We start from the raw sequence: 71,232 nt of genomic DNA, 5'->3' as shown, positions 1-71,232 counted from the left end.
GATCCGACGGCGTCGCAGTGAGGAGTCTGAAGCTCACACCTACAAGGTGAGGTCTGGTTACTCTGACTCCAGCTCTGAACCTCATCATCCATTCGAGCAAAAGCATGCTCCATCGTCGATTTCCACTCCAAATTCTCACGCGCCACGTGAATCTCTTCCTTCACAATCTCGTGTAGCCTCTCCTTACACATAGTCGCAACCTGTTTCAAACAAATTAAAAAAAAAGTCTCAGAATCACTACCAAAAACAGAAACCCAAAATTCAAATAAACAAAAAACAAAAGAAGCACGTGCGAGAAAACGGACATGTGAGCAACCGTGACCGTCGAAAACACCGAAGTAGTTAAACTTTTCTTGAGAAAACGAAGGGTGAACAGAAACCGAATCTTCCATATCCCTTCTTCTACCACAAACCGAAGTAACACCAAACTTGGGACACTCTTCAACTTCCAAATCCCCCACCGTTGAGGAGGAAGAAGAAGAAACCTTCGAACGTTTCGGATCCTCCTCGTCTACCTTCACCTTCTTCTTCCCGTATCCGCCGACGCCACCGCCGCCGCCGGCGGCGGCGGCACTGGATTCTTCACAATCCTTAGGACAGAGATCCAGTCTGTGGCGTTTCCGGGAAGTGTCCGACGATGGCACTGCCATGTCGGCCATATATTTCAACGGAAGAAGGTCCAAACTCCGGCGCCGGGAAGGCCGTGAACTTGGCTCAATTGGAGCCGGAGTTTCACCTTCTCCAACAACACCACAGCAAATCCCAGCCATTAAGTCTCACCGAAGCTGCAAAATTTTTCTATTAACTAAGAGTTTTATTATTATGAGAACAGAACGAAGAGCAAAAGAGAGAAAAAAGGGTGAAGCGTTTGTGTGAGAAGACCCATTGAAATGGGTTTGGGGAGAAGCTTTTCTAGGCCTCTGAGGAATTCACCTGGGGGCCACACTTCCAATCACGGGCAGCCTGCCCGTCACCGTCACGGGCACCCATCCCACACTTACAATTTGGTATGATGCAATCTCCACCGTCCATCGTTTCACCATCCGCTTTCCCTATGGGACACGTGTTCTCTTTTCTTTTTCTAAAGTACTACGTGGCACCAATCATTTCTTTCCACGATATGTCGAAACGTTCTTGCTTTACAGACACGCATGTGGTCCTCTCCTCTCCTCTCTCTCTCTCTCTCTCATCTAATTCCAAACTATGTTTCTATTTCGTTTTTGTTTTCTAAAGTCTGAGGTATTTATTTAATTATGATTTTTTACTATGTTTAGTATTTTATTAGCTTAAGTGCATTAATTTTTATTCAAATATTTTTCTCTTTTTTAAAAAAAAAAAAAATATCTTTTTGTATTCCACTTTTAGGTCTCCTACGACACTCGGCCGGAAGATGTTACCACGTGGCTCCATCGTAGAATACGAGATTCCTGTTTGATTCTGCAATTCACGGCCGCTCCCCTCCGTGTACACTACACGCGCCTTTAGGGTCTGCTTTTTGTTTGTCAGTTTGTCTTTTCTGCACTCATTATTTTATTTTTATTCTTAACCATGTTCACCTTTATTTCATCGGAAGGTTTTTTTATACATGACGAATATTTGTAAAATTAAAATAAAATTACAATTCATTGATTTATTTCTCATCCTAATGACACATTCTTAATTTTTTTTAAGATCAAATACTCTTATGTTGTATACATTTCTTAAATTTAAGCTAGAGAGTATAAAAAGTATATAAGCAATTGTACGATGAAAGGAAAAAGGCTTTGTGTGACTGAACTAGAAGTCATGGAGGGAGAAAACGACATAACACAATCACAAATGTTACTCTTTACTCTTTATGCATACATGTATCCGTTCACAAAAAAAAATAAAAAAATTCATATCATTTAGTTCTTTTTTTATAAAAAAATGTAATAAATTGAAAGAATTTAATTTTTTTTTTTTAAATGTCAATGACAATATGTATTATTCTTTAAAAAATAAAAAAAATTGAATTAGTTTAAAAAATAATATCTACGAATGAAAATCTTCATGATATCAATCAACACTAATAGTAAAGGAACACGTGTTCAAAAAAACTAAAAGTATTTAAAACTAATAATAAGATACAAATATTAAAGTAAGTGAAAAAAAAGAAAAGAGGAGCGTGGAGTGACGGTGGTGGTTGTGGGAGAGTGTGGAGTTGAGTGGGGAGAAGGTTCGCTTTATTTGTGGCGATTCCAGTTGTCCAATGAAAGCGATATACGTAACAAGGGATATTTGGACACGTGTGGGACCGCATGTCAAAGGCGATTGACGCTTGCAGAATATCATAGGTTCTCATAATTGAATATGGGACGCGTGGCATTACCTTACGTGGATCCGAAACTGCAAACAAACCCGAAACATAAAACCAGAATTGAATCAAGTTTCCAATTTTCAATTCAAAAAACGCAGCTGCACCGAGACACCCCAAAACCACCAACCCTTCCCACCTCATTGCCTTTCAAACATGACACTTGTCACCTCTTCAAATTATGCTGACCCTTCTTCCATCTCATTGTTAGATCCATTCAATCACACACATTTAACTTTATATGTATGCATACTTTTGCTCATTTAATTATAATATTGATCTTTTCTTTTCCACGTTTATACTCATATTAGGTCACTTACCTAAAGTCTTAGAACTATGTGTACTGTACAAACATAACGTAGAAAAAGTGTTATCCAATTTATATAATTTCGCTTCACCTCTCTCTTTTGACGGACCACTCTCTTTGATTAGCGGCAATAATCAAATCTCGAATTATATATACGGGTGTTAGAAACTATTAAAGAATAATATAAAAAAAATCATTTAAACTTTTAAGTTGAATTGATTCTTTATTAATATTAGAGATTCAGTAATCACAAGTTCAATCTTCACCGTCTCCATTTTTTAGTGGAATTAAATAAGTACAAGATAAAAAAAAAAATCAGATCTGTGTAATATCTATACTTCAAATTCAAATGGTTCTTGTAAGCAATATTGTCAAACTCGAATTTCTACGTAGAAACGGAAAGGGGTGGTAGAAACGTAAAATGTAGAAACAACACGAAACGTAAAGTTTCTACTTTCTACTACTTAAGGTCCAGATACAAAATTATATATACGCATGTAAAAAAAAATTACATAATGAACATGTGTGTTGAGCCACTTATCTATCTAAAAAGAAAAATTAGTTTTGATAACCAAATATCAAAATTATAAACAGTGATAACTAACAAATAATGGATAACCAATATGCTCTAACTGTTTCATACACTCTGCAGATTTTGGATCATCGCTCATTGGGATATAACTCCACTTCTTTCAATGCACACAATGATCCAAAAACACAAAACGATTCTCGTAGCATAACTTATAATAGAATTACAGCTTTATAAGACATAATTATAAAAGACATATATTCAAACAAAAAGATATCAAGATACTATGCATATGATTTGGGAAAAATGAAAAATTGTGTTTTTTTAATTTCTTTTTAGTAAATCTTTATTTTAATTTTTTTTTTTTCATTTTAAGTAAAAACGTCAAAACGGTAAAAACATAAGTTTTTACCAGTTTTTACCAAAAATCATTTTTACTTGCATTTTAACACACATCACTCTAGCAAAAACGTAAAAACATAAATTTTTATGTTTTTACACTAGTTTTTGACAACAATGCTTGTAAAAGGTGGTGTGTTAGAGAATAATATAAAATATTAAAAATGTCATCATTCAACAACTTAAGCTTTTGAGTTGATTTGACTATTTACATAACCATATAATATAAAAATTATTCATATTTGATAGGTCTTCACTTAAAGCGTAAGCTTTTGAGTTGAAATGGTCTTGATATACTATGAGAGCTAAGATGATCACAGAATCATGAATTCGATCCTTGTTGTCCCATTTTTCAGTGGAATTAAGTTAATATAAGGTAGATTGGTAAAACAAAAAATGAAAATGTGCAATATTCGAGGTTTGAGCCCACAGACTATTACATGAAGGGATGAGAGAGATATAATATAAAAATTATTGATCTGTGTGTTAAGGAGATATAATATAAAAGCTATTGATATGCCTTCACTTAATAACTTCAGATTTTAGATAAAATGTTTGCTTAACAAGTGGCGTTTTATTTTTAAGAAGTCTTACATTTTTTGGTCATTTATTCATTTGTATTTAATAGTGTAAAAAAAATTTGGCTTGCTCTAACCTGTTAGCCTGTGTAAGCCCAAATTATAAGTCTGACCTGATTTATATTTAAAAAAATAAAAGTCTTGACCTAGGCCTTTTAGCCTATTAAACATTCAATAATTAAAAAAATAACTAAAATAATATCATTTTATTATTCAAAATTATTAAAAAAATATATGATACAGACCCGCCTATAGGCTTATAGGCCCGACATATACAAAAAGTCTATGACATATTTTCTAAATAGATTTTTTTAAAAGCATGGACTGTTCTATTTGACTTCTTATAATATGTCAAGTTTGACTTAATATAAGTTAGGCCGTAGGCTCCTGTAGGCCAGCCAAACTCATTTACACCCCTAGTTAATGATTAGGTTGGTTGGGGTATAAGTAGTTTACATGAAGTCATATGTTCAAATCCCAATATTACCATTGCATAGAAAAAAAGGATTAGGTTGGGGGCGATCTATAACCCTCCCAAAAATTCTTAGAGAAATCAAGAGGTCTGCCCCGGCCATAATAAAATATTAATGTTTAACTCCATCTAAACTTTTAGTTACTGAAAAAAAAAATAGAGTCAATCATCTCCTATATTTATTTCTTGGGTTTTACTAATCTCATGTTAAAGGAGTAAATCATGTCATAGAGACAAATTTGTGGACTCTACTACCTGAAAAAATAAAAAGAAAAAAAATGAAACAGTTATTGAAAGGTGTGTAGGAAAAAAAACGCATCTCATGTAGTATGAGAATAGTTTTTTTCATAATTCTTTCAATTTGTTTAATAATTACCATTTAAAATTTTGCCATAATAATAAAATAATACTCTTTGACTTTTAAAAATGTTTTCTCAATTGATGTTTTATTATTTTTTAATTTAATAATAAATTTCAAATAAAAAGTAGTTTAAAACAAAAAAGAATATTATTATTAGCCTTCTTTTACTTGTATATTATTTTCTAGTTGCTTCGCTGATCGGGAATCACATAGCTTATCACGTAACGAGTCATTTGAGTAGTAAACAGGGACACGCGTGAGGATCTCACAAATATATCATTAACAACGTGACGAAAAAAATTATATGGAAGATGCAATGTAATTCGGTCACGGATCCTCGAAAAGTTGTGTACTTGCGTGCAAGCGTCGTAGGGGAATTATCGCAATTAATAATGGGGTAGGACTCAAAACACATGAATAAGCAGAATAATAGACAGTAAAGATAGATGGATATCACTGGCGTAAAAGAGTTGAACTGTAACACTGAAATAAATTAAAGTATTAGTTACACAACAACTTATTATGACAATGAAGCTTCCAATCTTGAAATCACTCATAATACTCGATTTAATCAATTGACAAGACTTCCAAGTTTTTACCAACCCACACTTAAAAAAAAAGTTTCAAATCTTCCATCTTCTTGTCATTAATCTTTTCCCTTATTAATAACATTCATTTTTATGGGTTAGAAATTTAGAACCCAAACTTATTAACCCGATAAATTATTATGGTCATGACTCAGCTGGTTAGTTCTAATAAATCACATCAAATCAACACTCAACAAGCCATAAAGGAGGCTGAAAGTACTCAAATCTAAGAAAGCATATGGAATATGTTCATGCTGTCACAACATCTCAAATATAAGGTGATATATTTAACGTACTAGGTATTGAAACAAATCTTATCTTTTCTCCATACTTTAAATACTAACGCGAGCGTTCTAGCTTACCCATTTTATAGACCCAGCAAATTGGGTTCAATCTTAATGATTCATATTTAAATTTTTTTAATGAGTATTTCATAATGAGTTATAGAATCTTATTATAGGAGATTCCCCTTATTTTTAAAGTCATTATAGTTATTTACACACTTCACATTTCAGTCATAATATCTGAGAAACTCTACGAGAGTCTTGGTCAATATCATTATTATTAAAAGTATTTTCTAGATTGATATTCTTCACCGAATACATCTTCGACTCTACAAACAACAAACGTTTCAGAATGTCGTGTGACTCGTATCCGTAGCATAAATTTTCAAAATATCACAAAATCATTGAGACAGAGAGATCACATAAGCCAACTCAGATCTTGGACAGATGATCAATACATATTATCAAATAAGTACACACACATTTCACCAAAAATAAAATAAAAAAAATAAGAAACATGGAAAATTCAATTGAATAGACGAGATTAATGGAAAAAAAATTCCATAGATATAAACATGAAACAGGGAAAATGAAACAAATAGTGTTAGTGACTAATAAGTTGAATTTCTAAAATAACAAATAAAGAATAAGTATGTCAATAATGATCCAAGTCCACTTAGCTTGCGGATAGTTAAGGAGCAATAAAATTTTAATGGTGATAAACATAATTTAAATTTTATCCTATTTATATTTCAAGAGCAAAAATATATAAAAATAAAATTTTATAATTTAAAAGAATAACAGAAAAGTTAATTTGTACTGTATGATCCTTATGATTTTGCCACGAGAAAGGGAGAAGTTACACGCGTATAAGAGATGATGAAGATAAGCAGAAGCTTAATAAATTAGAGTGCAGCTGTGACTGAGTGTGTGCAGTGAAAGCATCAAAGCACTTACTTCTCAAACTCTGCAACACACTGCCACAACATGACCACAAGCTTGCCACGTGATTAACAAACACCACAGGTTCAGTCAACGTCTGCGTCTGCGACTCAGAACCTGACCTTTTCAGTGTTTCACCAAAATGCCACACTGTTTCCTTATGTACCAAATTCAGTGAAGTTATCTTTCTTATAATGAATAATCAATTTATGATTACGTTTACTAGTTAAGTTTAAGGAAAAATTGTCTGAAGGATGTAAAATTATGTTATTTTAAAAGAAAAAAAGAGATAGATAAAGAAGGAGAGAGTTGACAAAAAAAATAAAGATGTGAGTTCCATCTCTTTGTAAGAGTAAAAGGATATAAGTTGTATAATTTAAAAGAATAAATATTTTTCCCTAAGTTTAAATATTTATATAATGTGGTTGTTTAGCTTATAATAATTTAAAAAGTGCATGTAAATCCCAAAAAATATGATATATTTGTAAATGGTCATTAAATTATAAGATTTTATTTAATTATTAAATTGTTATTATCATCATAATTGATTATTTTCAATTTCCTTTAAGTTATTAATAGTTTGTGTGAGCCATGTAATTTGTACAAAGTTATTTGTTGATGTTGCAAAATACATACAGTGTCATATATTCAAATTTTAATCATTTGTTATATTATATTTCATAAATAGATAATATATATATATATATATATATATATATATATATTTATAATAAAGAACTGTATTTTTTCTTTTTGTTTCATTTGTTAAATAATCTACCCCAACAATTTTAAAACAGTAAAATATTTTATTTTTTTCTTATTTTACTTTTTGAAAATGGGTTTTTGACCCTTTTGCCCCTAATTAAATAATTAATAATCAATTTGTCCTTCCCCCAGAACTATCCACCATCCTGCCCCCATTTAGTCGATTATGTTGCACTTTTAATCGACTAAATGGGCTAAACTCAGAAATTATGAAACGCGAATTTTAGTCGACTAAAAACTCATCTTAATCGACTAAATTGTTTGCACTTTTAGTCGACTAAGCACATTATTTAGTCGACTAAATGTCGCAGATCAGGTTTTTTAAAAAAAACCCCATTTCGCAAAGGGGGTTATTTTCAAACCCTAATCGACTAAAAGGCTGCATTCTGTCCCCTCTCTCCAACCAAGTCCGAATCTCAACCCTTGAAGGTGCGATTGAAGCTTCCTTGGTTCACACTTGCGAAATCGACATTTAGGTAACGTATTCTGACTTGCATTTGGTTTTAAGTTTAGTTTTTATTTTGGTTTTCTTCATGCATTTGATTTATGTTTGCGGTTTTGTGGATTTAGGTTAGGGGTAGGGTGCTAAGTGTGTTGTGAGGGTGAGGGTTAGGGTTGATGTGGTGCCTTAGGCGTAGGGTTAAGGTTATGTTAGGGTTAGGGTTTACGTTGCTGTTTTGGTTGGGTTGTAGTGTTTAGGGTTAGGAATGGGTTTGTGTTTTGTTTTAGGGTTAGGGTTAGGGTTAGGGTTAGGGTTAGGGTTTCTGTTTTAGGGTTAGGGATTGAGTTTCTGATTTCTGTTTTATTTTAGGATTAGGTTTTGTTTTTTATATTGAATTTTAAATTTTTTGATATTGTTATTGTTCATTGATTTTTGTTTCCACTTGCATTGTAGGTACAGTTGTTCCCATGGCTGGCCGTAGAAGATCGTCTAGCACTGGAAATGAGAGACGACAAAAGCTACGACAAGACCATCCGTCTTCGTCAAGGCCACAAGAGGAAGACCCCGCTGCTGTGGACCTCCCATTCGGATACTTGTTCGAGAATGACCCGGTGGTTCATGAATCTTTTGTCCGTGACTTTGTTAACCGACCGATTTGTGGGGCCAAATCACTTGATACAGCCTTTTTTGAACAAGAAGGTTTTAACATTGTGAGGTGGTTGGAGGAATCACATCTTAGGACCTTGGCTGAACTGTCGTGTTCATATTCTGAGCTGCATGTACGGGCCTTCTACCATAATCTCAGCTACCATCACGGTGAGCTGAGGTCTAGGGTTTGCGGGGTGGACACGGAGCGGTGGCATAACCTGGGAACTCAAGTTTCCTGAACTAGTATCAGCGTCAAAATTCCCCTCTACGTCCGTATCTGAGGTGTCACCCAGCGGAATAACACTCTCGGGTTCACCATCGTCTTCACTGTCCATATCCTCGTCATGCCCATCCTCATCCTCGTCTATTTCCCTCAGTGGTATCTGACTTAAGACAGGTGCAGGTGCAGATAAACCGACCACTCTGTCTTCTTGACTCTGACTTCTTCCATGCACAGGTGCAGATGAAGATTGACCACAGTCTATTTCAACATATATCTCAATAAAGTTTTGAAATTTTCGGTCCACAATTGCATCTATGACACAATCCACATCTTCATCGTCACATATATCATTACCAATGTAGAATATAGCATCCTTACCAACTGTAGACTCTACCCTGGCGATCATTCGTTGAACGCCATGGCTCCCGTGTAGCCCCAATTTTTGGTTAATCCTCCCCTTCAACTCATTGTACGTAGTGCCCCGTTTGATTTTCAACATTTTCGTTTTTCCTTCAAATTGAACACCGTTGGGGCCTTCATAATGCTTTCCGTCATAGTAAATCATGGTAACATACATGTTTGGACTTGAGCTCATCTTTCACACGAATTTTGGGGGTAGGAATCGGATTTTAGGGTTTTGGGTTCGGATTTGGGGGAAAAAATTGAGAAATAAAGGAAAATGACAATGATTTCACAATTACTATGCCTTAGAGGTGGTGTGATGAAATGGAAGGGTGATTGGAAGGTTCACAGCTGACAAACAAGAGAAAGAGACCAAGGGAGGAGTTTTACATTCGAATATAATGAAAATGAGACCAAGAGAGGTCTGGATATAGGGTTTTTCGCGATCTTTAGTCGACTAAATAATGTGCTTAGTCGACTAAAAGTGCAAACAATTTAGTCGATTAAGATGAGTTTTTAGTCGACTAAAATTCGCGTTTCATAATTTCTGAGTTTAGCCCATTTAGTCGATTAAAAGTGCAACATAATCGACTAAATGGGGGCAGGATGGTGGATAGTTCTGGGGGAGGGGCAAATTGGTTATTAATTATTTAATTAGGGGCAAAAGGGTCAAAAACCCTTTTGAAAATACATATTGATTTTTAATTTATATCTTGTTTAAAAACATAAGAATTTGAAAATGATATTAATTTTTTTTGGTAAACAAGATTTATCACTTTTTAAAAAATTTAAAAATTCCTACTTTATGCTAAGTAATTTATCTATAAATAAGGGGTTAAGTCAATAAGATACACAAATTCTAGATTCCCTCTCTCTTAGATGTTACTGTGCACATCCCCCACCATTTGGCTATGCCGTTTATTATAGTGTACAGTAATCCACTGATCTTTAGGGTATTTCTCCTATAAATACCTTAAAGAGAGCATATAGATCCACCAAAAAATACCAACCATTAGGTTGGACATTTTGATTTATCATATCGGAACAATATTAATTTTAAAATAATAAGTATATTTCAAGAACTAAAATATTCATTACATGAGTGAGACTATTAAGTTTTTATTTGTTTATTTATATTATTTCTTAATGGTTTTTCTCTTTAATTAGTCAACAAAATTATTACTTACACTTATCTATTTATACATTTAAATTTTAAATATTTATTTTACTTTAAAAAATACATACTAACTAAAATAGTATCAGTAACCAAATAAAAATTTAATTATCTTCTCATTTTCTCTTACTTTACTTTTTGTCCATTACTTTTCATTTTTTATTTATTAAAAAGTCTTATAACTTTAGCAAAAGTCCCAACAACACTATAAAATGCAAACTTGGAACTTATTATAATAGTACTTTCATAATTAATCATCAATAAAAAAACAGTTAGTAAAATTCAAATTCAAAAACTTTACTTGAGTACTCTAAAATAAACATTCTTGACAGGTGAGATTTTTTTTTTGATAACATGACAGGTGAGATTTAATTAAAATATACAATATATTTTAAGCTTAATTTGATGACATGCATATTATCAATATGGTAAAAGTACTAAAATAATAGTGTCAAAATGCATTAAAATTTCTCATCTGTTCATTCCTACATATATACTACAACCAACCCTCATTTACTCATCCTATGAGAATATGACAGAAACAAAATCAAGATATAATATAATATATGCATAAGAACTTTAATCTTAATTTGAATTTGGTTCTGGATAGCAAACTTGGCTCTCGAGACAATGGAATCAAACGTCAGCTATATAGATGTTGCAACTCGTGACACAAGTGTTTCAAAAAAAATTCAAACGGTTAAAGACATAAAATATAAGACAGAGACAAAATATCTTGTATGTCTCTAACGTTATAACCTGGTTTCAATTTATTGAAGTATCATGGTTGTGTGATCATAGCCAGCTATTGCACTGACAGAGGTACGTGGCAAGGTTAGCTATGGAAATGCACATGACACGCGCAAGACATGCCTGAGGTTGTTTTTGGTGCATGTTTAGCTATAGAGAATCATATGACACGCGCAAGACATGCCTGAGATGGTTTTTGTTGCATCACACACCCTGTGATTTAGTAGCCGCAATATGAATCAACTACACCTTCAGCAAATGGCACCTCTTCTTCCTGAAATTAATACTTGGAAAGACGCGTGCATGATGCTGAATAAAGTTGCATTTGCACTTGCATCGCAATCAGCATACTCGTATATACTGTTGGCGCTCACCCAAAACTGCTCATAATATAAAAGAACAACAAAAACCAGGTCTCTACTTTATGCTTTGCCAAGAATTGTATACATGAAGACAACGTTTCTTGTTTCTTAACATCCATGATGTCGTGTCATACAATGAAGAAACTAGTGCTTAATTTTTGGTCACTGATATTATTATTATGAAATTTTTCACTTATTAGCTATTGTTTTTAAAAATTTATGATAATAATTTTTCTTACGATAGAATATGCTTACACCACCTAAATCTGATATGAAAATGAAAACATAGATTTGCACACAGATGCACAACTAAAATTAAAAAGAAAATTGTGGGAAACAGAAACTTGAGCACTATGCACTCAAATGCTATGTAGCATTACCTATTTGTTTATCGAATTTAGAAGAAATAATTTTTAATAGTATATAATTGATAAATAATTATTTCACCCAAAAGATTAAGCGAGAATGCACGTTAATAATTTTTATACTATATTTCTTTAATATTCTTCTTCACGCAAGAGTCATTTGTGCTAAAAGCATAATTAAAGATAAAATTGAAATACCTCTCATATTGTCCCTGTGCAATTGTGTGTGCGTGCATGTGCGCATGCACGTTCACTTGATTGATGTAAGCATATTCTGTCATTAAAAAAAATAAACTTAGTATGATCAATTTTCAAGTATAATAATCAAAAAATGAAAATTTATTAGATTTGGTTGGTTTAATCTTTGTCTATTAGTATGAAAGTCATGGAACGAAGGATAAAAGGTATAATAAATAACAAATAAAAGACAAAATGAATAGTTTATATAATTTTTTAATGGCATTTAGGTAAATCTTAATGAAATAATAAAAATAAGAATAACTGTGAAGGAAACCTTATGAGAGGCATTTGAATTTAAAAAAAATTATTCTAACCTGTTCCCGTGGTAAATATTCTACAGCTATTAGTCCATCAAAATGATTTATCCAGGTCTGCTTTGACTAATTCCCAACTTGAAAACTATTGCTACTCTATCTAGCTGAACTATCTGAACTTAAAATGTTAAAAGTAAGGTTTGAATGCAATTTCCAATAGAAAAACTTGACATACGCAGCATTAAGGCGTATGTGAAATTAAGATTTTGTTATTGTAACTGAAAAGTGGTGTGAAAATACCATATCTCAATTACAAAGGCAACCCAACACACTGTTTCTTGATAAAAAAAATTCCAATAACCAAGAGTCCAATCACTAGTCCAGTCCCATTCATACTCATTTAAACAATTTTTGTTGCTTGGTGCACATGATGATCGTTATAACCAAGAGTCCAATCCCGAATCCGATACCTCAGGCACATGGTGGTCCTTTTACCAAAGAGTCTAATCACTAGTCCAATCCCACAGACACACAGCAGAAGAAAATGCATATAAATTATGCCCATAACTTATTAGAAGATAAAAATGAGAAAATGCATATCAATTATTCGCATAACTTCTTAGAAAATAAAATAAAATAAAAATTATTTGAAAGAATGAGATCCTTTATTCAAAGATGTTCAACAAATAATCTTCTTAGAAGAACTTGAATGTTATGTTATTCTTAAGTTGGCTTGAAATACATCAACTGTTTGTTCTCCATCAACAGAAATAACCTGTTCCATGATGGTCTGTGCAAAGCAAAACCACAAGGAATGAAATGAAATAATGAAAATTCTTTATTCCAAAGATGATTGACAATAAATTGAGAAGTACATGAATGTCATGTTATTCTGATGCTAGGTTGAAATCCATTGACTGTTAATCCGCCATCAACAGATATAACTTGTCCTGTGATATAAGAGGCAGCAGGCAGACAAAGGAAAGCCACCAAGGATGAAATTTCTTGAGCTTCTGCGATTCGTCGAAGAGGAGTTCGAGACAACATTTCATCTACATACTTCCTGTTGCGAAGCAGCTATCACAGTAGAAAACAATGAACAAGAATCGTTGTCCCCCAGCCAAAAAAGCAGTATTTATTTCAAAGTTTATTAAAAATGTTGCATCAGTCTAAAAACAAAATTTCAACAAATGTGAACAGACATCATGACAAAGCTCCTCAGTTGTGATAAATCGAGTTCAGGCATAGCTTCTACCCCCAAGTCTGGACTCTCAAGATCCATGCATTCCTATCTTTAAGGCACTCTGAAATCTTGTCTTGAAGCTTAACTAGACAATGTAACAACTATACAGCTACAAATTCTAGATGAATAAAGATAAGTGAGATCTTTAAGCCAACAATGAATTTTAAGACCATTCCTTTCACCATGTTTCAGAATGTATTATTCCTATTACACAGATCATTAGTTTTGTAATTAGGTAATTTATTTAACAGAAAGTGTGGTAGCCCTCAAACGGAAGTCTTGATGGTATATCAAGTCAATCACATTTGTAGAAGTTGCCAAATTCAGATGCCATTGTAATTTTAAATCAAGTTGTACATCACAGATAAAACTGGAATAAAAGGATATGGAATTCTTCTTGTATTATTTACTATTGATGAGTCTCTAATTTACTATGTATTAAGGGTCAATATGAGAATGAATTTGAATTAAAAGTAATTAAAAGTTATGAGAATTATAATTAAATTGTTATTTTATTTTCAATAATATTCTCATAAGATTTCTTATATTTTGGTGTAAATTTCAGCTCAATAAAGAGATAAATTGGAGAGATCAAGTAGATTGCTTTGAATTTCTGAATCATTCAAGATCTTATCAAATCTTCATTTGAATATTTTAAGGAAAGTTTTCCATTAAATAAAAAGGGGAAGATTTAAAGGATTGGATCAAAGATATGATTAGAGATTATATAGTAAGATTCCATTGAAGATAGTATGGAAAATTAAAAGACATGGTTTCATCCCTATAAAAAGGCATCTCTTGGAAACTCAAAAACACAATTCGACAGAGGCAACAATATTCAGAGGAGGAGACTCACGCTGGAGACCAGAGACCAGGATTCCGGAGAACTTGAAGATTGAAGACCATTGATTTTTCTTCTTCATCTTTTTCTTTTCTATCTAAAAACGAAAAGGAAACACTGATAGCCCAGGAAATAATAGAGGCTTGGTGTCTCCCACCGTCCCACCATTTCCCCACTCACTTCTTTCTTATACCTTTTTGTTTTCCCTCCCTCCTTCTCTCTTATATCTTAATCCCTCCCTTGCTTTCAATGCCCCCTACTGCCACATGTGCAGTGGGTAGTAACAGGAGGTTACACCTTTCACACTACCTCCATGGGAATCAATCAAATCCATAGCTACCCTTCCAACTCTTTCTATGATACAACTTAAACTTAGGGAGCCTAACGTAGTGCTAGTATTTTACAGTTTTAGTACAAGAATACAGCTATGTACAATAAACACTATTAACTAAGAAGATACTGTTTTAAGTTTTCAACAAATATGAGCATGCCTGTGTGTTATTTAAAACAAGCAGAAATACATACCAAGAAGTCAAATGTATTAGAGACTTCACAAAATATACCGGAAGAAACATGAGAGGAGGGTCAGTAGCTCTTAGTACATTTGTGTGAGATTTTTCTCTCAAAATGTTGAGCAAAATCTTGATGATCATAACATGCTGTTGAATAATCATACTAATATTGGATAGGTTAGTAGTATTTTCAAATTCCAATGGACTACAATTTACAATATTCCAGAAGAGATCTGACAATGAGTTAATTTTCATGTACCGAGATTGGAGGATGAACTGAATTTGTGACCACACCAATAGTATTAATATCCCATTTAAAATTTCAGATTTCAACAGAAAATAACTAGAGGGTTGAGCATCACAAGAGTCTATGAGATATTTATGAAACAGAGGCCTAATATAGTCAGCATTGAAGAAATGAACTTTGTTGGAGTGTAGTATTGTAGTGAAAATGTGTAATACTGCAGCAGATTAATATAACATGTTCAGATTCAATTCAATCTTAAGTAACAAGTGTGCCAGCTATTATCTTTGTCTTTTTTTTCCCTCTAGCGTAAGTTTATAACCGAAAACCTTGGCGGGGATGGTAGGTCACTAGAGATGTTTTCCAAGTCCTATTGAGTGAACAGGATAGTCAATGTCTCAATCTAGTAATCCTATTTTTGAATCCTTCAGCCTAAAGGTAGCAATTAACTCCAATAAAAATAGGAAGCAAGAACATTACCTGTTCCACAAGTGGAGTATTGGTAGTCGCAGGAACAACACAATTGCTCCTTATGCTGTCTTTTGCCCATTCACATGCCAGATTTTTTGTAAGCTGATTTATTGCAGCTGAAAATAGCATTGTACAGTAAACATTAAGTTTACTTGATCACTCTACATTTTGTTATAAGCTAGTTAAACAAGTAATTAGTAATGAATAAGATATGATAGATAGCTCACCTTTACTTGCTGCATAGACAGATCCAGTACCTAAGCTCACCACGCCAGCAATAGAAGAAATGAATACAATGCTTCCCATTCCAGATGCTTTTAGAAGAGGGTGTGATAGTTGGCACAGATGGTATGCAGAGTCTAAATTGATTGCCATAATTTCTGAGTAGTCTTCAGCAGTGTACTCAATAGTTGGTTTCCTAAAGTTTGCTCCAACATTGTTCACCTATGTAAGGAGGTGGAAGCATTATGATCAATGACAAGTTTAAAGATATAAAATCTCTCTAAATTGTGATTCTTAGTGATGTTTCTTTTTTCAGTATTGGGAATAGGGACTTAAACTTACATATATGTTAAGCTTGCCATTGAAGATGGAGGTCACTTCTTGAATGAGTTTCTCTCTGTGGACTTGAGATGACACATCACACACTGACCCAGAAACCAAAAAGCCCTTTTTCCGCCATTCATCTAAGCACTTATTTACCTCTGCTTGGTTTCTGGAACAAGTGTGGACAGTGGCACCAAACCCACATAACTCCTCCACTATGGCATGCCTGAAAAGTGAACACAGTTTCAGACCAAAAAATATCAAATTTTTATAGCCAAAGGTAGAAACTTTATAGCCACAGTTCAAATGGGGATGAATCAAAATACTATCTTTCCAAACAAGGAAAAAGAAAAGAGAGAAACTGACCCAATCCCACGAGTTCCACCGGTGACGAGTGCAGTCATTCCGTTAAGGGACCATCTCGAAGCTCTGTTGGGAATGCTCTCTGCAGCTGCCATTTCATTTGTTTGCAATTTGTTCAACACAATTCCTCTTTTTCAAAAGTCATTACACATTACACAACATGTCTATAATACTCACGAAAAAGTAAACAAAAATGGGAGAAGTTATACTTGTTAATTTTTGTTTTGTCAGTACTTAGTAAAATTTTAATCGTTAATTTCTCTCGATCCAACAATTATAACTTATTAAAAATTAATAATTAATTAATAAGTATGATCTAATAAATTACAACCATTAAATTAACAAAAATCAACAGTTAAAATTTAGTAACAAGAAGTAATAAAAAAAAAGAAATAATAAGTATAATCTCCTCCAACAAAAATTGAGTAAATTTAATATTACTATCACTATATTTTTTCAGAGTAAATATCCTTTTCGATCCTCAACAAATTTTATGATGCCTGTTTTAGTTTCTAGCAAATAGAAAGGCTATTCGTGGTCTCTAATAAATTCAAAGTGGACCCATTTTAATCATTTCGAGAGACTAATGTGAATTTTTTTAAATTTGTGAGGATCATGATTTCAACTAAATTGGTCCATTTTGAATTTCTTAGGACTACGAATAACCTTTTTATTTGCTAGCGACTAAAGCAGACATCGTTAAATTTGTCCGAAGACTAAAAAATGTATTTACTCATTTTTTTAAGAACTATATTTAAGGATTTATTAGAAAAAATAATAATAATAACAACAACTAACGAAAAGTGAAAATTTGACGAGAGGAGATGTAGTTAAGTGAGCAAGAAATGATTGATTTGAAGAAGAGAATGAATGTTCTTTAAAAAAAATAAAAAAAATAAAAAATGATTGATATTAAGATATGCTATTATTCTTTGCTGGAAATATTGCGTTTCATTTTATCATTGCAAGTATAGAAGAATTCACATCAGCCCAGAGCTTATAACAAATACGTTTGTGATGAACCTTTGTATTTTATTATCTATGTCATGATTAGAAATTTGAGGGGGGGAAAGTATGAGAATAGAAGGAATGAGGAGAGGAAAAGAATAAAACAAAAATACAATTCTTTTAGTACTATTTTTCTAATAAAAATATCATATTTTTATTATTTTTGAACTGTCTGTCTTCTTTTTTAAAATTTTCATAATTACAGTGTAAAAAATAACATACAAATAAAATAACAAGGTATTAGCCACATATGGTAGCAGCTCAAGACCCTCGTAACCGTAAGGTTGAGAATGCAAAGTTTGAAATTTGATAAACGCATTTGTTGGGAGGGAGAATGCTTAATTGCTCTCTTCCCCCAATATTGGATTAATTCACTCTAAAAGTCGAACATGTGGGATCATCGATGGGTACTTGTACTAAAAAATAAATAAATGACACACAAACGAGTACATTATAATAAGAAACTTTATTTAAAGTTTGTCTTAAAAAGGGTAGAAGGAAACTTTTAAGTAAGAAAATGAGAAATGTTCTCCTTATTTCAGAGATAGAGTTAAAATATGTGGAATCAAAGTTGTTTTTCCATTATTTTAATTTAAAAAAACCTGTCCTTAACTGGAAAAAAAACATTCTCCCTTTAAAAACATTTAAAAAAAACATTTTCTACTCCTTTTACCTTAACTGGAAAAAACCTTAAAATTTCAAACAAAGACAAGTCTTATACTTCAATCCTGTCCTTACATTACATTCAAACAAATCATACAAAGCATAACGGTTGAGAAATCAGAGTGTTAGTATCATAATGGTTGAAAATTTAAAGTCCCGGAAAAGAATGAGCTAAACAAAGAGCTTATAACCGAAAGCACTAATAAACTTGATGCCTTGGGTTGAAACTTGGTGTCAGCTAGAATCATGTCCGAATTCAAAATCTCACTTTCAAGCATCATGAAGTTTAGAATGCTTCATATTTTTTTAGTCACAAAAAGTATCATCATAATTGTGCTTCAGAAAATTCAGTTCGTGTGATAGAACATCTACAAATTCGAGTGTCATTTTAGTTACAAACAAAATTTATAGAGTAACCAAAATGTAAATTGAATCCCCTAATCCATATTTGTAGATGCTTTTCTGACTGGATGCTGGGATCAGATCTTATCTTGTTAATAACAGGAGAGGGGCATATATTATGAAAGAGAAAGCCATAAAAGTAATTAAATAGTACCCTCCATTTATGATATAAGCAGTTCCTGAGTTACATAGGACCAGCCATTCTCATTTGAAACTAAAAGAGAGAAATGACTTGTACCAAAAAAAAAAGAGATGAAATTACAGATCAAGGTTGTCCCTTGTCACATACATAGCTAACTACTAGGGAGTAGAAATAAAATGAGAATAATTTATTCCATAGATGAGCAGTTAAAGAATTTTAGGTAATTCTCATGCTGGGTTGAAATCCATTCACAGTGTATCCTCCATCAACAGAAATAACCTGTCCAGTGATGTAAGAGGCAGCAGGCAAACAAAGGAAAGTCACCAACGACGACACTTCTTCTGGTTCTGCAATGCGCTTAAGAGGAGTTCGAGACGTAATACCATCCATAAACTCTTGGTTACCTAGCAGCTACAAAAAAAAAAAAAGTTGAATCGAACACAAGATTTTCCATAATTCTAATAAATATTGAATTATTGTGAGAACATTGAATGAAAAGACTTGGTTGATAATGCACAAGTCCATCATCTCATATAATAAACATAATTTCCAATCACAAAAGCTACAAAATTCTGCTACGTTGGCTCTGTAATATTGACTTCAGAAACTACCGTGTGGCATTTCAATGAAAGAACAAAATTTAACACAATCAAATACATAAACACTAACTTTATGTTAATCTACCAATAGCACAGCGATCCATAAAAGAGGCACTGGGATATAAAATTTTTAAGTAGCAAAATTTTATAACTGCTGAATTCAAAACCTCGGTGGACATGACAGGAAACACTTGATAGCCAAAATAATTCAATTATCCATCAATGGACAAGCAGCCCTTAAAGATTCTAAACTCTTCAGCATGTTGGGTTAGCTAGTGGTTTAGTATTATTAGACATGTAAATTGTTTCTAATTTTAGGAGTTCATTGTATATGTCATGTGCGGGTTCGATCCTTATCGCCCCCCACTTTCTTTCTAGTGGAATTTCTTTTTTCGCACAGGTAGGTGGGCCTATGCATTGTCCACCCTTCAAGCCCAGTGAACTCTCGTGTGAGGGGGCGTGTTGAGATATATAAAATCATTAATGTAGCCTCACCCCAAAGGATAAGCTTTTGGGTTGAATTAGTTCTTTACATCATGCAATTATTTTGGTGGAGTTTATGATGTGTAAAGAACCTTGAGATACACCACCCCAAAAGCTAGCTCAAAGAGTGGGAGTTCCCAAGGTCTTATAAACTCCACATTAGTTGCTCTTCAACCAATGTGAGACTATATATGGTGAGGATCGAACCTCAAGCTCTGATACCATGTAAAGAACCTTGGGATACACCACCCCAAAAGCTAGCTCAAAAGGTGGGAGTGCCCAAGGCCTTATAAACTCCACATTAGTTGCTCTTCAACCAATGTGGGACTATATCTTAACACGCTCCCTCACGCAAGAGCCCTCTTGGCTTGAAGCGTGGATTATGCAACAGGCCCAATCTTTAGTTTACCTTTCTTTGTGCTTCCACTTTAAAGTGGGGGGCGGTGAGGATCGAACCCGGGACACGAGGCTCACGAGGCTCTGATACCGTGTAAAGAACTAATTCAACCCAAAAGCTTAAGCTGTTGGGTGAGGGCCTCTTTAATGGTTTATATTATACTCTAGCACGCCCCCTCACACGAGAGTTCACTGGACTTGAAGGGTGGATAATGCACATGCCTACTCCTGTGCTAAGAAAATTCCACAAGAGAAAGTGGGGAAAGGTATCAGAGCTAGCTTTTGTATCCCAAGGTTCTTTACATGGTATCAGAGCTAGCTTTTGGGGTGGTGTATCCCAAGGTTCTTTAACATGGTATCAGAGCTTGAGGTTAGATCCTCACCGCCCCCCACTTTAAAGTGGAAGCACAAAAAAGGTAAACCAAAGATTGGGCTTGTTGCATAATCCACGCTTCAAGCCAAGAGGGCTCTTGCGTGAGGGGGCGTGTTGAGATATATAGTCCCACATTGGTTGAAGAGCAACTAATGTGGAGTTTATAAGGCCTTGGGCACTCCCACCCTTTGAGCTAGCTTTTGGAGTGGTGTATCCCAAAGTTCTTTACATGGTATTAGAGCTAGCTTTTGGGATGGTGTATCCCAAGGTTCTTTAACATGATGAATGTCAATTGAAAATCTCTTCTTTGTATAGTTATGAAAGTAGTATAATTAATTCTGTGCTTCTTACAAACATTTCCCCAATGCTGCAGGATATGGATGATTAGGTAATGCCTTGTCTACAAAGTAAAGGCTTTTGTAGAAAGGAAAACAGCCAGAAGAAATAAAGATAGGGAACAAGAAAATTACATGTTCTACAAGTGAGGTTCTGGTTGCCCATGGTACAACACTGTTGCTCCTTATGTTGTCTTTCGCCCATTCACAAGCCAGATCTTTTGTGAGCTGATTAATTGCAGCTGAAAATTCAGTGGACAAATTAAAATTGTCTCTCTTTGTTTGTACTAGCATTTTATTAATCACATCTACATGAAAGAAAAGACCTATGAGTATAGTACTCACCTTTACTTGCTGCATAGACAGATCCAGTACCACAGCTCACCACACCTGCAACAGACGAAATGAACACAATGCTTCCCATTGCAGATGCTTTTAGAAGAGGATAAGAAAGTTGGCACAGATGGAATGCAGAGTCTAAATTAACTGTCATCAGCTCGGAATATTCTTCAGCAGTGTACTCAATGGATGGCTTTCGAAAGTTTGTTCCAACGTTGTTTACCTAAAGCACAAAGTCATGCATATGTATGATTCACAACAGGTAAATTAGATGGAAGGAGACTACTTTCAAAGCGAGTCATTAATTTGTGATGGATGCTTAAAATCTCACATAAGGAGCATTTGCACACACTGTTCAAGTCTACTAAATGAAACAAATGTGGCTATAAACAATGTATTTATTAAAAGGGTTCGTTTTTTCTGCAGTGAATGCAGAAAAATTATCTGCATTGAACTCAAAACGACGTTATTTTAAGGCAGAAATCAAGGTATTTTTGTAATTATAATTTATTCCAAGATTATAACAATATTTATAATTATAATTTTTTAATCTTTCAACCCAAAACGACGTCATTTTAGAAATGAATGTAGATAACTTATCTGCATTCACTGTAGAAACATTAAAGCCTTAATAAAAATATCATCAATGATATTGGAGAATGATTAACTAGCTCCAATGAATGAATTCAATAAGCTATGAAAATCAAGCGAGAAACAGTTTGTTGTTAACCGCAACTCTAAACACTGATCAACTAGAACATTTCTAATCAAGTCCTTCAGAATAGGTACACAAAATGTATAAATTGTAAGAAAATAGATGTGGTGACGGGGCAACACTTTAGTTGTTATGGGAAAACAAGTCGTGCATGTTGCTGTATAGACAGATCCACTTTTATAAATAAAAGCAATCCTAGTCCTATGTTAGCACTGTTTGAAATATTCAAGTGAGTTATAAATAAAGAAGTGTCACATCGGCTAAATTTGAACCAAGTGAACACCGTATAAATACAAAAGACCCATAAATTTATCACTTTAAGATTTTGGATTGAGATGTGGTGTTGGCCCATTTATTATGGTTTATTGCTTGATCAATTGATGGAAAAATCTTTGTAAAGGGTTTTAGGCTCCACGTACCATTCCCAACGAGCACTACAAATAATTTTTAAGTTCAATGGATCAAGTTGAAAGGAAATTAAATGGTAACTTTTGCGGGAACTGGAGTGAATTTCCCTTTTAGTAATATTATAGTTCTTCTAAATACCCGTATTTCTTTTAGCTCTCCACAGTCAAAATCAAACTTCAGTGTGTTTTGCTGCTCATCATCCACACCACAGCCCAACCTCTTTACTATCTTCCAATCATATGTTAATTCTAAGTTTTTCTAATAATGATGTGATACTACATGATTATATGATAATGTACAAAAGATTTAAACATAAAAGTGAAATAAAAATTAAACTCTAGATGTAATGATCTTCTACATAGGTCCATACTTTTAATCTATTGGCTTTCTATAACTCATTTATATGCATAGCACTACGAGTACTTACATAGATGTTAAGTTTGCCATTGAAGGTGGAGGCCACTTCCTGAATGAGTTTCTCTCTGTTGGGTCGAGAGGACACATCACAAACCGACCCAGTAACCAGAAAGCCTTGACTTTTCCATTCTTGTAAGCACTTATTAAGCTCTTCTTCGGTCCTAGAACAAGTGTGTACAGCAGCACCAAATCCAGCTAAATCACTCACTATGGCATGCCTGAACACACAGTTTCAAATGAATCAATCAGAATAAACCAATATGAATGATCGAGAAAGATAATAATAATAATAATAAAATGGGGAAATGTATTGAGAAGAAGAAAAAGAAAACCCAATCCCACGGGTGCCACCAGTGACAAGAGCTGTCAATCCATTGAGAGACCATCTTGGTCCTCTGTTAATGCTACTATGTGCTTCTTCCATTTTCCACTCACTTCTCACTGTGTTCTCATTCAAAAAAGGTCAAAAGGCATATTTTGATGCTGTGATTAGATATGTATGTTCATTCATCGAGATCAAGACCCTATCTTTTTGCAGAATGCACATGTCAAAAAATATATTTATTTAATGGCAACTTGGGCTATTATGGCAAGAAATTTAATATATTTAAGTAAGGGCACCATGACTATTATGGAAAGAGCCTAGGTTAGATCCATGAAAGCAAAACATTACATGTAAAGTAAAGATCATTTACTCCACCGAATAGTTAAAATATTATTTAATGGCTCCATCAACATGTGCAATGAGAATCAAACTAGCCAAAGAAGGTGCTTTTCATGAATATTGAGAAACTTTGAAGCAATCAAATAAGTTGCGCTGAAAATTGTATGACTTTGTAACATAAAGTTCGACTAGTGCGATTCATGACAGGTCTCAGGATTAAAGTTTTAAACTCTTATCAAAGACAATACTGGAAGAATCGAACACATGCTTTCACTCCACTGTTCAGTTCTCTGGCGCGAACAGCTTTCATCATTTGGTTGACTCACATTCTTTAAACTGTGCTGCTTCGTTACTAAACCTGGTCTCTGATTGAAAAATCCCCTTCATCTGCAAGTTGTTGGGCTATTTTTCACTTAATAAGCCCGTCCAACTCAATAAGGAAAATTAGGGTTCCCTCTTTGCCAAAGAAATATCCAGCAGCCACATTGCAAGGTAAGAAGAGAGAGCAGCCACAATACAAATGTTCATCTTCAAGATCTCCTCCGTTTATCGGCAGATTGAGCTGAAATTTTTATAATATATTCAAGATTTATCAATCTTAATTCCTAATGGTGTATTTGTTGAGGAGGTCCTAGAAACTCCATATCCGATTTGTTTCTATTTGTAACTGATTAGTATTTTTGGGCAGTGAGATTAAAAAGGGATATATCTTTGATCGATCATTTAGTCATCCTCAAATTTCTTTTATTTGTTCCTCACTTGTCATTCTCTAATATGACTGTTGGATTTTGATTGGAATTTTTTTTTGGTAGAAAAAGATTTCGGACAACAACTTTTTGCATTATATAGTTACTATAGTACAATCTATGCTTGAGTTGTGTAATTAATTGTTCATGTGTTGCAACACCTATTGGGTTGCCAACTCCAGACCCAACCCAACGAAATAGCAATAATCACAGGGCCATTCGGATTAGTTCCAGGCCCAAACATTTTAATGATTTCATCATGGGCTGATAGCCTTTTTGTAATAGGACAGTTAGGATGGTAAATCAATTGTCCTCAGAATATATACAGAAAATACAAAGAGAAGAAAACAAAGAAAATTGTTGGACAATTCTCCCTCTCTCCTATTTTCTCTCTCTTCTAACTAACTTCTCTCAATTTCATCATCTTCTTCCTTACAATCTGGTGCTTTCATTGCTGCATCTCCTCCTATGGCTGACAATACCAGGATGAGAGATCTTCAAAATCAACTCACTGAAATCCGTCAACTATTGCAAGCTACTGAGACTCGTCTTCAAACGAATGAGGCTACCACTACCCAGCAATTTATTGCCTGGGAGATGGCCCATGACCGTCGTTTTAATGTAATTGAAAATCAACAAACAGAACGTTTTGAGGATATGCGCACTGATTTAGAGCGACGTCTTCAGCAACAACCCAACAATGGATTAGCTCATCACCATGGCAGACCACAGGGTATCTTGGGCCCAGGTCCTGGTGGCCGCTCCCCACGTTTAGATCTTCCTCGGTTCTCAAGTGGTGACCCTACTCGCTGGCTCTTTTCAGTGGAACGTTATTTTCTCTATTATCAAACCCTTGAACCAGACAAGCTTTTACTGGCTTCCTTCCATTTAGATGACCCTGCTGCCAGTTGGTTTCAGGGTATGTCTCGTGATGGTATTATCCCAACGTGGAATGCATTCGTCCTGGCCATCAATCAACGTTTTGGGCCTACGGAATTCAAAGACCCAGCTTCCTTCCTTGCCAAGTTACACCAAACAGCCACAGTCCAAGACTACCAGACGTCTTTTGAACGACTATCTAGTCGTGTCCCTGGCTTATCACCAGCTCTCACCAAGAGCATGTTCATTTCTGGCCTTAAACCCAGAATTCGCAGCTCCATCATTCCTCATCGACCGGTTGATGTCCATCACGCTTTTGCCCTTGCACGTGTATATGAGGACCAACTCAATTTGGAACGTTCCTTCAAACCGTGGATTCCCAGATCTACCACACCCTCAAAGGGCCTTGCTCTACCGGTTCCTTCTCCGGTTCCCCATGCTTCACCTCTTGCTGCCATTCCTCTCAAAAGATTATCCCCTGCAGAAATTCAAGCCAAAAGAGACAAAAATATTTGTTTCACTTGTGAGGAGAAATACCATTTTGGGCATAAATGCAAAAATAAACCAGCTCTATTATACATAGATGGAAATGATACCGAATTGCTGGATACTGCAATATGCGAGGATAGTGACACCATACACCCCACTGTTGAATCATCAGACCCTCCACCCGAAATCAGCTATCATGCTCTCTTCGGTCATAGCAATTCACGTTCCTTTCGGTTGCAAGGTACCATTTCGGGTAAACCACTTCAAGTCCTCATTGATGGGGGTAGTACCCATAATTTTATTACACCTAGGATGTCTTCTTTTCTCCATTTGACAATGCAAGCCATTCCACCATTCACGGTCCAGGTTGGGAATGGGGACACCCTGCTCTGCTCTGCTCAATGCACACATGTACCACTGTTGTTACAGACTGAGTTGTTCCACGTGGATTTGTTTGTAATTGATCTCAAAGGGGCTGACATCGTCCTTGGAGTGCAGTGGTTGGCCACACTTGGCCCTATCATCACTGATTACCATCAGCTTACAATGTCTTTCTCCCGGGGCAATTCCACCGTGCTACTCCAAGGGACACTGTCCTTGGACCCAGCTGCCATTTCTCCAGCTCAATTGCATCGGTTAGTGGCTCAGAATTCAGTATCCTCATGTCATATGTGCTTTATTACTTCCTCCATAGCCTTGCCCCTGTGATTTCCAACAGCAACCAGCAACCGAATGCTTGTACTGAGGAACCTGCAATTCAAAAAGTGTTACAAGAATTTAGTGATGTTTTTGCTCTTCCTCCTACACTGCCACCAAACCGTACCTTTAACCACAGGATAGTCCTCCAACCAGACACTAAACCCATTCAGGTTCGTCCTTACCGATACCCTCATTTTCAAAAAAATGAGATTGAGCGGTTGGTAAAGGAGATGTTGGCAGGAGGACTGATCAGGGCCAGTCAATCTCCTTTTAGTTCACCGGTTCTACTGATAAAAAAGAAAGATGGTACCTGGAGTTTTTGTGTTGATTACAGGGCTCTCAACACAGTCACGGTAAAGGACAAATTCCCCATTCCGACTATTGATGAATTGTTGGACGAGTTACATGGGTCTACCATTTTTTCAAAGTTGGACTTGTGCTCCGGTTACCATCAGATATTAATGGAACCCGCTGACATCAACAAGACCGCTTTCAGAACACACAAGGGTCATTACGAGTTTGTCGTAATGCCATTTGGCCTCACTAACGCCCCATCAACATTCCAAGCTACAATGAATGAGGTTTTTTCTGAATTTCTTTGTCGTTTTGTTGTCATTTTCTTTGATGATATCTTGGTATATAATGCATCCTTACAGGATCATGTCCACCACTTATTCCAAGTATTGCAAACACTGCGAAGCAATTCCTTGTATGCAAAGCTGTCCAAATGTTCATTTGCACTCCATTCCATCCACTTTTTGGGGCATATCATATCCGGCCAGGGGGTTAAACCTGATCCTCAGAAAATCCAAGCCATTGTTGATTGGCCACTGCCTCTATCTCAGACACATATCCGAGCCTTTTTAGGCCTATCCGGATACTATAGACGCTTCATCAAACACTACGCCTTGGTTGCTGCCCCTTTATCTGATTTATTGAGCAAAACAGCTTTCGTTTGGTCGGCAGCCACACAGGAAGCATTTGACAAATTAAAGGCTTTAATCACTGCTGCCCCTATTTTGGCGCTACCGGATTTTTCACTTCCGTTTATTGTCGAAACAGATGCTTCGGGTATTGGTGTGGGTGCTGTGCTTCTCCAGAATAATCATCCCATTGCATTTTTCAGTAAGAAACTCTCCCCTACCATGCACAACAAATCTACTTACGTCCGCGAAATGTTTGCCATTTCTGCGGCAGTTGCCAAGTGGAGACAATACTTATTGGGGTCTCAATTCATCATTCGAACTGATCATCGCAGTCTTCATCACCTTTTAGCTCAATTGGTACAAACCCCAGAACAGCAGCTATTTCTGGCCAAGTTACTGGGCTTCAATTTCACCATACAGTATAAATCTGGAAAAACCAATGTGGTTGCGGATGCTCTTTCCAGACAACCAGATAGCCTACCTTCTGTCCAACCAGCCCACCTAGCTGTGATGTCTGGTCCTACTTCGAATTACTCCACCACCTTGTACACTGAGTTACTACAGGACCCCTTTACTGCCAATATCCTGCAAGACATACAGCAGCACCCAAATGCTTGGCCCAAATGGCGAATTCAAGGCCAACTTTTGCTACACAACAACAGAATCTTTCTCCCCGCAGGCTCCAAATTAATCCCTCAATTGTTACATGAGATGCACTCATCCACTCAAGGGGGTCACTCTGGTTTTACTACCACACTGCACCGTATAACCTGTACATTCACATGGAAAGGAATTAGACGGGATGTTAAGCAATTTGTCAAGAATTGTATTGTGTGTCAAAAGACTAAACCTCAGAATCATGCCCCTTACGGCTTGTTGCAACCCATCACACCGCCTGATTCACTATGGACTGACCTTTCCATGGATTTTATCACGCACTTGCCCCTTTCCAATGGTTTCACAGCCATATTGGTTGTAGTTGATCGCTTTTCCAAGGGTGGCCACTTCACTGCTCTACGTCCCAATTACACAGCTGCACACATCGCCAAAGTTTTTTGGGATTCAGTTGGTAAATTGCATGGTTTCCCTCGCACGATCATATCTGACCGTGACCCACTCTTCTTAAGCAATTTCTGGCGCACACTGTTTAAACTCCAAGGCACCTCGTTACACTATAGCACGACCTATCATCCACAAACAGATGGCCAGACGGAGAGGGTCAATCGATGTCTACAGCAATACCTTAGAGCATTTACACATACACATCCCAAGTTATGGTCCAAGTACCTTAGCTTTGCTGAGTTCCACTTCAATACAGCTTTCAATCGCTCCACCGGTCTTACCCCATTTGAGATCACCTTTGGCCGCAAACCACCTACCATCTTGGCATACACTTTTGGTTCTTCGACAGTTGATGCCATAGATTCTGATTTGTCCACCAGATCCCAGATTTTGAGCACCCTAAAGGAAAATTTATTTAAATCCCAGAATGCTATGAAAGCATATGCTGATCGGAAAAGAAAAGAGAAAACCTTTGAGGTGGGAGATTGGGTTCTGCTGCGCCTACAACCCTACCGGAAGTTGTCAGTACATCGCCGGTCTTCACAGAAACTGGCCCAGCGATTTTATGGACCTTACCAGGTCCAAGAGAGGATAGGGCTGGTTTCATACCGCTTGTCTCTTCCGGAGGATGCTCGTATACACGATGTTTTCCATGTGTCACTTCTCCGTCCCTTTCATAAGGACGACAACAACCCATTTCCACCGTCACCGCTTCCTTCCACGGCTGAACCCCCCTTACACCGCCCCTTGGCTATGGTGGGTACTCGCTCCATTTGGCGTCAGGGCCAAGAGGTCTCACAAGTTTTAGTACAATGGGAGGGCTTACCTCTCGATGACTGTACTTGGGAAGATGCATCTACAGTGATGGAGATGGCTTCCAATCTTGTCCCAAGCTCTGTGCTTTCTGCGGCACCGACACCATCAACTGCAACCACTCACGGACATTGCTTTCCTTCCACACACGTGGCCAGTTCACTTCCTAATGTCCAATCCACAGCCAATCGGTCTTTGCCTACTCCACAATGCCATCCAGCTGTGTTGACTGAAGCCACCCCAACTGGACTTGTCCCAACCGTTGATCAGCTTTCATCCAACGGCCCATCACGCATCGAGGACGATGCTGCAACTCAAGTGGGAAGGATTGTTGCAACACCTATTGGGTTGCCAACTCCAGACCCAACCCAACGAAATAGCAATAATCAAAGGGCCATTCGGATTAGTTCCAGGCCCAAACATTTTAATGATTTCATCATGGGCTGATAGCCTTTTTGTAATAGGACAGTTAGGATGGTAAATCCATTGTCCTCAGAATATATACAGAAAATACAAAGAGAAGAAAACATAGAAAATTGTTGGACAATTCTCCCTCTCTCCTATTTTCTCTCTCTTCTAACTAACTTCTCTCAATTTCATCATCTTCTTCCTTACATCATGCCTTCCATTTAAGACAACTTAGTATTTCAATTTGATTGCTAGTGGAAATTTTGAATCGACTATAAAATTATAATTTTGTACTTGTCACGTGAAGGAATTTGTTCACCTTAAAACTGTTTTTGTGTTTTTAAGCTTAATTATTGTTTATTTAATTATTTTGCTTGTATTTAAGCAAAATGTGTGGATTGCAATTATAACTTAACACTTACAACTAAATCAACTCTATTAGTTGGTCATAATGTTTCTAAACCAACTTACAGCACTTACCGCTTACAACTCATCCTTGTAGTGTTATTTTAGGGTTCTGTCAACCATTTATCAAATTTGGACAGTTTAGATTGGAATACTGGATCAATGGATGAAGGGTTGAACCAATGAATAAATGATTCACAAGTGGGACTTTATAAATAAACACGATGATTGGTGCCTATTTATTGAGATTTGAGGATGTAAAAATCAATTCAACCCAAATAATTTTATATAACTCTAATACTCTCTCTCATATGAGAGTTGATTGGATTTGAATGATGGATGATGCATCAAGCTCAATTTACCTGTGCTAAAAAACTTCACAAAACTTAATTAATTATTAATAAATAAGAGACGGTGAAGATCAAACCCGTGACATTGAATACCATATAAAAAAACTAATTTAATCTAAAAACTTAGGCTATTGGGTGAGGTTAGGGTTAGCAAAACGGGCCAATCCGGCTCGACCCGGCCCAACCCACATACAACCCGAAAAAAACAAGCTGGGTTAGGATTAACTCGAAAAAAAAATGAGCCAGAAAATCTAACCTGACCCGAGTCGGGTTAGAGTTGGCTAAAAAATATGACTCGTGGGTTGACTTGAAAAAATAGCTCGCGAGTTGCTTATTTTCAAGCTATTTAAATGAACCTGTAGTATTAATGCACTGGCTATGTGGCTTCCATCAGCTCAAACAAAGGGTTACAAAATGAGAAATAAAATTAAAATATTCTAGTTTCGAATTTTCTTCACAACAAATTTGCACCAACACAATAAACAATCAGAACCACTTGCTAACGAATGGGTAAGATATTTGAACCAAACAGAGCCAGCACAGCCTAACAATATAAAAATGAGATGGATGTGAGAAGATTAGGGACATAGGTTTAGAGAAGGAAGAAAGACGATGACTATATATGTGAGTTTTGTCTATTTTTGTATATTATATTTTTTTTTTACAAAAACAAAAAATATACTCAACTCGCGAGCTAGCCCTGTTTGTGAGTTGACTCGTTTTTTTCTAAGCTGGCTCGGGTCGAATTGGCTCGTTTTTGCCATTCCTAAATGAGCCTAACTCCTCTCAGTCCGTAAAACGTGCCTAACTCTTTTTTTTTGTTTCAAAAAGCTGATGGGATCCAGCTTGTTTCTATCAAGAGCAAAAATCGATTATCTTCCTCCACAGAAGAAAAACAATGCTATATATTGTTTCAAAAAGCTGATGGGATCCAGCTTGTTTCTATCAACAGCAAAAATCGATTATCTTCCTCCACAGAAGAAAAACAATGCTATATATATTTCTATCAACAGCAAAAATCGATTATCTTCCTCCACATAAGAAAAACAATGCTATATATATATATATATATATATATGGGTTTTCATTTTATCCTTTGACATAACACAACAAACTTTCATACTCTCACACTTTTTAAAACAAAAAAATAAATAAAAAATTAAGGCACGCAAAACAAATCTCTATAACATTACACAATCAATTTTCCTACAACATAACTCTTATAAAACCTTATATATATATATTAGATGAAACAAAAATTGGGCTTGGACCTCTATGCTTACAAAAAAATTAAAAATTAAAAGAAAATAACATGAAGTATTTCATCATTTCATGTTTAATTTTCTGCATATTTGAACAAAAATAAACGGAGATGATAATATCCTGTGACTGAATAGTAACGTTATCCATATCCAATCATCCACATCCACATCCACATGGTAGCTGTCACAGTTTGTCCTTGTGAGTTTGCATCTCTAACTGTAAAGAATGGCTCTTGTTCTCAACTTCTCATTGTGTTCCACTTCTAAACCTCATCATCATCATCATCATCTCTCAACTTCTAGTCCCTCCTTTTCCACCAGCACCCCAATTCATCTTCCTCTGCAAACTCGCCAAACCTCTCAAAAACTCACATTTTCATTAGGTGGATCCGTGTCTAGCACCACCCTCGTTGCTCTCCTCTCTGCTTCTTTATTCTTTGTTGATCCCGCACTTGCATTCAAGGTAACAAAATAGCTAGTCATTTTCTAGTTTATACATGAGAATTTCAACCCCGGTTGTTCAAGTTAGTTTTTTTCCTGGTTAATGAATAATGGGTATGTTGAATAAAGGGTGGAGGTCCATATGGGCAAGGAGTGACTAGGGGACAAGATCTTTCTGGGAAGGATTTCAGTGGCAAGACTCTGATCAAGCAAGACTTCAAAACGGTGTCATTTTCTTCTTCTTCTTCTTCTTAATTTTAATATTTTAAATTTAAGTTAATTTGATGATGGTGTAATTCAAAATGTGGTGCTTTAGATCAAAGTCTAACAATTTACCTTACATGTTACAGTCCATACTGCGACAAGCCAATTTTAAAGGTGCAAAGTTGTTAGGTGCTAGCTTCTTTGATGCTGATTTAACAGGTTTGGCCATCACCAAATAATTATAATGAATGTAGCATACACATTTGACATACTATTTAGTATTTACCCTTTGCATTCATTCTCTCACCACCTTTGTTAGGTGCTGATCTTTCTGATGCTGATCTTAGAAGTGCAGATTTTTCCCTGGCCAATGTGACAAAGGTAACTCTTTTCCTGTATTATTAATAGGGTGATGTGTGTTCATTATGCTAGTATCTAATGGGAATTTAATTTGGAATCATTTGCTTAAGGCCATTATGAATTTCTTATTCCCTGTTGATATCGCCCTTACTCCACTATGCTACAGTTTATAAATGTAAAATCCTTTCTTTGTTCTGTTGTGTATTGTACTCAACTTCAAATATTTGCATGATGGCAGTGACCAAATACAAGATTTTGGAAATATTGTCATGGATCATTAGCATAATTGTTAGCCAGCTGCTATTAGACAGTATGGTAGATTATATATAGAAATAATCAGATGAGAAAGGAAGTATATTATTTGATGCTTACAAAAAACATTTGGTGTCTCAATCTACTGTTGTAGTTAACGAATTTTTTCTTCTGCCCTTTCACAATTTTGGTTCTGTTGGCTTCTGCAGGCAAATTTAAGCAATGCTAACTTGGAAGGTGCACTTGCAACAGGAAATACATCTTTTAAGGGATCAACTATCACAGGGGCTGGTATGTAGTAGTACCACTTAACTATTACATCCTATGTACTTAAAAAAAAAATATTATATCCTACTATTGGATTTTTAAGGGAAATATAGTTTTAAAGGTTTGTATTTGTCTGATAATAGCATTTAACTCGTTAAAGGTCATATATTGGTATTCAATGGTGATTAATTAACTGATCTATAGTTCCGAAACCTAGTCTCTTGCTTAATTAAAGGCAGATAATTTACATTCAACTCATCTTGGCTTTCAATCAACTTATATTGGAAGACTACATGAAGAAAAGGTTTGGAGAGAAAGAAGAGAATGGGAAGCAAGTTCATTACCAAAATATCCTGAGTTTATCTTTACTGATTAGGAACCTCTATATCTAGGCAAACCCCAGTAAATCTTCATTTTCTTAGAATGAATAATTACCAAATTTTATTAATTCTCATTCCAAAAAAATAAAATAATAATAATAATCAAATCAGGAAGCCCTATTTGAATTACATTTGTGGTTATGTATATACTATGCCAGTAACTCTTATTAAAATGGTTGTTATGATTGTTGAGATTATAATACCTATATGCCTATTCCAAAGGTAATTGCAAATTACTTAGGAATCAATAATTTTCCTTCATATTCTTTTTACCTTCCATCATTATTAAATTTGCTGTAAATTTTGGACATGCTCAACATGCAGTTCAGATGTAAGAGTACAGTTTTGTGTAAAAGTTAGTGCAATCTACCTGCATAAATTTGTTTTCTCTGTATGCTTGGATGTAAACATGAAAATATATGTAATAGTAAGAACGTTAAAGAGAATTTTTATTCATTACTAACACTAACTACAATTTGAAACATGCATCTTAATTTTAGCTTAATATCAAGATATTAGCACCACAAGAGTGAAGATCTACATCTTCATTCAAGAGATTTGATGTTTGGTGTTAGGAAACATATACTATGACTTAACAATGGTTTGCCTATTGTCTTGCTTGGAATCAGATTTCACGGATGTGCCACTAAGAGATGATCAACGTGAATACCTTTGCAAAGTTGCTGATGGGTAAGATTTATATCTATAAATTAAGCTTGTTTTATTGTCTAAATATGATTCATCCTTAATGAAGTTGTTTCTGGTAACAGAGTGAACCCAACAACTGGAAATGCTACGCGTGATACATTGCTGTGCAATTAGTATTCCATTTTCTGAGAAGTTTTTTTTGTTATATTGAATCAGAGGCTAGATAGATATGCTGCATATCGAACTTCAACTTTTGAATTTATTAAATAAACTCCTTAAACATACATGCCTTGTACATTAAAGTCGGGTATACTGTATATCATGCCAAAGATAAATTCTCTTTCCACAGAAAAGGAAATGTTTTGTTCCAAATTAGGGGATGTTTGGTGCATAGTATAGGATAAGGCATGATAATATAAGACTTGATAGTATAAGACCTGATTAAATTTTAATATTATCCGATGTTTGGTATGGTATTGTATAAGATAATATCCTCTAATATTTTAAAAATTAATATATTAAAAAAAAATTATTTTAATATATAAATATTGAAATGATATATTAGTTCTTGAAAATTGTATTTGTAAGTAATATTAATACATCAACCTCTTATCAGGCCTAATTCACCACTCCTATGCCTGATTAAGTTATCATCATTTTGATGTATAAAAGAATCCTGCTGTATAAGCTTATACTATACGATGGTCACACCAAACAACTGAAAATATCATAACGTATAGTATAAGCTTATACTATCAGGCAAGGAAGCACGGACACTTGTAAAAACAGGAAGAGTCGGGTCCGACACGCTCCGACACGGTGTCGGACACGCGGTTGACTTTTTCCGACACGTTGACCATTCCGACACGCGAATTTGACCGTGTCCGACACGGTCAAATGGCATTTTCGTAATTTTTTTTTAATTTTTTTTTTTTTAAAGTTAAAATATATTAATAAAGCTTCCACATGATCATATCAATTTTATCTTTTTGTTTTTTTTTCCCTTAAGTAGATAAGAGATCATCTCAACATCATTGTTGTCAATTCCTATCACGCTCTTGTTGTATCTTCTTCTCTCTGATCTCTCTCTAATATGATTTGATCTCTCTATCTGATATTATATCCCTATCTCATCCCAGTTCTTATTTTTTTTATTAAAGCTTCCATCTTTATAACGTGTTGATGGGTATTATTAATTTAGTTTCGTTTTTTTGTTAAATTATTAAATATTAAATGAAATATACACTATATAAATTAAAAATATTATTTAATATTAAAACGTGTCCCAACGTGTCGAAATCTATAATTTTTTAGGATTGACGTGTCGGAGTGTCGTGTCGTGTCGTGTCGTGTCACGTGTCGCGTGTCGTGTCGGTACTACAAAGCTATCAGGCCTTATACATCACATCAAATAGGCCCTAGGTGTCGTACATCATTCTTTGATTTGTAACCTTTGTGATCTCTTTAATGATTTGTTATCTTTTTTGTGGGAGAAAAAAAATTAAAATATCACTATTTTAATAAATAATTATGAATACATAGTTATTTCGAAACTATTTACGGATCTATTGTTCTCATTCACGTCCAAATTAGACATGACTATTCACGCCCAAATTAGACGTGACTCCCAAGGCATTCACGCATAGTCACGCCTAATTTGGACGTGATTAGTCACGCTTAATTTGGGCGTGAATAGTCACGCCTAATTTGGGTATGACTTGTCTGGTGTTGACACGTGGCACAAAAAAGTCAACTTACGAACTGTAAAACTTTGGAAAGCCATAACTTTTGACTCAGGTATCCAAATCAGATAAAAAAACTTTTGATTCCACAAAACTTTTCGAGATCTACGCAATGACACCTCATTTAACATATGTTATCTCTCATATAAACAATTCAAATTTGCAATAATGATATTATAACAGAGTTTAAACCATAAGCCTCTGAGTTCTGCGTTTGTGATTTAATATAAAAAATAATAAAGATTTGATTTATGATTTAAATTAAAAAATCAATTTTTTTAATTTTTTATATAAAAAATAAATAAAGATTTGGTTTGTGATTTAAATTAAAAAAATTAAAAAATTATTATTAATAAGGAAAACAAAAATAAAGATTTGATTTTTGATTTAAACTCAAACTCCAATTTGAAAGATCTGTATTAATAAAGGAAATAATTAAATAAATATTCTAAGTCTTTAAGAAAGAAAAATTTTATTTTTGAAAACCATTCATAAGCTTCCAACGAATCGAGCCATAAAGACTCAGCCTTTGTTTTGTATCACAAACTTAGAAATGGGTTTATATGGACTAATATATTTTGGTGCCATCTTTATACTACCATTATTGCAAATTTGAACTTTGTTTGTGAGAGATAAAATATATCAAATGAGATATCATTGCGTAGATCTCGAAAAATTATGTGAAATAAAAAAAAGAATTATCTGATTTGGATACCCGAGTCAAAAGTTATGTATGGCCTTATGAAGTTTTACGGTTAAACTATTAACTTTTTTGTGTCACGTGTCAACACTAGACGATTCACGCCTAATTTAGGCGTGAATAGTCACGCCTAATTTGGGAGTGAATGAGTGTAATAGATCCGTAAATAGGTTCGAAACAATAACTTATTCGTAATTATTTATTAAAAATGCAATATTTTAATTTTTTTTTTGCCTCTTTTTTGTTGGCTAATCACCTAATATGTTTTATAATTGTTCGTTTTATATTTATTAAAATGTAAAATTTAACACATCATTTTTATAACTCCCCCGTTAAATCCAAATTTGTGAGGATTGGAGTGAAGAAAATTCTTATACTCAACTTTACCCTAACAAATTGTATAGATTAAAAAAAATAGATAATTTAAATACAGGCTTAGCCTTTTAAGACCAAAGCTCGGCTTGACTCGGCTCAGCCCGTTAACACCCCTAGTCACAGGATATCATCTCTGTTTATTTTTGTTCAAATATGCAGAAAATTAAACATGAAATACTTCATGTTATTTTTTTATTTTTTTGTAATCAGATAGGTCCAAGCCCAATTTTAGTTTATATAAAATCATTGATATAATCTCACCAGTAGCTCAAGAGGGTGTATTGGATTAGGATTTTAAAAGACTTTTTTGAGATAAAAAATCCTACAAATTTTAAATGACATTTTAGAATTGGAAAGACTTTATAGACTTTCTTAAAAGATTTTTTTTACAATCAAAATTTCATAGGATTGGATTTTAAAGGATTTTAACGGATTTTAATAGAATTTATAAGATTTGAAAATACAATATGGATTTATAAGATTTTGAAAAAACATATGAATTTTTAACAAACATTCAAAATTAAAGAGTCAATACAAAAGGGAAAGGCAACCTATTTTTGTTTACGACATTTTACAATCATATCTTAACCGTTGATTTCTGTCAATCAACAGTTATCATTTATTGCAAATTAAATATTAATTAATAAGTTTGATTTGTGAAAATAATAACTATTGATTGACAGAAATCAATGGTTAAGATATGGATGTAAAAGGTTGTAGACAAAAATAGATTGTAAGTATAATCTTCCCCATAAAAAAAAACAAAGAAATACAATGAAATTAATAAAAAAAAGTAAAATCAAATATAATTTTCTCAATCATTAAAACATAATGGGGAAGGATATATTTACCACAAAAAAGTTTACAACCTTTATAACTAACTTAATCACCATTGATTTTCGTCATTCTAACAGTTATAATTTATTGGAAATTATTATGTCGTATTTATTAATTCTCAATAAATTATAACCGTTAGATTGAAGGAAATCAATGGTGATTAGGTTAGTTGTAAAGGTGATAAAATTTTTTGGTGGTAAGTATATCTTGCCCCAAACATTAATATAATTTTTAACAAACATTCAAAATTACTAAACAACAGCTTTTCACATATCTAATGAGTTGAAAATCATCTTCTTCATTTGGTATCAAAGTTATGCATATATGATTATAAGACCCAATTTTTTTTAATTATAAAAATAATTCTAAATTTGCATATAGAACTTAAAGTTCATGATAAAATTTCGTTTGGAATTTTTTGCAATCGATCTTGAAAACCTTGGGATTTTTGAAATTTTCTAACCATATATCATATAAAATTTTGAATCTGAAATTTTGGGTTTAATTACATGAAAGTTTAGAAAATTTCTCAAATTTTTTTCAATCGACACATTGAAACCTTAATTTGCTTTGGGGCTTTTGAGAAACAATCTTTTAGTTATCTATTGACACGAAAATTGTTTGAAATCGTGTCCTATAGTGAAGGAATTTTGTTCATGAATGTATATTGTTACGAAATATAGGGTTCGTATTATGAAAGATTCAATCTTTCTTTAAATTGATATTGTTTCATTGATGTAAAACGAAATTAATACGAAAGATCCCTTGTTATTTTTTAACTGTTTTATGTTATTTTTAATACAAAAAGCGCATTTTTGTGCCAAGAAAAACCGCGACCCATAGCTTGAAAAATCACTTTTTAAACTTTCAAAATTTCTCAAAAATGGCTCAAAAATATGTTATTTTTGAGATAGATTATATTAAAATCTCGTTGGTTTGTTGTTTCTGGATTATTTTGTGATAAAAATCGCTCAAAATATGTTTTTTTTTTAGTTTTGACGAAGCTCCCGTGGCGGAACCCAATTTCAAGCAGTCAACCTACCAATGGAAGAAGAAAACACTGCAATAGAAGAATCTCAAGAAATCCTAGGAGTTGGGGTGAGATTGTGAGAGATACATCTTATTCATATTTTTCACTAAAAAGTCTCACGAAATTCACACAATAAAAAATTCATTAAAATCGTCGGATTTTTGAATACCATGAGATTGTGATTCAATTGTTTAAAATCCTGATTGAATACCAACATATTTTTTTGTCTAAAAACAATCCATTAAAATCTCAATCCAATACACCCCTAACTTCTTGATCATATACCAGATTCAAAATATCCATCCTCTAATATATGTAGTCTTTTTAGTTCAGCCATATTGTATTTAGATTTCACAGTTAACATTATAGAGAATTTTCGAGCTATATATTATTCACATAAAAAGAAATTTTACAGCATTCTCACAGAGAATATTTGGCACGTCACAGTATGTGAAATTTATGTAAAATATTTACTTTCGTAAAAATACATTTTTTTTTTGATGACTTTCTTTTTCCTTAATAAAAACCACAATTAGATTTTAGAATACAAAAGTACATTAGTTTCTACACCTAATTATTTTTTTTACCTAAAAATTTGAGAAGACAGAGTACAATAATATATAAAGTTACTGTTACAAACTATGTATTACTAGAAATAAAAATTTTTTAATGTTAAAATTTCATATGATTATAAATTTTATATCTATTTTTTTTTAATAATAATTAAACCTAGTCTATTTAATACATAAGGTTATTTTTTTCATGTTACGTGAGAAAATAAACCCTTCCTATACATATCATAAAAAGATATGTCACTTTTTTTCTTTTTTCTTTTTAAATAGATGAATATCATATTTATTGTATTTATGATATAAGATTAGGATTTTCTTAAAAGATTTATTTTTCCCTTAATACATATGAGAGAGATACGAGATTCGAAAGTATCCACTTCCGAGTTACTATGATTATGATGTATGAAGCGTGCATTGATACATAGGCAAAATGTCAAAATAGAGAGAAAGTTGAGATTGGTATAGTAATTTGTGGTTTCTAAAAGGGTACACAAACAAATTCAAATCCAAATAACAGAAACAAAAAAGAAAGAAAGAAATAGAGAAGAGCTTCTGGGTCGGAAGGAAGTGGCACAACACATCACAACCCATGATTTTCAATTCCACACTCCAACCAATGTAACCCCATCAGCTCTGATTTATGCCCTAAACTCACTATCTCGGTAAGTTTTCGTTTTTATTCTTCTTTTGTTCCCCCCATCTCTGATTCAATCTCAATTCTCAATTTTTTCATTTTTTTTTTGGAGGGGTGTCATCGTGGGAATTTAAACTTTCACAGTTTTTTGGAACCCCTTTTTAGAATTTTACTTTAATTTCCAATGGGTCATGTCCAATGGATTTGATCATTTTGATTATGCCAACAGGATTGTAAGGAAATGGGTTCAATCTGAAGGGTGAGATTTAATGGTAGATCTAAGGTTTATATGTATGTATGTATGAAATTTGTTTTTGAAATTTGAAAGTTATGGGTTTAAAGTTGGATTGTTGTTCCATCTGGATTGATTTCCATCCTGAAGTAGTTTAATTTTTTTGTTTTGATTTTCTATCTTTCTTATATGGATGTCCAACTTCTGTGCCTCTAATGTGATCCGTCTATGTCCCGGTGTGGTTTATTCGGAAAAATGTATTTTAAGTTTCAGCTCAGAAATGAAATTTTCAACTTTGTTTTAGAGGAACCAAAACCTACATTCATTAAACTCTAACCTACACGATTCAATGAGTTACAGATTCAATTTTTTTTTTAAATTTTAAACTATGAAAACCATAGTAACGGAATTGCTGGATTTTATTTAGTGGTGGAGACTTAAAAATTAGTATTGGTTATAATTTTAAATTTGAGATATATTGTTATTCTCTGCTATTGATCTGTTGTATAACCCAAATATTTTGTATCTACAAAGTTCAAGGCATGAATGATGCACCTGGGTGATTGACTTGGATTTGGCTTTTCTATAATTTATTCCATTGTTTAGGATTTTTCAATAATTATTAATTATTTCCTTTTTTGTTATTTTTAGATTATGTTTGAGTGTGCGTTGATTGTGCGTTATCTCTTTTGATTGCGCATGATTATAGTTATTTATTTTTTTGTTATTTTATTTTGTCTATTTAAGGTTTGGAGAACCCTATTATTATTTGGTTGTTTTTGGTTAAATAAAATTCAGAAAAGAGAAAAGTGTTTTCTCGCAATTCTTGTTTCGTTCTTTCTTTCTGTTAAGCCAATTGGTTACTGGTTCGGCATTAATGAAGACGTTGTTTAGTTATTCTATGCTTTGGGATTCCGTATGAGTCAATTTCCTTTTCATATGTGGTTAGAGTTCTTTACTTGATATTTCTGTGATTGGATAATTTTTAAATTATTTTATACAGCCTTGTTACTATGAAGTAAGGCCTCTTTCTGAATGTCTCTGTACTTATATATTCACTGGGCACATGCTTCCTTGATGAATTTCTTTAGATTCTAGAGTTCTAGTACATCCTCAGGCTGTGTTTCATATGTTTGTAATTTGCAACTGTTTTGAATTTGGTCTTTTTGTGTTACCCATGCTTCATTGGGGTCATTGACATCTGGAAATCCTTATCACTATATTAATTTTCTCTCTTTTTACACTGCTATTCGTAGGACTTTTGTTCATCTCAACATTCTTTTGGTAAATGTCGAGCTGATCCCTTAGTCAAAATGGGACATCTAAAGATGCAAATGCAAACTGGTCTCCATGCAATAGAGGGTCAATCTGAGCAATTCAATGCTGGATATCCTAACAAAACTACTATAGCATGCATGATCAATGCAGAAATTGGTGCTGTTTTGGCAGTCATGCGAAGAAATGTTAGATGGGGAGTTCATTATATGTCAGATGATGACCAATCTGAGCACTTTCTTGTTCAGTCTTTGAAAGCATTAAGGAGGCAAATTTTCTCATGGCAGGATCAATGGCATGCCATCAACCCTGCCTTGTATCTCCAGCCTTTTCTGGATGTGATTCAATCAGATGAAACTGGTACACCAATTACTGGTGTTGCTTTGTCATCTGTTTATAAGATCTTAACTCTTGATGTGATTGATCAAAACACTGTCAACATTTTGGATACCATGCACTTGGTGGTTGACGCTGTCACAAGTTGCAGGTTTGAAGTGACTGATCCTGGATCAGAAGAAGTGGTATTAATGAAGATTTTACAAGTTCTTCTAGCATGTGTGAAAAGTAAAGCATCAGTAATTCTGAGTAACGAACACATTTGCACCATAGTGAATACTTGTTTCCGTATAGTTCATCAAGCAGGAACCAAAGGTGAGTTGTTGCAGCGGATAGCACGGTACACAATGCATGAACTTGTTAGGTGTATATTCTCTCACCTTCAGAATATTGAGAACACGGAGCATGCACTGATGAATGGGAGTGCAAATATAAAACAAGAGGTATAAGATTTGCGTCATCTTTGTCCTTTATGGTTGCATTTTTCACTTTTTTCATGTGATTATTTTGTCAGTTGTTATTTACACTAGAATTTTTGTTTTGCTATTGTTTGTTATTCTCAAACTCAGCTTACAACATGTGAAATTGTTGAGCAGGAAATGCTCCTTAACTTATTTTTCTCTACTTACATTACAGTTTATTATTTGTATGAAATTTTCAATTTCCATCAATTTGTTATTCCCTACAAATTGTATGCTGCTAATCCTGGAGTGTTAAATACCATATAATGTTTGACCAGATGATTATATACTTGCCTTCTAAGTCTGATGTACAGCTTAAAGTGAAATAATGAACTTAGACCTCTCTTCTTACTTCCCCTTCAGATGCTGGACAGCAAAAATAAGAAAGGAGGGCTAGGGACATGACCTAGAAATCTTCTTGGTAGATTATCTGGAACTTACCAGGAAACAAGGGAAAACCCTTATAATAATATTTATCAGTAAAAATAAAGTTTGTACCAACTCCCTGCTGTCTTGCACCACCTTCATGCACCTCCAAACAAAGAGAGAATAAAAAGCAAAGAATTTTTGTAGGATGCATGTGTTGTTACTAGTTAGGGGTAGAGAGTTGTCTCCACCAATTATTACAATTTTTACTAATACTGATATTTGTACAGTCAAATATATAAATTCTCAAAGTTAATAATTTAATTGTTCTACTGAAATAAACAATTTTGCTGGTGCAAAACTGAATTTTGAGAGTCAGTACATGCAGAAATTTGTAATCAATTAGAATATATATTTTGCAGACCGGTGGGCTAAGTAATGAGCATGCTTCAGCAAGCAGACAATTGGAAAATGGGAGCCTGAGTTCTGCAAATGATAGTCGACCATTATCCACAGGCATTGCTTCCAGTACTGGAGCTGATGTATCAGCAATTGTAGCTATCAGTGGCCAGGAGACTGATCTACATGAATTGCAGCTCATGACTGAACCATATGGGGTTCTCTGTATGGTGGAAATATTTCACTTCTTGTGTTCTTTGTTGAATGTTGTTGAGCATATGGGAATGAATCCTAGATCAAACACAATGGCATTTGATGAAGACGTGCCTCTTTTTGCCTTAACTTTGATTAATTCAGCCATAGAGATGGGAGGGCCTTCCTTTCGCTGTCACCCAAGATTGCTGAGTTTAATTCAAGATGAATTATTCCGTAATCTTATGCAATTCGGTTTGTCATTGAGTCCTCTTGTACTTTCAATGGTGTGTAGCATTGTTCTCAATTTGTATCACCATCTTCGTATTGAACTCAAATTACAGCTAGAAGCATTTTTTTCTTGTGTAATTTTGAGGCTTGCACAAAGCAAATATGGGGCTTCATATCAGCAACAGGAGGTTGTGATGGAGGCACTTGTTGATTTTTGCAGGCAAAAAACATTCATGATGGAGATGTATGCTAACTTTGACTGTGACATAACTTCCAGTAATGTTTTTGAAGACATTGTTAATTTGCTGTCCAAAAGTGCATTTCCGGTGAACAGTCCATTATCTTCCATGCATATTCTTGCTTTGGATGGTCTTATTGCTGTAATGCAGGGAATGGCTGAAAGGATAGGCAATGGACCTGTAAGCTCAGAACATTCTCCTGTGAATTTTGAAGAGTATACTCCATTCTGGCTGGAAAAGTGCGAAAATTTTGGTGACCCAAATGATTGGGTTCCTTTTGTCTGCCGAAGAAAGGTCTTCAAGAGAAGATTGATGATTGGAGCTGATCACTTCAATCGTGATGTTAAGAAGGGTCTTGAATTTCTCCAAGGAACTCATCTTTTGCCTGACAAACTTGATCCTCAAAGTGTTGCCTGCTTTTTCAGATACACTGCTGGGTTGGATAAGAATCTCATTGGTGATTTCCTTGGAAATCATGATGAATTCTGTGTTCAGGTTCTTCATGAATTTGCTAGAACATTTGATTTCCAAGATATGACCTTAGACACAGCCCTGCGCCTATTTTTGGAGGCTTTTAGGCTGCCTGGTGAATCACAGAAGATACAAAGGGTGGTTGAAGCTTTCTCTGAGAGGTATTATGAGCAGTCACCACATATCCTGGCTAACAAGGATGCTGCTCTTGTGTTATCGTACTCAATTATATTGCTTAATACAGATCAGCACAATGTCCAGGTCAAAAAGAAGATGACAGAAGAGGATTTTATCAGGAATAATAGGCGTATAAATGGTGGCAATGATCTACCTCGAGAATTCCTGTCAGAGATTTACCATTCCATTTGTAAGAATGAAATCCGCACAACCCCTGAACCAGGCTTTGGATCTCCTGAAATGACCCCAAGTCGGTGGATTTCTCTGATGCACAAGTCAAAGGAATCTGCTCCATTCATTTTGTCTGATTCCAAAGCATACCTGGATTATGATATGTTTGTTATAGCGTCAGGCCCAACAATTGCTGCCATTTCTGTGGTGCTTGATAATGCTGAAAATGAAGAGGTTTACCAAACATGTTTAGATGGATTCTTAGCTGTTGCAAAAATTTCGGCTTACTATCATCTTGAAAATGTACTGGATGATTTGGTTGTGTGTCTCTGTAAGTTCATTACCATTTTGGATCCGTTATCACATGAGGAATCTGTCCTAGCCTTTGGAGATGACACAAAAGCAAGAATGGCAACGGAGACAGTTTTCACAATTGCAAATAGGTATGGTGATTACATCCGCACAGGGTGGAGGAATATTCTTGATTGCATCTTAAGATTGCACAAGTTAGGCCTTCTTCCTTCTCGTTTGGCCAGGGATGCAGCTAATGAGTCAGAGCTTTCTACAGAAACTGAACATGAGAAGCCTAATTCAAATTCTTTATCATCAACTCGTGTTCAATCTGTTAGTACTCCAAAGAGATCATCAGGATTAATGAGCAGATTTAGTCAACTGCTATCTCTTGGCACTGAAGAACCAAGATCAGTACCAACTGAAGAACAACTGGCTGCTCATCAGCAAGCTTTACAAACAATTCATAAGTGCCACATTGACAGCATATTCACTGAGAGTAAATTTCTGCAAGCTGAATCTCTATTACAGCTTGCAAGAGCACTCATTAATGCTGGAGCGCAACCTCAGAAAGGGAACAGAATTTCTGAGTATGAAGATACTTCAGTTTTCTGCCTGGAGTTACTGGTAGCAATCACTCTGAATAACAGGGATAGAATTGAACTTCTTTGGAAGGGTGTTTATGAGCACATATCCAATATTGTTCAGTCAACTGTGATGCCTTGTGCACTGGTAGAAAAGGCTGTTTTTGGACTTCTAAGGATTTGCCATCGCTTACTTCCCTACAAAGAGAACATTACTGATGAACTTTTGAGGTCCCTGCAACTTGTCTTGAAGCTTGATGCACGGGTTGCAGATGCATACTATGAGCAGATTACACAGGAAGTCAGTAGCCTTGTGAAAGCAAATGCTTCTCATATTAGATCTCAGTTAGGATGGCGGACAATTACATCACTGCTTTCCATCACTGCTAGACACCTGGAAGCATATGAGGCTGGATTTGATACGCTGTTGTTCATTATGTCTGATGGAGCTCACTTGCTTCCTGCTAATTATATTCTCTGTATAGATGCTGCAAGGCATTTTGCTGAGTCTCGTGTAGGTCCGGTAGATCGGTCTTTAGTTGCACTAGATCTTATGGCAGGTTCTATAAATTGTTTAGAAAAGTGGATTAGTGATGCTAAGCAAGCAGAAAAAGAAGAGGAAGTGGAAAAGATGTTGCAGGATATTGGGGAGATGTGGTTGAGGTTAGGGCTGGGACTAAGGAAAGTATGTTTGGACCAGAGAGAGGAGGTCAGAAATCATGCGTTGTTATCTTTGCAAAAGTGCTTGACAGGAGCCGTGGGGACTCATCTCTCACGTGATTTGTGGTTGCAGTGTTTTGATCAAGTGATCTTCAGCTTGCTGGATGACCTACTTGAAATTGCTCAGGCATTCTCTCAAAAGGACTACCGGAACATAGAAGGAACACTGATTCTTGCCTTGAAGCTCTTGTCAAAAGTTTTCCTCCATTTAATCCAAGATCTATCCCAATTGGAAGCCTTCTGCAAACTATGGGTGGGTGTGCTAAACCAAGCGGAAAAGTGTATGAAGGTGAAAGTTAGGGGAAGGAGAAGTGAGAAGCTTCAAGAGCTTGTGCCTGAGCTTCTGAAGAACACTTTGCTTGTTATGAAATCAGGGGGCATACTAGTGCAGAGCAGTGGCTTAGGTGAAAACAATTTGTGGGAACTGACATGGCTACATATGAAGAATATTGCTCCGTCGTTGCAGTCTGAGTTGTTCCCTGAGCAAGATTCAGAGCAGTTGCGGTTGCACCGCAAACAGATTGAAACAGTAGAAAATTTGGGGCATGAAGAAAGCATTCCTGTTCCTTCAAATGAAACAGTGAGCCAAGATGGTGCTGGTATTGGTTAAGGTTAATTCTACCTGCAGTGCCTAGGCTACCTGAATTGGCTTTTCTATTTGTACCTATGAACTCACCCATAATCTCAGTCCACCCTTGATAGATTTTCTTTTTTTTCTATCTTGAGATTGTGAGGGTCCTCAATGCAGATTCTGCAGAACATGACATATCTTTATTGTCATATTTTGCCCCGGGGACTCTTGTTACTATACTAGTGAGATTTTTGATTGGAGATATGTTATACATAGCTTGAGTGCTTCCATTCCCTACTTGTTGGGTGCTTATACTATATAGGTTCTCTCTTCCCATTATGCAGTTTGTTAACTGCAAATTGTCCTAAGCATTAGTATTGGCTTCTGAAAAATTCCTAGCTTGTTATGAAGATGAGGGGTATTCTGGCGCAGAGGAGTGTGGTGATAGTTTATGGGGACTAACATCTACATGTCAATTTATAATAATTTTTTTTAAACATAAACATAGATACTATAAAAATTTCTTTATTAAATTATTATTATTATTATATATGTATATGTGCATGTGTACGTGCGTGTGCGTGGTTGTGTATATAAACTTTTAATTTACTTTAAATTAAATCAAAATTTAATTTTATATTAAAAAATTAATACAATTTTATTTAATTAGTTATTTTTTATTTATGGAAATATACTTAAAATATTAATAGTTTGGATAGTAATTTTAGTTATTGTACACCTTAAACGTATAAAAGAAATAAAGTAATTATAATTTTTAATTTAATAAGTGTAATATATTATTTTTTTCAAAACTTGTAAGGCTTGATTGACCGAGTTAAGTCTTGTAATTTTTTAAAATAAATCAGATTAAGCCATCAGAATTGGTAGGGGTTTGGGTAGTTTTGTATTAAGTTGTGTGTTTAATTCTCAACAATGTATTCAAAAAAAGGGGTAGAATTTTATTACACCGGTATAAGAATAATAAATTTTACACTCAATTTTAATCGTTAATTTTTGTAAATCTAATGGTTGTAATTTGTTGGGGATTAATAATCTAATCAATTTTAACCGTCTGATTGACGGAAATCAACCGTTAAGATTGAGTGTAAGACTTTTTATTTTTTATATAGATGTAAGTTGATGTCTAAAAAAAAATCGGAGCAAATCTATAATTTAGCTTGTACCATACTAATAAGTCAAGATAGGTTTGAAATATTTTGTATAAATCTACTCTATTTAGGCTAAAATCACGTCAAATCTATAATTTTGTTCGTATAAAGAACCGATTCAATCCAAAAGTTTAAGTTATTGGGTGAATGTCTCTTTAATAGTGTATATTATACTCTAACACGCCACTTATAAGAGAGCCCGTTGGATTTGAAAGGTAGATAATGCATCAGACTCAGCCTACGTATGCTAAGAAATTTCACAAAGAAAATGGGGGGCGACGAGAATCAAACCGATTCAACCCAAAACCTTAAGCTATTAGGTGAAGGCCTCTTTAATAGTATATATTATGGGTTCGCTTTTTTTACCGTCAATGTAGATAACTTATCTACATTAAACCTAAAACGACGTCGTTTTGAAGCAGAAATGAATGTATTTTTGTAATTATAATTTATTCCAGGGTTATAATAGTCTTTTTCATTATAATTTTTTAATTTTTCAACGCAAAACTACATCGTTTTGAGAACAAATATAAATAATTTAACTACATTCACTTTAGAAATATTAAAGTCATATATTATACTCTAACAACTTGCAAATAAGTCAAATCAATTTTAAAATATTTTATATAAATTTAATTTATTTGGGCTAAAGCCTCACTTGACTTACTTATTCATACCCCTAACATCAATAACAAAATAAAAGCTTGTTTAGTCCAGCACCACTTATTATACCAAAAAGAAAACTCATGGATTAAAATAGAAAGCAAGAATAGTCCATTTCAGTAATTTATTGCTAACACAAAGGCATTAAAAACACAAAAGAATAGAGCAAAATTAATTAATTAATTAATTTTTTGTGTTCTTAATCTTGGGTGACAATTCGACAAAAAATTATGTTGTATTTAATGCAATGCGGTCATGAATCATGATTTTAATTTTCATGCACTTTTATATATTTGATTTTTTTTTTTAATTTGAACACTATTTAATAATTATTTTTTAAATGAAATATGAGCCAAGTTAATTATATAAATAAATAAAATTTTCTTAGATTTTTCTTGAACCATTTTATTTTCTTTATGTTTTCCAAATCTTGCGTTGAATTAGAAGGAACAGGTCACCTCAAAGAGAAGAAGAAGAAGAAGAAGAAGAAGAAAACAAAGAAGTAGATTGAAGATTCCGATGAAGAGCAATACCAAATTTTCTCAACGTTTACATTGAATTCGAGAATTAAGAGAAGCAACGGAACTTTCCGAATCGAAGAGAGCAACGAGTGAGTGAGGTTTTTGCTTTCAGTGGATGTTGCGATTTCTTCTCTTCTCTCTGTATCGGAACAGTTGGAGTTCATGCTTGTTGGATGAATGTTCAAGTGTTGTTGCTTCATTTATTTCACACCGATTTGTACTTCATCTTTCAATTGTATGGGATTTGATTTCAACTGCATCAATGAAATGCTGGATCTATTAGATCTTCATCCACCTTTGCATTTTAGAATCTCATGTGTATTTGCACGGTTAGGTTATGTCTGTGTAATGTTTGTACTTTTAGGGTTTCCTTATGTACTCAACATGTACATGCTGTGTTGCTGATTTGTGTTTCCTGTGTTTGTACTTATGCTCTCTTTTTTATTTTCAAGGGTTTCTGTGATTTCTGGTTATATTTTATGTAATTTTAAACATTTATTATGAAGTTAGTGCTCAATAAATGTTTGATAGCTCAGCTTGGGTATTGTACCAAGTATGGTACTTTAACAATTCCCTTTTGAGTTATTTGCTTTGTGGAAATCCTGATCTCGTTATATTTCTTGTCTCTTTTGGACTTCATAGAAGACTCTTTGCTGTACTGTACAAAGAATATTGCGAAAATGGGACGTCTAAAGCTGCAAGGTGGTATCAATGCGATAGAGGAGGAGGAACCAGAGGAGTGTGATGCTACCTATCCTAACAAAACAACTTTAGCATGCATGATCAGTTCAGAAATTGGCGCTGTTTTGGCAGTCATGAGAAGAAATGTAAGATGGGGAGGTCGTTATATGTCAGGTGATGATCAGCTGGAACACTCTCTCATTCAGTCTTTCAAGGCATTAAGGAGACAAATATTTTCATGGCACCACCATCAGTGGCATGCTATCAACCCTGCCTTGTATTTACAGCCATTTTTAGATGTGATTCGATCTGATGAAACCGGTGCACCAATTACTGGTGTTGCTTTGTCATCTGTTCACAAGATCTTAACTCTTGATGTGATTGATCAAAATACTGTCAATGTTGAGGATGCCATGCACTTGGTGGTTGATGGTGTCACTAGCTGCAGATTTGAGGTCACTGATCCTTCTTCGGAAGAAGTTGTTTTAATGAAGATACTACAAGTTCTCCTAGCATGTATGAAAAGTAAAGCGTCTATAATGCTGAGTAACCAACATGTTTGCACCATAGTGAATACTTGTTTCCGTATAGTTCATCAAGCAGGAAACAAAGGTGAGTTATTGCAGCAGATAGCACGGTACACAATGCATGAACTTGTAAGGTGTATTTTCTCTCACCTTCAAGATGTTGACAACACAGACCATGCATTGGTTAATGGAAGCTCTAATTTGAATCAGGAGGTATGAAGTTCATGTTTCCTTTCTTTAAAGCCTACATTTTTTTCCATAATTATTGTTTTAGCTGCTAAAGAGAAATATAATAGAAAGGGGAATTGGAGAGAGAGAGAGAGAGAGAGGGCGATCTCTTTTATTAATTATTGTTCATATATGCAAGAATTAGTGGTATGCTATCAGTTACTTATCTCTGTTCGCAATTTGATGGAGTGAAAAAGTTTACTTGTCTATTCTCCGGTTAAAATATTGTCAACTCCCTATTTTAATTTTAATTTCCACCAGTTATTATTTTTAAAAAATGTAAAATGTATACCATGGGTTTTTGGGTGTCATATACCATTAATAGTGTTCGACCTGTGGACTATAACTGGATCTTAAGTATCTTTTACAGCCCAAGATGAACTTCACAGACCTCCCTTTTCCTCTGTCTCCCCATCCCCAGAAAAAAGAAAGTATCTTTATGGTCAGTTTGTGCGGTTGGGATGGGAAAAGAGCATGTCTTTGTGGATAGTTACTAATAATGACACTTAGATAGTCAAATTTTCAAACATTCAAAGAGAATCTGTTAATTGTTTTGCCTAGAATTAACAGTTTGGATTGTCAAGAACTTAATATTTATGACATCTCTATATGAGTATCTGTATTTGTTGATTATTTGTGCAGACTGGTGGCCTGAACAATGAGTATGCTTTTGGAAGTAGACAATTGGAGAATGGTGGCATGAGTTCTGAATATGATAATCAACCATTACCCACAAACTTTGCCCGCAATGCTGCAAATGTTATGACAGCAACTGTGATGGACGAAAACACAGCGATTGCTATTAGTGGCAAGGAGGGTGTACCATATGACATGCATCCCATGACTGAACCATATGGTGTTACCTGCATGGTGGAAATATTTCACTTTTTGTGTTCTCTCCTGAATGTTCTTGAGCATATGGAAATGGGTCCTAGATCAAACACTATAGCATTTGATGAAGATTTGTCTTTCTTTGCCTTAACTTTAATTAATTCTGCAATTGAACTTGGAGGGCCCTCTATTCACCGTCACCCTAGGTTGCTGAGCTTAATTCAGGATGAATTGTTTCATTATCTAATGCAATTTGGTTTGTCAATGAGTCCCCTTATACTTTCAATGGTGTGTAGTGTGGTTCTCAATCTGTATCATCATCTTCGTACAGAACTCAAATTACAGCTAGAAGCATTTTTTTCTTGTGTCATTTTGAGGCTTGCACAGAGCAGATATGGGGCTTCATACCAGCAACAAGAGGTAGCCATGGAGGCGCTTGTTGACTTCTGCAGGCAAAAGACATTCATGGTAGATATGTATGCTAACTTTGACTGTGACATAACTTGCAGCAATGTCTTTGAAGACCTTGCTAATTTGTTGTCCAAAAGTGCATTTCCTGTGAACTGCCCATTGTCTGCCATGCACATTCTTGCTTTGGATGGTCTTATTGCTGTTATACAGGGAATGGCCGAAAGGATTACCATTGGATCTTTAAGCTCAGAATATTCTCCAGTTAATCTTGGAGAGTATACTCGATTCTGGATGGTTAAATGTGAGAATTACAGTGATCCAAATCATTGGGTTCCTTTTGTCCGCCGTAGAAAGTACATAAAGAGAAGATTGATGATTGGAGCTGACCACTTTAATCGTGATCCTAAGAAAGGACTAGAGTTTCTCCAAGGAACACATCTTTTGCCTGACAAACTTGATCCCCAAAGTGTTGCTTGCTTTTTCAGATACACTGCTGGGTTGGATAAGAATCTTGTTGGTGATTTCCTAGGAAACCCTGATGAATTCTGTGTTCAGGTTCTTCATGAATTTGCTGGAACATTTGATTTCCAAGACATGAACTTAGACACTGCCCTGCGTCTATTTTTGGAGACTTTCAGACTGCCTGGAGAATCACAAAAGATACACAGGGTGCTTGAAGCTTTCTCTGAGAGATATTATGAACAGTCACCTCATATTCTGGCTAATAAGGATGCTGCTCTTGTGTTATCGTACTCAATGATAATGCTTAATACAGATCAGCACAATGTGCAGGTTAAAAAGAAGATGACAGAAGAAGATTTTATCCGGAATAATAGGCATATAAATGGTGGCAATGATCTGCCCCGAGAATTCCTGTCAGAGATTTACCATTCAATTTGTAAAAATGAAATCCGCACGACCTGTGAACAAGGTGCTGGATTTCCTGAAATGACACCATGTCGGTGGATTGATCTAATGCACAAGTCAAATAAAACTGCACCATTTATTGTATCTGATTCCAAGGCCTACCTTGATCATGATATGTTTGCCATAATGTCAGGCCCAACGATTGCTGCTATCTCTGTGGTATTTGATCATGCTGAACAGGAAGAGGTATACCAAACATGTATGGATGGATTCTTTGCTGTTGCTAAGATTTCAGCTTGCCATCATCTTGAAGATGTTCTGGATGATCTGGTAGTTTCTCTCTGTAAGTTCACTTCACTTTTAAACCCATCATCAGCGGAGGAACCAGTGCTTGCCTTTGGAGATGACATGAAAGCAAGAATGGCAACTGACACGGTATTTAATATTGCGAATAAGTACGGTGATTTCATACGTACAGGTTGGAGAAACATTCTTGATTGCATCTTAAGATTGCACAAGCTAGGTCTTCTTCCTGCCCGTGTTGCCAGTGATGCAGCTGATGAGTCAGAGCTTTCTGCTGAAACTGTGCATGGAAAGCCTATTATAAATTCTTTATCCTCGGCTCATATGCAATCTATTGGCACTCCTAGGAGGTCCTCAGGATTGATGGGTAGGTTTAGTCAACTCTTATCTCTTGAAACTGAGGAGCCAAGATCACAACCTACTGAACAACAACTTGCTGCTCATCAGCACACCCTAAAAACAATACAGAAGTGTCACATTGACAGCATATTCACCGAGAGTAAATTTCTGCAAGCTGAATCTCTATTACAGCTTGCAAGAGCACTCATTTGGGCTGCTGGGCGACCTCAAAAAGTGAACAGCACACCTGAGGATGAAGATACAGCAGTTTTTTGCCTGGAGTTGCTGATTGCAATCACTCTGAATAACAGGGACAGAATTGGGATTCTTTGGCAAGGTGTGTATGAGCACATATCCAATATTGTTCAGTCAACTGTAATGCCCTGTGCCCTGGTAGAGAAGGCTGTCTTTGGACTCCTGCGGATTTGCCAGCGTTTACTTCCCTACAAGGAGAACATTGCTGATGAACTTCTGAGGTCATTGCAACTTGTCTTGAAGCTTGATGCTCGGGTTGCTGATGCATACTGTGAGCAGATTACTCAGGAAGTCAGTCGCCTTGTGAAGGCAAATGCTTCTCATATAAGATCCCAATTAGGGTGGCGTACGATTACATCACTACTTTCCATCACAGCTAGACACACAGAAGCATCTGAGGCTGGATTTGATGCACTATTGTTTATAATGTCCGATGGTGCCCACTTGCTTCCTGCTAATTATCTTCTCTGTGTAGATACCGCAAGGCAGTTTGCAGAGTCACGTGTTGGACAAGCAGAGCGATCTGTACGTGCATTAGATCTCATGGCAGGGTCTGTCAATTGCTTGGCCCGGTGGACTACTGAGACTAAAGAAGCAATGGGGGATGAGCAAGTGTCTAAGTTGTCTCAGGATATCGGAGAGATGTGGTTGAGACTAGTGCAGGGTCTAAGGAAGGTGTGTTTAGACCAGAGAGAGGAGGTCAGAAATCATGCTTTATTGTCTTTGCAGCGGTGCTTGACGGGAGCTGATGGCATTTATCTCCCTCATGGTTTGTGGTTACAGTGTTTTGATCTTGTGATATTTACTGTGCTTGATGACTTGCTTGAGATTGCACAGGGACACTCTCAGAAGGACTACCGCAACATGGAAGGCACACTTATCTTTGCGATGAAGCTCTTGTCCAAAGTTTATCTTCAATTACTCCCAGATTTATCACAAGTGACAACCTTCTGCAAGCTATGGCTAGGTGTACTGAGCAGAATGGAAAAATATATGAAGGTGAAGGTTAGGGGAAAAAGAAGTGAGAAGCTTCAAGAGACTGTGCCTGAGCTGCTTAAAAATTCCTTGCTTGTTATGAAGATGAGGGGTATCCTGGTGCAGAGGAGTGCCTTGGGTGGTGATAGTCTATGGGAACTAACATGGCTACATGTGAATAACATTTCACCGTCATTGCAACTTGAGGTATTCCCCGAGCAAGATTCCGAGCATTTGCAGCACCGTCAGGGTGAATCAGTAGGAGGTTTGGTGCCCGATGAAATGCGTTCTGTTCCTTCTAGTGAGACAGCAAACTGTGAAGACGCTAGTATTGTTGGTTAATTATAGCTTCAATGTTATTGCCACCTGAATCGGTTTTTCTGTTCATAGTCATACACATGATCCCTGACCTGGAAATACTGATTGTGCAGAGTATTGTGGATCACATTCACATCTTAATTTTGTCTTTCCACTGATAGATGCAGAAGTATTACAGCAGGGGAAGTATATAATTCTCAGGCAAAGACGCAGCAATTTGATCTAATCAGATCACATTTTCACCTGTCAATTGGCATTTGCCCTTTCCCTTATCCCATAGAAAGCTTCTTGTTCATGTAGTTTATCTGAAAATATATTGTAGCTTGAGATGAATTATATCTTTTAACGAGGTGCTGTTGTTAGGCTTCCCTTTTTACCTATGGAGATGCGTCAGGGATAGTTAGCGTCAAATTTCCAAAATTAGTTTTTGTACAAAACCTCAATTCGCTCGCACTGCAGCATGCATAATGGGTATGAATGACGACAAGTAGTTCTCATTTTGTAGGCTTTCGTGTCTCTGCGAATGAGGTAAACCGTAACGCGTTGATGCAAGGCCTTTGAAATATTAAGGTTGTGTTTGTGCCTTTGTGATGTATTTAGTATTAGTATTTACATCTTCTTATGGACACATTTTGTGAGCCAAAAATTGGTCTTAGGCTTTACCCATGTTTGGATGCACAGAATGGCGTTCTCCTGAAAATTTTGGACTATCTGGCTTTTGAGTAACCTTGTTCTGAAGTTTGTCGCGAAATTGTTCTGAATAGTAACAATGCATACCCGCAAGTATTGATCATGGTTGCTGGCTGCTGCTTACGAATCCTACATCTAAAAATCAATTAACCACCCCTAGCATACACCGGAAAAACAGCCAAAAGGAGACCTTTCATATCCGATTTATAGTGTTTTGATCACATTATTACGAGCAATGCCAGAAATGAATATGCGTTCGACAGCTGGGCACAAAAATGCACAATAAAACAGGTATTTTTCTATAATAAGGTAATTCTTGAATACCACTTTTATTTTTTATTTTAAAATGTTCTTGAATACCCTGTGTATCAAGTTACACATTTCGACTGTCCAACTATTGAATGAAGAGAAAGAATACAGTTCTCAGCAAATAAAATTAAAAATGAAAAAAAAAAAAACCATTAAAATTGATTTACTGGTGAAAATTTTGGATAGTTTGCATGACACCATAGGTCTAAACTTCACACCATTGTATCAAAATAAATAAAAATACCACAAATCCCTTAGCCATAAATCCCTTAAAAAGGGGAGAGAGAGAACAAACAACCTGTTCAAAATTTTCTATATTTTTTAAACCAATTTTCTAACAAGCTTCAAGCTAACATCCATTGGTGCTTGTTTATCCTGAACACATCAGATAAAATTCTGTATGTAGTTGGAGAAAAATAGAGAAATGCAACTGAGAGGTATTCCACCATTAAACAATGTGAAGTTCATAATATAGCAAAAAACAAGATTAGTCTAGTTTTATGCGGTGATGGTCAGTTATCTCCAGGAGCCATACCCTGCCAACTCTGCCCATCAATATTCAGAGATGTACCAAGTATGCAATTCAGTTCTCAGCATTTGAACCTGCACATAAAGGCTCAACAAAGTAAAATGAAAATTTGAACATCAATATCTAAAAAGGAATGACCGTTGGCCATTGCAGGGAGAGGTGGCGCAATTTCTAGAGTGAAAGTTACATCAAATGAAGACATTTGTAATGAGGGGTAGAAGCAATGAGGGAAGGTCTTCCTGGAGTCAGAAAAAGCATATGCTTGAATTATTGAACAGGAAACCTTAATATGGAAAATGGAGAGAAAAAACAACACCTATCTCTATAATATATGATATTTGCGGCAATAAATACTGGTGGAAAAACTTCCTAGGACATTTATTTATTAAAAGTTGAGATTACATGAATATTTTGACAACTATGTATGTACATAGGTGGAAATGTTAGTGGTAGACCTACAATATTCACTTTATAGTAATCTACTAAATATGACGATCAACAAAAACAACTGATCCCTAAATAGTAACTGTTTCTTGAGGTCTGCACTTCCTAATCCTGATATGCATGCTGCCATTCTTTATGCTTCCACCATCCATAAGTTGGCAGCACTGCCTTCGTGGTACCTGGTTCAGTACAGCCAAATCAAATGATCAATTTAAAAGCAATATTTAAACTCCAAAGATACAGGCATTTCAATTATAGTCAGGAACATTAGCCTCAACTCTATAAAAGTATCATGACAAGAATGAAGCGACAAGGATTGAACTCTGGACCACTTGGTCACAGAGCTCTAATACCATGCCATGCAACCAACCCTTCCAAAAGCTTAAGCTCTTATGTGAAGACATATGAATGTTTTTATATTTTATATTATATTTCTCACAAGTTCTAAATCTAGTGTATAATTTTATTTTATTTTTGTGTGTGTAGGAGAAAAAGAGAGAGAGGGTGTGTACATTATTCCAATATTCTGGGTCCAGCTTCAAGGCAGAAACTCTAATTTTCTGCACTTTCACAGTATTAATATCTGCTCTCATGCACTTTTTGGCTTCCTTGGCTTCAAATCTCTTGTAGATAGTGATACTGCCACTTCTTCCTACCTTTGTAACCTGGTCCAGGAAAAATATAGCTGGCTGCTGGCACGGATCAGAGCTCATAGGTCGAGTATTAAATGTGAAGGGACCATCCCTCCAACTTCGCCAGGTCCGAAATGTCTGCAGTGGCATCTCCAAATCCACTGCTATCAACTTTGCTGTATAGATTTGTATTGTGTAACCCCATGAAATAGATATTGACCATCTACGCTTATGATCATAGCAAAAACTTTGCTGCACTATCCGGGCAGGGTCAAGGTGGTAAGCACTGATGAGATTTTTCATTGAATGTGTTTGCGTATTGTTGGGAAACAGTGGGTCCAATTGGTCAAGGTGATGGAGTGATACAAGTGGTGCCAAGGGGTGTGCTGCTAAAAGACCATATGGGTTCCCTCTTATGTCAAGCTGAAAGAAAAGGACAATAAAAAACAGAAAATTTCTTGAGCCCAAAGATTTGCAGCCAGGCTGAGTACACAAAAACTAAAACATGCAACGCGAGGGTTCATTAATTGTACAACAATGATCAAAAGATTTGCATCCAGGTTGATGATAATCAACTTGCAAACTTTGTAGTACTACTACACATGATATTATGCAGGAGGGGAGAGATCAAATTATGTGTATCAGTATATAGTATACCAACAAATACACAAAAATTAACAAGTGGAAACACATTATACCTGGTGGAATCCACCCTCTCTGGTAAGAGGCACCCCAATTTCATTCACACAGGCCCAGACCCTTTGATCAGAACCATAAAAATAGAAGTATCTTCGAAGACAACCATCCATTGTTTTGGCTAGTTGAGCTGCTAATGCATAACTGACTGCAAATCCACCACCACCAAAAGCCATGTCATAAGAATGCATCACATCCTGCTCCACACTCTCAGAATTCCCACCAATATAATACATTTGTTTGTGATCATATTTTCTCAACACGGTAACTAAGTTCTCGGTAAAAAACACTGTATCATCATCTCCCATTACAAACCACCTAACATTTGGCAAACCAAGTTTAAAGTTCTCATAAACTATCCGAGCTATTCGAACCGCAGATGCTGAGTGCAAGTACTTGAACTGAGTCCAGCCCTGTGAGATTTTATATGGCATTAACATGTCAGGGTGTGAAATCTCAGGTTTCTTGTCAAGCCAAACAAAACCTCGAGTGGTGTTCGGATTCCACCATAGCTTACTGTAGTTGCTACGGTCATGCCATGTGTTAGCAGAACCAGCAATGCCAAATAGAATATGTGAGATGTTTGTAGGTCCACTGTCAATCACTGAAGCATACTGGGAGGCATGTAAATGCTCAGGTAATGGGAACCACCGGTCTGGTTTAGAGAATGCTGAGTGGATAGCAAGTGAAATGGATGCAATAAGGCACACAAGTATGCCAATCCTTATTAAGATTACAACCATATCACCCAGTTTTTCTGGAACAAAAGGTAATCTGGATACTTTAAGTGGTTCATGACAAAGTTCCAAGCGAGCATGATTCATCTTCTTCTCCCTGTTACATTTGAAATAACTCATAAGCAAGAATTTGGACATATAACAAATCATAGAACTTTCAATTAATCAAAATGACCGTAAGAACCAATGTCATTACATTGCAGGCCAGAAAAATTGATAATGTAAATGTATGAATTTGTTGATTATGTGTAAAGCAATAGCCTGTCTTAACAGTTGCTCAACTAAATAGTGCATTAAAGTAAACATGCCCTTGTACGACAAAAGAATGATTATCAAAATACTTTGTTTTTGGAGTTCATTGCATATGGCAGGATTTTGATTTCTAATTATCACTACTCCCTTGAGAGTGTTTTTCCTCTTCAGTAGCTTAGTTCTAAAGAGAGAGACATTTTAACTATCAATGAATCTATCAGTGATATGAACCATAAGGAATAATCTTAATATTAATAATTAAGCTTTACATTTCTTCAATTTGATTCCTTTTATTTTTTTCATTCATAGTTCGTTTAAACAACATCTCCATATCATAATTTTCTTTTTTTACTCTGCTATTGATATAAATTCTTTTACATAAAAGAAGAAATAGCTTGAAAATTCACAATGTTTTTCCACGGCAATTTATACAAAACTCTAAAATGCAATATAATATTGGGGTTTGTATGTAAAAGATTAATTAATTAGGTTTTAATTTTACAGAAATTTAAGCAGTCTCTCCGAGCAAATACTGTAAGAAGTATTTTTATTAAAAGCACTTACACCCCTACAATTGAATAAAAATATAAATGTACCTTACTAACACACACACACACACACAAAAACTATTACACTAAATAAGAAACAAAATCACATAATCAAATTCCATAACTATAATCAACCCCTAAGATGTTGACTTCACTATTTCTAAAATGAACATTATTTTGGTTACATTTAAGTTCAAATTTCTTCGTTATCTTATTTCATTTCATATATTTTTCTCTAATGATTCTTGATTGTCTATAAGATAAATAATTTGAACCCTTTTCTACCATTCAAAAAAAATATTGAACTCTCAAAGAGGTAAGACAAGTACAAGTAATATGTGACCCTTTTCATCATCACAATTCACAACAGATACACTTCTTAAAATGGTTTCAGCTTAAATCAGTTCAACCATAGATTCCAGCCACAAGTCCAATTGTATTTGATGAAAGGCACAAAATCGATGAATTTAATTTTAACCAAAGATTTAGAATGAGAAAATCAAAACATATTCTTGGCTTGTTGGTCCAACGAGAAAATAAGAATGAGAAATTAAAACTAAAACGAAGGCAGGAAAAAAAGATGAAAATTCTGGAAATGGGAAACGAAATCAGAAATGAAGAAGCAGCACCGAAAGCAACATTTGATACACATAATAAAATAAAAACAATCCAAAAAAATTATTCACAGACAGAGCAAAATATGAGCTAATCAACAGAATCAAATGAAACGAGTTTCTTAAGCCAAAACTTGATCAAGCTTTTGTTACGTAGCCTCTTGGATGATCAAGTTAAAAAATCCATAAATTTGCTTCCAAAAAAAAAAATTAAAAAATTCTCAGTAAATTTAAAGTGAAAAAAAAAAATGTAAAAATAAATTCTTTGCATTAAATACAAAAATAGACATGGGCAAGAGAGAGTCAGAGAAATAAATTTCCAACAATTAAGGAAAACCAAATAAAAATAAAAAACATCGTTCAAACAATCAGAGTCTCACATCATACCTCGGTTTAACGATCAAATTCGTACTCTTATTTTCTTTTTTGGCTTTGTTCTATGATTCTCTACTCTTCTTTGCATACAAGTTATAATCTTTTTAATTGCCACCTGTTCTGCTTCTTATTCCTGGACAATTCCCTGCAATGAAAGACGAACAAAACTTCAAAAAAAAAAAAAAAAAAAAACCAACCAAAAACAAACATAAAGGTGAAAACTTTAACATAGAAGGATGAAGATGACGATGACCCAGATAAAAAATAATAAGAAGATGATGATGAAGATTAAGAAGAACAGAATAAAAAAAAAAAAAAAAAATTATGCAGAGAGGTTTTCAGCGTACTCCATCAGCAGAAAAATCTCCTCTTCCTTCTTCTTTTTTTCCTTTTTCTTTTATATTTGTTGTTGATTTTGTTCTGTTGCAGAATCCTCACACTGGTCCTGAGGTGATAATCATTCGCTGTTTAAATTGCACATGTATTTACATACACACAGAGGAGGGTGAGGTCCCTGGTGACAACAGAAGAATGGCACAATTTTTGTTGGGGCCAAAAGGGTTCAATTTATGTAAACATCATATATGGTCATGTGCAATGCTTGCATGCATAATGCATAATGCATCGGATCCGGGGTAAGAATTTCAAAGAATTTTTTTTTGGAAAATATATTGTTGCTCTTCAATTTTATCTTTTTTATGTTGCTTTATTTGTTAAAAATAAATATTTATCCAAAAAGTTAGTAATTCAGTTTACACCACTAATAATAGGTGGTACATATTCTAGCATATGAAATTGTTTTCTGGAGTTTTAAAAAAATAAAAAATAAAAATGCCTTCTGGTATCAGTGGTCATAATCATGTCCATATGTCTAACCTGCCTTTACCCAACATCTATCCATGGTGTCATATAATCCATCTAAATCAAAAACAAATATACCTTAATTATAAAATGATTTTTTATTCTGGAGAGTTGTTAATGTTAGTGAAAAGCCAACTAGGTCCTAAAATTTGATACTCTAAAAGGGTAATGGGTTCAAATTCGAAGTGTCAAAAGGTGAAAAGGCATCAATCCATTGCCAAATTATTCGGTTCAATAGAATTTTAGACATTAGTTAATATTTATAGAAAAAATATGTGTCATATTTGCCAAATTATTCGGTTCAATAGAATTTTAGACATTAGTTAATATTTATAGAAAAAATATGTGTCATATTAATTTATGTAAAATTATATCATTTTAAGTGAGAGAAAGAGATAGATAAAGGAGGAGAGAATGGATCAAAAAATAAATATGTGGGCCCCATTTGTGAGAGTGAGATGACATAAATTATGTCATTTAAAAGGACAAACATATTTCTCAATATTTATAAAAAAAATATTCAAAAAAATAAAGAACTTTTTTTGAAGTGAATGATTTATCACGTGGCTTCCACCCCATTCCGCTTGAATTAATTAGTCAGCATAACGATTTAAATTCATGCTTTAACTTTGCTTTTTCAAAAGTTTTAACCATAGAAGATAAATCGGCTAAGAGCTTTCAACAATAATATGAATATGCAAACAACTTCAATTGGCGTTAGAATTTTGAAACATGACAAATGGCTTGCATTAAATAGCTTAAATTTGATGCACCGAGGAAGCATATTTTGCGTGCCACAGTTAAAAAATTATAGTGATAAAGACTTTTATAATTTTGAAATAAATTATAATTATAAAAAGAGAAAAATTATACTTACAACTTTTTGTTTTTACAACCTCTTACAACTATATCTTAACACCGTTGATTTCCGTCAATCAACGGTTATCATTTATTGTGAATTAATAATTAACTAATAAGTTTAATTTGTGAAAATCATAACCGATGATTAACAAAAATCAATGGTGTTAAGATATGGTTGTAAGAGGTTGTAAAAAAAAAGTTATAAGTATAACCTACCTCTTATAAAAATACCTTAATTTTCATCTTAAAATAATATTATTTTCGATTTAATATAAATAATTTATTTACATTAGAACAAATAAAATCATATATATATATATAAGAATAGAATAAGTGTGCTATTTTTTTTTATATTTAGTAAAAAATATAACGAATTATCTGTTGATCCACAATACCAAAATATTTTCGCACTGAAGCTGGATTTTCATCTTAATTTAACGTCAACGGTTGAGAGCCCAAAAAGTTAGGTGCGAGATCCAATAAAAGGTAGAATGAGTGGGACCCAAGGCTCTTTGTTGTGGTGAGACTCGGCGAAAATCCATTGGCTACTCCCACCTAAAAATTCTTGGTGAAAATCCACCCTAACGCGACTTAGAAGTCACAAGTCTTTCCAACGATCACCATTTAATAACCTAAACTTAAAAAATATAGGGTAAAATTCCGGTAATAGATTCTAGGAATGTGCTAATTAATATGATCATAATATGTGGGCAGTGGCAGAGTCGGGCTTCAATTGGAGCTCGGGCTAAAAAATTATATATGATTTTTTTTTTTTAATTTTAGTTAGTTCATATCATAATATATTTAAATTATATTAAATACAAAATATCTGAGCAGACAACATTAAAAAGAGTTATAATTTTATTAAATATATTTTAATTTTTTTATATAAGTGGAAATGAAACACATAATTTAATAAAACTTATCCAAATCTCTCACCAAATATGTTTTAATTTTTTTATAGGGCTAAATTTCAAATTATAGTTGGGGCCAAATTACAATTTTAGACTAGGTCAAATTATAATTAATTATATAATTATACATGATAAGTACAATTTGTTAAAATTTAGTCCGGATCGATGCCACCCCGAGGTAGCATGTGGCTTCGCCACTACATGTGGGACAATCATAACCATACATGGGTGAGTTAATGGTAATAAGGGAAAAGAGAAAAAAATATAAGGATATGAAGTTACACAATCATCACCGTTGATTTAATTATTAATGGTTAAGATCCTCCCACATGAGATGATCATGTTAAATTACACATGAGAGAATCCATTTTCTAAAATTCCTTTCATTCCCATTTTAGTTCTTTATAAAAAAAATTAATCCGGAAGTTCCTAAAAAATATAAAGGGGACCCATTTAATTAAAATTGTGGTCCCTCGTAAATTCAAAAAAGATCCACATTAGTCCCTCAAAAATAGGAGTGTAAATAGGCTAGGCTATGCTTTGACTTAAATAGGCTAGGTCTGCGTGAAAAATATTTGATCTGGTCTGGCCTATTAGTCTGTGTAGGCCTCGAATTACAAGTCTGGCTTGACCTATATTTAAAAAATAAAAGCTTTGGCCTAGGCCTGTTAGCCTGTTTAAGCCTAATAAATATTCAATAATTAAAAAAATAACTAAAATAATATTACTTTATTATTTAAAATTATTAAAATAATAATTTTATTTATTTTATTTAAAATAAATAATATGATATAGGCCGACCTGTAGGCTTATAGGCCCGACACTACAAAAAAAAAAAAAAAAAACATATGGCCTGTTTTTCAAATAGATTTTTTAAAAATCTAAGCTTATTCTATTTTACTATTTGTAATATGTCAAGTATGACCTAATATAGACTAGGCCGATCTAGCCCATTTATACCCCTACTCAAAATAAATAAAATGGGTCTAATTTAAATTTTACTGGGACTAATTTATTTTAATAAGAGACTAAAGTGACGGCCGTATTTTTTATTAAGAACTCAAAAGGGCTTTACTAAAAATATACATATATAATTATCATAAGGATTTAAATTTTCTATCTAATAATCTAATATAATTATATCTTGTTATTCAATAAACAAGATTATATGTTGTTATATCTTCATGTATGTATGTTGTTATTACAAGTTTAGAATAGAAAAATCATCCCTTAATCGTTGGGGTTAGCTCAACTGACAATATAAATCTCACGAACAGATGGATTGTCAAAAAAGTAGCTATTTAAATTTTGGATAATTCGATTGTTATGTCACAGTAAAATAAAACTAATTTCATGCAGAGACTCCATGAAAAAGTTTTCTCTCACCTGAATTTTTCTTTCTCTCCTTAACTTTTGTTTCTACAGGAAAGTAGTTGTGTTTGCTTTAACAGTGCAATCATATTACCCTTAGGGCGTTTGGTACAAAGAAATATTTATTTGTCCGGGAATCTCGATTTTCAAAAATATGATTTTTGCATTCAGTTTATGATAATATTTGAAAATTTAAAATTTAGAAAAATTCAGTTTCCCGAGAATCTCTCAAAATCCCGCGTACCAAACGCCCCTTAAATTTTTTATACCTACACAAACCCCTTTCCCAACCTAAATTATGGAATATCAGAAAATCTGAGATAATTAAAGTCATAAAATAAAATAAAAATTCCTTAAAGTCATACCATAAATTTTTATTGTTAAAAAAAAAAAAGATAGCACTTGTGTCGCCATTAAGAAGAAAGTTATAAAAGCGAAGTGATCGAACCAATCAGAATGTGCCAAGAAGCACACACACCCCAACCTCCCCAACCTTTTTTATGGTATCGTAAACCACGGAACTAAAGCCGAGGAACACAACGTACACCTGGGCCCACTTGCTTTTACTATGAAGGTTCTTGCTATGCCACATGGCATCATAACCACGTTACGTACACCTGACTTGCAGCATCTTATTACTTTAAGAAAATATATTTTCGAGAAAAATTATATTTATAAATTTTTCTATTTATAAATTATATACTATATATTAGATATAATATATTCTAACATATAATATACTATTTATAATACATAGTATAGTTTATAAAAATTTGTAAAAAAAAAAATTAAATATAATTCTACCCTATGTTTTAAAGATTTAAGGTGAAAAAAAAAATTCTGAGCCGGAAGAAACATATTACCCATATTTTATTTCACATCAATGTTATTTATTATATTCCTTTAAGCTTAAGACCCAATTTTTTTAAAGAAATATTATAACTAAGTCGTAACCTATAAAATCAGGCACAATTTAAATAAATATTGATTGAAAATAGTTTATTTTCCTCTGTCTAATTAATTTGAACTTGGAAATATCACTACAAGTATAATCTCTCTCTCTTTAAAAAAAAAAATGTTCTGTAAATGGTAATTAATTCTAACGCCACCAGTGAAACGTGACTCAATAAACTACTGAAACGAATTAAGAAAACGTTCAAGCGTTATTAGAATTCCAGCTCAAAACAGTTTTATTTTTAAAAAAATTATTAAATCGTTAAATATTGTAGAGTGAGTAATATATTTTTCCCATATATACGGATATACTGAATTTTTTATATATTTTTCACTCATAATATAATATATATCTTTTTTTTTAATTATTCTCTCACTTAATTTTAAAATAAACTATGTATTAATAATTTAATAAAAATAAAACAAATGTCACATTATTAATAAAAAAAATACAATTCAGTGCGTGCGTCCGTGATACGGAAGAAACTTTCATATAAATGCGTTGTACGTGCAGTTAACGTTCGGCTATCAAGAAAATGGAGAGGAGAAAAAAAAATTTGTCGGAAAATTTTAATTTTTTAAAAATATAATTTTTACATGCAGCTTATCATAATATCTAAAAATTTAAAATTTAAAAAAAATTAGTTTCCTGAAAATCCTAACAAAAGCCACATAACAACAAACATAATATGGATGTGAAATATTCATGCCATACATGCATTACCATTTACCAAGGCATGTCCATTCATCGTATTAATAAAATAAACAGTAAATTTATTTTTGGTCCTTAGTAACGGAATCTTCTTTAAATTTTAAAGAGTGATCGTAATTTTGAATAACTGACTCTATTTTAAATTTTAGAGTAATTAAGTGTTATTTTTTTTAAGAGATTAAAATAGATCCTGTGATATTTGTTGAGAATTCAAAATATATTTTCTAAAACAGTGTTTTAAAATCGAATCGAACTGGTCGGGTTGACCCGGGTCTCGATAACCCGATGAGTTCCCCGGTCCGAGCGATCATGTGAACCGGTTCTACAATCAACTCAATTTGAACCGATTGACCTGACAGAGACTTGGCGACTCAGTGACCTGGTTGACCCGGATTAGACCGGTTGACCCTCTTCTTCTCTTCTTTTTTGGTAAAAATATTTATTTTTTTTGTAAATCTTTTTTTTTTTGTTAAAAACTCTTGAATTAAATTATGCTCATATTTTTTGTTAAATAAGATTAAAAAATAAAGTAAAAATAAGAAGGTATTTTGGATTAGCGCAGTTCATTTATACAATTTAGTTGCATCTTATAATGATCTCAATAAATTAATGCGGATAAACATTGATGGTCTTATCTCAACAGTGGACACTTTATCTTTAGTGTATATTTCATGCATACCATTTGTTATCATGATTTAGTTTATCTGTATTATGCCAAGGCACAAAAGGTGCATTTTAGCTTACGTTGCAATTTTAATCCAATGTTAGGATATGGTCTAGAGCTAGAAGACTAGAAGTATATAATATTTTCTATCATTATGAACCAATTTATTTTTTGAAGCTCATCTATAGTTTTCTTATGTGAATTTTTAATATAAATAATATGTTTATATTTTTTTAATATGCGAACAGTAAATTCGGTTGAACCAATAAACCAGTGACCCAATAAAATTATATATATATATATCTATATATATATATATCTCAAAAAATATTTATCATTTTAAAGAATATAATTTTATGTCGTTTCAAATAAAATTATAATATTTTGTTGCATATTTATTAGATTTTTACATTTTTTTTCTTCATAATATTATATCTTGTATGAGAATATAAAATACCAACAAAAATATATATATATATATATATATATATATATAAACAATTATTTTATTTAAAATGATACAGAATTATGTATTTTAAATATTTTGCCATATGTATATAAGTTTAATATTTTTTATGTAAATATTAGCTAGATTTATTTCCCGCACATAAAAGGTTTGGCTTCATTCCGAATTAGTCTTAAAGGATGAACCGATTAGTAGAAATACTAAAAAAAAAGTTATCTTATATATATATATATATATATATATATATATATATATATGGGGCAAGATATTCTTATACCGGTGTAAGAGTTAAAAGTCTTACACTCAATCTTGACCATTGATCCACTTATATCCAATTGCTCTCATTACTAAAAAAAATTAGAGCCCTTAAATATATATGAGATCAACGGACAAGATTGAGAGTGTAACTTACGCTGATATAAAATGATCTTGATATATATATATATATATATATATATATATATATATATATATATATATATATATATATATATATATATATATATATATATATATAGAAGAGTTTTTTGATTCCGATATAAAAATAAAAAGTCTTACTTTGTATCTCAGTTACTGATCTTCGTACGTTTAATGGTGTAATTTATAAGGAATTATTAATTAATTAATGAATATAATTCAATAAAATAAATTTATTAGATACATAAAAATAAAAGAAAAAAAACTTTTTATTCTTACACTAAAACTGAAAAATCTTCATATATATATATATATATATATATATATATATATATATATATATATATATAGAAAAGTAAATCTTATGTTGTAGGAGAATTCTAATCTCATGTCATAGATACATTAAGTGTGAGACCCACCTATTTAAAAAACAAAAAAATGAGTGGCACACCTTTTTATGGTGTGTGTAGGAAGGGTTTGTTTTCTTATGCAACATGAGAAAAACAAACCCCTATATATATATATATATTTTTTTTTTCTTGTCATAAAATACTCTTTGTTTTTAATTTTTATCGCAAAACGACTTCATTTTAGGATTACATGTAGATGTGGGAAAGTGGGTGGTCCGCCTCGCCCTACCATAAATCCGCCAAAAAATGAGTTCGCCCGTCCAACTCAATTTTTGAAAGTGGGCTAAAAAAGTTGATCCGTCAATCCAAACTTATTTTACACTGATTCATCGGGCCATCAATCCACCAAAAAATGAGTCGGTCGGCCCTGCCCCGCTTTTGAGAGGGAGCTGTAAAACTTAGCCCGCCCCACGAGTTGGCCTGTTGAGTAAAGCCAAGCCTGTTTTATCAGCCCTAGTTACAAGAAATAAAATTATCTCATATGAGAGGAGAAACATTAACCCCCATATATATAAATATATATGTGTGTGTGGGGGGGAGTTTATTTTCTCATATTGTTGGAGATAATTATCTTATATCATAGACATATGATATGGTGGAGTCCACCACCCATTAAAAAAACAAAAAAATAGCGGCACAATTTTTTATGTGAGAAGAACGTGAGATAGTTATCTCATGTAAATTGAGAGAGTGATTTCCTTATATATATATATATATATATATATATATATATATATATATATATATGGGTGTATATATATATATATATATATATATATATATATATATGGCTAGGCCAGACTTTCGTTGTCATGGCCTAGGCCTACGTAAAAATATGTTGAGTCTATCTGGCCTATTAGCCTATTGATGACTTGGGTTATAGGCCAGATCATACCTATTGTTAAAAAATAAAAAGCCTAACATGGCCTATAGCCCTTCTAGGCCTACCAATTGTGATATATGTATAAGAACGATATGAAATAAATAAACCATATGAAACCAATAAATTAGGGTGAGTAAATGGCCCAAAATTCTCTTCTTTCTAACTAGAATTTCCAACGAACAAGTTGGTGCTCTTTGGATGAGAACTGAGAAGCGGCGCATAAAAGAAGGAATTAGTGTTTAGAGTTAGGACTTAGGATTTAGATAAATATATTATTTTATTTAAAAAATTTAATAGGCCAGCCTATAGGCTTGTATGCTAGGCTTTTCACAATTGGCCTTTTCTACATGCCTAAGCCTATTCTAATTTTCAAAAAATTCAGGCTATGCTAGACCAAACATAGGTTAGGCCAGCCCAGTCTGACCTATTTACATCCCTATATATATATATGTGTGTGTGTGTGTATTAATATTTATTATGTTGTAGGAGATTATTTTATCTCCTACACATACATAAAAGTGTGTGGACCTGTATTTTTTTTTTCTCTCTTTTTTTTCACATGGACCTCACACACTTTTTTATATGTGTAGAAGATAATTTTATCTCATCAAACATGAGAAACATTAATCTCATATGTATCAGATTAATGTTTCTCATGTTTGATAAAATAATTTTATCTCCTACACATATATAAAAGTATGTGGGGTCCATGTTACATATTTTTATGTATATGTAGAAACTTGAGAAACAATAATCCCTATATATAATTTCAAATCTAAAAGTATTTTTGGGATACGCTAAAATCTTATATTATTAATTAAACAAGTTTTAATGCATTGAACCAACTTATTTAATAAGCATGGATCAGCTAAGCCTTAAGCTGAACAATTCATAGATCCATGGACCACTTTGCTTATTCCCATTCAGACAACTCTCATATTTTCATTTTGCTTTGTTCAACTTCATTTTTTTTTTTTTTCCATATTTAAACATGTCACCAATATTGCAATCATATTGACCTTTGAAGATAATTAACCAGCATTTGTTATTTTATGCGAAGTCAATATTTATTTAACTTAGCATCTTTGAAAAGGTAATTCCTTTAATTAAGAATAATATCACTAGTTGGGAAAGAGAAATTACCCTGTTTTCTTATTCTCATGGAATATCTTGCAACGACGTCTTAAACGGGTCGGTCAATGTTGTTCTTTTAACAATTCTGTCATTTGAAAAGTTTTAGTTTAAATTTAATTGGAAGTGTATATATGGATGAGATTCATAATGTTAAGAGCCTATTTCGTGGGGCCTGCCAGTTAGGCCACTAAAAGGGTTATATTCCTTCGCCTTTAATGTGAGATAAATATTCCTAGCTTATTCTCCCATACTATTATACTAACACCTTATATATTAGGTTCATATATTGTCTGTTATATCATCATACTAAAGGAAAACATATCAAAACCCATTGCACAAACAATTCACACAAAAATAAGCGGATAACAACCTTGTTGTATACCCTTAACTTATAGTTTTATGTACCAAAATACGTTATTATTAGCCCATCTGTAGTAGCTTTTTTTTCAAAATAAAATAAAATAATGTATTTAAATGCGCGATATCTAGCCAAACTTCCTTAATTCAAGTTAGTAACACTAAATTCTTTAAAATATTACTTAAATTTTGCGATCAAATATCACTATATCAGTCAGATTGTTCTCTTCCAATACTGAGTTTTTGTACCTTTTCTATTTAAATATGTGATGTTTGTTATCAATAAATTATGCAGCAGCAGCAACAACAATAATGATAATAATAATAATAGAAAATAAATACATATTCCCATACCAGCGTTGATTTACTGTTAGTGTAATTCGCTTTCTAAACTAAATTTAATTTCTATAGATATTCGCTAATTGAAAATAAATAACTATTCTATGATATGTACAGTCTTACACAAAGACTTATAATGTTATGAACTTCCCAGCAGATGTTCACACTAGCTTATGAACTTCCCAGCAGATGTTC

The 71,232-nt window shown here is 34.0% G+C and overlaps 7 protein-coding genes across 15 annotated transcripts in view; 3 read left to right on the top strand and 4 right to left on the bottom strand.

Moving 5' to 3' along the window:
- The window catches only part of LOC133311835 (protein phosphatase 2C 37-like), a 2,045-nt gene extending 1,169 nt beyond the window's left edge, over positions 1–876 (bottom strand). Inside the window, exons 1-3 of one of the 2 annotated variants that reach the window (XM_061512944.1) lie at positions 570–876; positions 306–515; positions 1–200 (exon numbers count right to left, since the gene is read on the bottom strand). The exon at positions 1–200 is cut by the window's left edge and continues 115 nt beyond it. In XM_061512944.1, the coding sequence (XP_061368928.1) occupies positions 1–200; positions 306–515; positions 570–770 (611 nt within the window). In that variant the 5' untranslated portion in view covers positions 771–876. Of the gene's footprint in view, positions 201–305 lie in introns of both variants that reach the window. The other variant, XM_061512943.1, reaches the window with a different exon arrangement.
- A 12,278-nt stretch (positions 877–13,154) lies between these two features.
- Positions 13,155–16,762, bottom strand: LOC133311843 (tropinone reductase homolog At5g06060-like). Of its 5 annotated transcripts, none has more exons than XM_061512955.1 (5): positions 16,643–16,762; positions 16,295–16,502; positions 15,958–16,174; positions 15,710–15,846; positions 13,155–13,478 (listed from the first exon to the last, which is right to left on the bottom strand). In XM_061512955.1, the coding sequence occupies exons 1-5, from the start codon at positions 16,732–16,734 to the stop codon at positions 13,302–13,304; spliced, it is 831 nt and encodes a 276-aa protein (XP_061368939.1). In that variant the 5' UTR covers positions 16,735–16,762; the 3' UTR covers positions 13,155–13,301. The 5 variants fall into 5 exon arrangements, with proteins under 5 accessions (XP_061368939.1, XP_061368940.1, XP_061368938.1 ...); XM_061512956.1 differs by having other exon boundaries at positions 13,155–13,482; positions 15,735–15,846; XM_061512954.1 differs by having other exon boundaries at positions 13,155–13,496; positions 15,740–15,846.
- A 2,172-nt stretch (positions 16,763–18,934) lies between these two features.
- Positions 18,935–25,517, bottom strand: LOC133311844 (tropinone reductase homolog At5g06060-like). Of its 3 annotated transcripts, none has more exons than XM_061512961.1 (6): positions 25,504–25,517; positions 23,252–23,305; positions 22,930–23,137; positions 21,386–21,602; positions 21,176–21,282; positions 18,935–19,265 (listed from the first exon to the last, which is right to left on the bottom strand). In XM_061512961.1, the coding sequence occupies exons 1-6, from the start codon at positions 25,515–25,517 to the stop codon at positions 19,071–19,073; spliced, it is 795 nt and encodes a 264-aa protein (XP_061368945.1). In that variant the 3' UTR covers positions 18,935–19,070. The 3 variants fall into 3 exon arrangements, with proteins under 3 accessions (XP_061368945.1, XP_061368944.1, XP_061368943.1); XM_061512960.1 differs by lacking the exon at positions 25,504–25,517 and adding an exon at positions 20,402–20,414 and having other exon boundaries at positions 18,935–19,258; positions 23,252–23,343; XM_061512959.1 differs by lacking the exon at positions 25,504–25,517 and having other exon boundaries at positions 23,252–23,343.
- A 6,217-nt stretch (positions 25,518–31,734) lies between these two features.
- Positions 31,735–34,643, top strand: LOC133311847 (thylakoid lumenal 15 kDa protein 1, chloroplastic). The gene is made up of 7 exons (XM_061512968.1): positions 31,735–32,085; positions 32,193–32,288; positions 32,414–32,486; positions 32,587–32,648; positions 33,089–33,170; positions 34,156–34,216; positions 34,297–34,643. Exons 1-7 carry the CDS (start codon positions 31,849–31,851, stop codon positions 34,346–34,348), a joined length of 663 nt encoding a protein of 220 aa, XP_061368952.1. The 5' UTR covers positions 31,735–31,848; the 3' UTR covers positions 34,349–34,643.
- A 5,392-nt stretch (positions 34,644–40,035) lies between these two features.
- Positions 40,036–47,202, top strand: LOC133311842 (ARF guanine-nucleotide exchange factor GNOM-like). Its single transcript, XM_061512953.1, has 3 exons — positions 40,036–40,092; positions 41,553–42,350; positions 43,157–47,202. The coding sequence occupies exons 2-3, from the start codon at positions 41,610–41,612 to the stop codon at positions 46,817–46,819; spliced, it is 4,404 nt and encodes a 1,467-aa protein (XP_061368937.1). The 5' UTR covers positions 40,036–40,092; positions 41,553–41,609; the 3' UTR covers positions 46,820–47,202.
- Positions 47,203–49,062: 1,860 nt separating this feature from the next.
- On the top strand, positions 49,063–55,445 carry LOC133311838 (ARF guanine-nucleotide exchange factor GNOM-like). Of its 2 annotated transcripts, none has more exons than XM_061512948.1 (3): positions 49,063–49,222; positions 49,779–50,554; positions 51,212–55,445. In XM_061512948.1, exons 2-3 carry the CDS (start codon positions 49,814–49,816, stop codon positions 54,890–54,892), a joined length of 4,422 nt encoding a protein of 1,473 aa, XP_061368932.1. In that variant the 5' UTR covers positions 49,063–49,222; positions 49,779–49,813; the 3' UTR covers positions 54,893–55,445. The 2 variants fall into 2 exon arrangements, with proteins under 2 accessions (XP_061368932.1, XP_061368931.1); XM_061512947.1 differs by having other exon boundaries at positions 49,776–50,554.
- Positions 55,446–56,272: 827 nt separating this feature from the next.
- On the bottom strand, positions 56,273–61,232 carry LOC133311853 (uncharacterized). Its single transcript, XM_061512975.1, has 5 exons — positions 61,042–61,232; positions 60,707–60,839; positions 58,171–59,002; positions 57,353–57,895; positions 56,273–57,019 (listed from the first exon to the last, which is right to left on the bottom strand). Exons 3-5 carry the CDS (start codon positions 58,990–58,992, stop codon positions 56,912–56,914), a joined length of 1,473 nt encoding a protein of 490 aa, XP_061368959.1. The 5' UTR covers positions 58,993–59,002; positions 60,707–60,839; positions 61,042–61,232; the 3' UTR covers positions 56,273–56,911.
- Positions 61,233–71,232: the final 10,000 nt, after the last annotated feature.

Source organism: Gastrolobium bilobum, unplaced genomic scaffold, assembly GCF_033153095.1.
Source record: "Gastrolobium bilobum isolate Gb01-03AN ecotype WA unplaced genomic scaffold, APGP_CSIRO_Gbil_v1 utg739, whole genome shotgun sequence".
Taxonomy (NCBI): Eukaryota; Viridiplantae; Streptophyta; class Magnoliopsida; order Fabales; family Fabaceae; genus Gastrolobium; species Gastrolobium bilobum.
Note: the sequence above shows the minus strand (reverse complement) of the source record. Positions and strands in the feature narration are given on the sequence as shown.

Bases quoted from the DNA above. Each gene is read 5' to 3' on its own strand.
- LOC133311843 (XM_061512955.1), bottom strand. From the start codon at position 16,734: ATGGCAGCTGCAGAGAGCATTCCCAACAGAGCTTCGAGATGGTCCCTT. The intron at 16,503-16,642 runs GTCAGTTTCTCT...TTCACTTTTCAG, and splicing joins GGTGGAACTCGTGGGATTGG to GCATGCCATAGTGGAGGAGT. The intron at 16,175-16,294 runs GTAAGTTTAAGT...CTCCTTACATAG, and splicing joins ATGGCAAGCTTAACATATAT to GTGAACAATGTTGGAGCAAA.
- LOC133311844 (XM_061512960.1), bottom strand. From the start codon at position 23,343: ATGGAAGAAGCACATAGTAGCATTAACAGAGGACCAAGATGGTCTCTC. The intron at 21,603-22,929 runs GTAAGTACTCGT...TTTGTGCTTTAG, and splicing joins ATGGCAAACTTAACATCTAT to GTAAACAACGTTGGAACAAA. The intron at 21,283-21,385 runs GTGAGTACTATA...CTGAATTTTCAG, and splicing joins TGTCTATGCAGCAAGTAAAG to CTGCAATTAATCAGCTCACA.
- LOC133311847 (XM_061512968.1), top strand. From the start codon at position 31,849: ATGGCTCTTGTTCTCAACTTCTCATTGTGTTCCACTTCTAAACCTCAT. The intron at 32,086-32,192 runs GTAACAAAATAG...TGTTGAATAAAG, and splicing joins ATCCCGCACTTGCATTCAAG to GGTGGAGGTCCATATGGGCA. The intron at 33,171-34,155 runs GTATGTAGTAGT...GCTTGGAATCAG, and splicing joins ATCAACTATCACAGGGGCTG to ATTTCACGGATGTGCCACTA.
- LOC133311842 (XM_061512953.1), top strand. From the start codon at position 41,610: ATGGGACATCTAAAGATGCAAATGCAAACTGGTCTCCATGCAATAGAG. The intron at 42,351-43,156 runs GTATAAGATTTG...TATATTTTGCAG, and splicing joins GTGCAAATATAAAACAAGAG to ACCGGTGGGCTAAGTAATGA.
- LOC133311838 (XM_061512948.1), top strand. From the start codon at position 49,814: ATGGGACGTCTAAAGCTGCAAGGTGGTATCAATGCGATAGAGGAGGAG. The intron at 50,555-51,211 runs GTATGAAGTTCA...TTATTTGTGCAG, and splicing joins GCTCTAATTTGAATCAGGAG to ACTGGTGGCCTGAACAATGA.
- LOC133311853 (XM_061512975.1), bottom strand. From the start codon at position 58,992: ATGAATCATGCTCGCTTGGAACTTTGTCATGAACCACTTAAAGTATCC. The intron at 57,896-58,170 runs GTATAATGTGTT...CTTTTCTTTCAG, and splicing joins GAGAGGGTGGATTCCACCAG to CTTGACATAAGAGGGAACCC. The intron at 57,020-57,352 runs GTACACACCCTC...GTACTGAACCAG, and splicing joins ACCCAGAATATTGGAATAAT to GTACCACGAAGGCAGTGCTG.